Raw genomic sequence first — 60,948 nt, forward strand, 5'->3', positions numbered from 1 at the left:
GACTCGCCCAAATCCCATCCCACTCCATCCCATAGCCCTGTTGGAACACTGCCGGTGACAAGAGAGTCACTTTCTCAGCATGTCCCACAATGTACCTCGGTTCTTAACAACATCTGCTGTGCTGAACCGAGCTTCCCTTGAGCAGACACCATAATTCACAGGCAAACCGCACAGTGGCTTTCCAGGCACCCAAATGCGGGGAGCCCAACTGCATGGGTGGCCCACAAGAAGCTAAACTCAGGCTGCTAATGTAGCCAGGGAGAGCCCTGAGCCATTGACTGACAAGGAAAGGCACCTGGCGCCTTGAGCCTGTGTTTCTCATGGAGTCTGCAGAATCCCCAGGGAACATTAGGAAACTTTCCCCTGCCTAACCACAGCACCTGCAAGAAGTTGGCAGTCCTGGGTTTCCTGTAACGTGGGTTTTTCATTGGCACCATGGCCGTGGCCACTGGCACAAGCTTACCACCCACATTAGCGACAAAAGCGTTAGCAGCCAAAGAGCTGCTGCAGGACACTCCAGCGACCCGTGGCTCTGACGCACTTCGGGGCCAGTGAATAAGGAGCCTGGCTCCTCCGTCAAGAAGCGAAAAGGACGTAGTTAAAAAGTAACGGACCCTCGTACGACCATCAGCCTCGTGTGCTCCAAGAAGCTGTGGGTGAGCGAACACAAGGGCTGCAGGGGTCTCTCTAGTGACGGCGTCAGTGTGTTTGCAAGCTAGCAGAAACAGTACCGGGACTTCTGTTTGCTCTCAGCGCTGACCTGATGAAGCCTGGGCTGGTCTCGCTCAGCCGTTGCTATTCCCCAGATCTACAAAGGGAAAGAAAGAATGGGGAATTCAGCTCCTTCTCCCCACTGCTCCCCACTTTGGACGGCTCTCAAGATGGCTCAGCCACACATGGCAGGCGTAGCAAGAGGCACATGAGAGTTTAGGAAGTCTTTGGGTTGCAAATTGTAAACCCTGTTGGCTTGCCCAGAGGCATGTGCCTGCAAACTGGTCCCTGGTCTCTATTTACTTTAGATAAAAGGGGAAACTATCAATAATGACTGGTCTAGAGAAGGTAGATTGGGAGCTAGCTGCTGTTCTCCCTGTCTCATAGCACAAGAATAAGGAGACATTTAATTAAGCTAAAAGGTGGAAATGTCATCACGGATTAAAAGAAATAATTTTTTTCACACCGTGTGCACTTAGCCTATGGAACTTATGATCACTGGATGCTGTTGAGGCCAAAAGTTGGCAAGATTCAACAAGAATTCATAACAAGAATATGGAAGGGATATCAAACCTCACACTTCAGGCTTAAGCCGCTAGCTATAGAGATCAGGATAAGACCTAATGTGGGAGGCAGATTAGCCCACATCTGCTACTGTGGGTTTCTTATACCGTCCTCTGGTGCATCCGGTGCTGGCCACTGTCAGAGACAGGCTACGGGGCTAGATGGACTAGGGGTCTGATCCAGGTCTCTTGTTCCCGGGACTGATGCCCAGGGCTGTGTCCTCTCTTGAAGAAGCAGCAAATCCTGTTACCCAGTCGGAGAGTTTGACACCGACCCCATCCCCAGTTCTGATTCCTTCCGTGATAAGCCCCCATCAAGCCACTTTCCCAGCACTAGACAACATTAATTCAGATCTCATTACACAGAACTAAATGTCCTCTCCAGATACAAGATGAGTTTGGTGCTGGCATGTGGGATTTAGGATGCACTCTCCGTGGCATAAAGACCAGGAAGTGATTTGCACCGTGAACCTGGGATGTGTGACTGGAACAAAGCCTGCAGATGGGGAAAGCACCCCAATGTAGTTAGCCCTGGGTACCACCGTGATCTGCAGAGATTGTGGGTGTGTCCCTCACTGGACAGACATGGGATGCTGTGAGAGTGTGGGCTGAGCCTGGAACAGACGTCCCTGGTAAGCATGGGAAAACAATGAGGATCCAGCTGTCACATGGGATCTACTATGAGGCTAGAGGCCTAGAGGGTAGCTGATCATTAGCTCCCTGGCTGTTTAACTGACCGAATTATATCACCCAAACAAGCCGGGCTGGCTGTTTGGAAGCAGGGGTCCCTAAGCATTGCCCTGCTGGGTTAACATTTAACTGCAATGTGCGTCGAGTGGTGGCATTATCCCCCGCCATGGCTCAGCAGAGGACGTGGGTGGCTTCCCCTGGAGAATGAGATGTCGCAGGTAGTGTGCGGTTCCTGCTCTCTGATCCGAGTCACACAGAAATGGGTCTGAGGACCGCGAGTGACACTTCAGATAAACATCCCAAAGTTCAGATGTATCCCTAAACAAGGTGAGGCCCCCCTCTTCCACTAGTGCCCCTGCCAATGGGACTTGAGAAGCCACATTCCCAAGACAGTTTTGGAAATCTCATCCATAACGCATTAGCATAGATACCTGTCAGCTCCAGGCCAACACCTTCATCCCAGCTCCAAGGCCAGAGCCTCCTGCCTTTTCGGAGTCTCTGTGCTGTTGAATTTCAAGAGGAGGATGCGGAGGGAGAACCCCACAGACTCTGTTGATTAACATCAAAAACAACGAGGAGTCCAGTGGCGCCCTAAAGACGAACAGATTTATTTGGGCATAAGCTTTCGTGGGTAAAAATACCCCACTTCTTCAGATGCATGGAGTGAAAATTACAGATGCAGGCATAAATATATTACAAATATATAAATATCAGTATATATTATGCCTGCATCTGTAATTTTCACTCCATGCATCTGAAGAAGTGGGGTTTTTTTACCCATGAAAGCTTATGCCCAAATAAATCTGTTCGACTTTAGGGCGTCACCAGACTCCTCATTGTTTTTGTGGATACGGATGAACACAGCTACCCCTCTGATACTTGGATTAACATCGCCGCAAAACCACAGTCACATCACCTGCATGAGCTGGCAGCAGTGTTAGAAAGGAATGACAACCTTGTGGTTAAGGGACTGGGGAGATCAAGCTTCAATTCCTGGCTCTGCCAACCACTCTGTGCTTTAAAACAGGGCAAAATGAGCCTTGCCTCCCTCTGTTTCCTCTTCTTCTCTGCTGCATGAGAAAGGTAGGAAGTCTTGTGCATTGGGCAGTAGAGTGGGATCAGGAGATTGGGGGCTCTCTTCCTGGTGCTGCTACAGACTCCCTGTGTTTAAGGGGGCCATTCAAAAGGATGGCACCGCCAACATCCCCATTTCTTCACAGGTGCAATTTACACACGCATTTTGGTCCCTGCAAACTGAACATCTGGGGCCAATCGGCGTACTCATGCCTCTAATGCAATTGCAGGTGCGGCGTTGCCGACTCTTGCAATTTAATCATGAGTCTCATGATACTTGGTGTTGGTCTTAAACTTCCAACTACTAGAATCAAGAGATTGCAGGCGACATTCAGCTTTCACTGCGGGGGGGAGGGGGGGAGAGGAGATCTAGATGGAGCTACTATAAGGTGGGTGCATAACTGGTTGGAACACCATTCCCAGACAGTAGTTATCAGTGGTTCACAGTCATGCTGGAAGGACATAACGAGTTGGGTCCTGCAGGGATCAGTTCTGGGTCCGGTTCTGTTCAATATCATCATCAATGATCTAGATGATGACATAGAGAGTACATTTATAATGTTTGCGGACAATACCAAGCTGGGAGGGGTTGCAAGTGCTTTGGAGCAGAGGTTCTCAACTTTTTTCTTTCTGAGCCCCCCCACTCCTCCAACATGCTATAAAAAACTCCACGGCCCACTTGTGCCATAATCACCGGTTTTCTGCATATAAAAGCCAGGGCCAGCATTAGCAGGGTAGCAAGCAGGTCAATTGCCTGGGGCCCCCATGCCGCAGGGGCCCCCACAAAGCTACATTGCTCAGGCTCCAGCTTCAGCCCTGGGTGACGGGGCTCAGGGACCAGGGCTTCAGCCCCATGCAGTGAGGCTTCGGCTTTCTGCCTTGGGCCGCAGCGAGTCTAATGCTGGCCCTGCTTGGAGCCGCCCCCCCCCCAAAAAAAAAACAAACAAAAAAAAACCCTGCTTGAGGCACCCTAGTGGGCCCCGGACCCCGATTGAGAACTACTGCTTTGGAGGATAAGATTATAATTCAGAAGGATCTGGACAAACTGGAGAAATGGTTTGAAGTAAATAGGATGAAATTCCATATGGACAAATGCAAAGTACTCCACTTAGGAAGGAACAATCAGCTGCACACATACGATGAAGTGAGCTGTAGCTCACGAAAGCTTATGCTCTAATAAATTTGCTAGTCTCTAAGGTGCCACAAGTCCTCCTTTTCTTTTTATGGATACAGACTCACACGGCTGCTACTCTGAAACCTGTCAAAATGGGAAATAACTGTCTAGGAAGGAGTACTGTGGAAAGGGATCTGGGGGTCATAGTGGATCTAGGGTGACCAGACCGGAAGTGTGAAAAATCGGGACGGGGGTGGGAGGTAATAGGAGCCGATATAAGAAAAAGACCCAAAAATCGGGACTGTCCTTATAAAATTGGGACATCTGGTCACCCTAAGTGGATCATAAGCTAAACATGAGTCAACAGTGTAACACTGTTGCAAAAAAAGCGAACATCATTCTGGGTTGTATTAGCAGGAATGTTGTAAGCCAGACATGACAAGTAATTCTCCCGCTCTACTCCACACTGATTAGGCTGGAGTATTCTGTCTAGTTCTGGGCACCACATTTCAGGAAAGGTGTGGACAAACTGGAGAAAGTCCAGAGAAGAGCAACAAAAATTATTAAAGGTCTAGAAATCATGACCTATGAGAGAAGATTGAAGAAATTGGGTTTGTTTAGTCTGGAGAAGAGAAGACTGAGAGGGGACATGATAACAGTTTTCAGGTACATAAAAAGTTGTGACAAGGAGGAGGGAGAAAAATTGTTCTTCTTAACCTCTGAGGATAGGACAAGAAGTAATGGGCTTAAATTGCAGCAAGGGCGGTTTAGGTTGGACTGTCAGGGTGGTGAAGCACTGGAATAAATTGCTCAGGGAGGTGGTGGAATCTCCATCATTGGGGATGTTTAAGAGCAGGTTAGACAAACACCTGTCAGGGATGGTCTAAATAATATTTAGTCCTGCCATGAGTGCAGGAGACTGGACTAGATGACATATCGAGGTCCTTTCCAATTCTATGATTCTGAGAAAAGCAATTTTCCAACGCCTTTGGATGCAGAGATTGTGCTCCGAGAGTAACCAAAAGACTCAGAAGCCAGAAGGCAAATAAAAAGAACCCAATGTTTTCTATTTTGTGAAAACATTCTTGTGATTTTTAAGCCAATATCATGATTTTTGGGGAGCAGGGAAGGGGTGACTTTTGATTTTTGAACATTCAGGGCTGACCCTGCAGCTGATGGAAAATAGATTGTAAGCTCCCTAGGGAAAAGAGCGTCTTTTGGTCGGTGCTTGTACAGCACCTAGCCCAATGCGATCCTGGTCTGTGTCTCCTTGTCGCTACCATGATCATAATTAATAATAAGTGGATGCCAATGTCGCAAGGGCCCTTCCCCTCTCTGTGCCCCACTCAGCTGCTACTTCTCGGGGCCGTGGGGCTGGCCAGGCCCGGCCCTTCGATGTCCCAAGTCACTTGGATGCCAGTGATGACGCCCCATGGAAACAAATGCCTAGAAACGGCAGCAGCCCATGATGGACCACTCACCTGCCCCAGGTGAGCAGGGCTAGGCTCCTCCCCCCGGAGCCCATCCTCCAATGGGAGCAGCAGGTTGGCCCCGCCTATCCAATCAGGGGGCGGGGGCGCCTCAAGATGGCTGCGTCCAGGCAGCCGCCTTTCTGCCACGTGGCGGGCCGGGAGCCGCCGGAGGCCGCCCCCGAGGGGCTGGAGGCCGTGTTCCCCCGGGAGGTCGGGCTCTTCGCCGACGACTTCCCCGAGGAGACCTGCTTCAGCTTCTGCGGCCACGTGTTAACCATCGCCCAGCACCACGGGGGCCGGCTCGGGGTGGCAGCGCCCGTCTGGGAGGCGGTGAGGGGCAGGGTGCAGAGGAGCCCGGTGGGGAGGGCGGGTGAAATGTGGGGGCTGGGTGCAGGGGGGATTGGGAGATGGATGCAGTGTGTGTGTGGGGGGGGGTGGATGCCCTAAAGTGCAGGGGGAGGATTAGCTGCGAGATTAGGAGGCTCTGGGGAGGGCTGGCTTGGAGGTGGTGGGAGCAGGGATGGAGGGGGAAAGTGGGGGGGGGAGATAGGATGTTTGGCAAGGAGGTGGGGAGAGCTGGAACGTGGGAGTTGGCTGGAAACCTTTGAGCTCTGGGGATGGGGCATCCCACAGCACACGGAGCGGGGACTGGTGGGGGCTCAGCACAAAGTGGAGGTGTGTCCCCCAGTGCCTGTAGGGCGTCTTGGTGCCCCCATTCATGGGGAGCAGCAGGTTCATCAGATAAAGTGGGGGCTCTCTGTGTGGCTCCGGAGATGTCCCTGGCCTTGGGAAGCTGTAGCCTCTCAACTGTTCCTCTGTCTACCCCAAAGTTCCTGTTCTTCAGCTGCAAATCCTGTCTATTTTAGGTTTCAGAGTAACAGCCGTGTTAGTCTGTATTTGCAAAAAGAAAAGGAGTACTTGTGGCACCTTAGAGACTAACCAATTTATTTGAGCATAAGCTTTCGTGAGCTACAGCTCACTTCATCGGATGCATAAGCTTTCGTGAGCTACAGCTCACTTCAACCTGTGGCCCATCTAATTCAGAATCCCGTCTTTGTCAGTGGCCAATACTTCAAAGACAGGTGCAAGAAGCCCTGTAACAGGTCATTAAGAAATAACCACTCTGGAGGGGAAGTTTCTCCCTAAATCTGTCAATTAAGAGTCAGTGCAAGAGGATCTGTCTCCCTTATGCTTTTGTTCTCTTGTCCTGTATATCACCGGATGGCCCCATTCTCCATCTGTGTCTCTGCGCTGAAGGCTCTAACCCTGTGTAAATATTTTGAGAAGCAGAAGCTCAACTTCCGGGGCAAGAAGGTGATTGAGCTGGGTGCTGGGACGGGCATCGTTGGCATCCTTGCCACCCTGCTCGGTAGGTACAGTTGCTTGACAGCTGAGCTGAAGCATGGGGGCGGGGTAGTCATGCATCTGATCTGTGGCATTTCTAAACTACCTATCACCATAGTCTAACTCCCTAAATGGGACCTGATGCAGACACGCTGTACAGAGAGACCTATTGATTGTTTTTTTAACTGGCCTGCTGGCGAAAGCTCACAGGTGTGCCCAACTTTGCTAATATAAAGATGGAATCAGCAGCTTCGTGGAAGTCCAAGGGCCTCATCTGCATACAGGGTGGCAAAGATTACAGCTGCCCCCATATTTAGTACAGCCTGTAGGTTAAAGAGGATGGCAGCTGCAGGCTCAGCGTGCTGGGCCTCCTCTATCTCTGCATTAGCTAGTATGTATAGACAGCCTGGGGATGGGACAAATGGGTCTGTTGCATGGTCGTGCATCCGGGAAGCCAATGAAAATCCTGCAACGTCTGGATAATGCATACCGGGAGGGTTTGATTCTCCTAACCAACACCCACGCCTTCTGGGTTGCTCTTGTCTTTTCCAGGAGGAGATGTAACCATCACAGATCTCCCTCTGGCTTTGGAGCAGATACAGGAGAACGTCCAAAAGAATGTGCCAGCAGAGCATTCGGCTCGGGCCAAAGTTTGTGCTCTGTCTTGGGGTCTGGACCACAAGGAGTTCCTGAGAGACTATGACTTCATCCTGGGCGCAGACATAGTCTACCTGAAAGACACGTACCCTTTGCTAATCAAGACCCTCCAGCACCTCTGTGGCCCTCATTCAACCATCTACCTGTCTTCCAAAATGCGGCAGGAGCACAGCACAGATGTGTTCTACGAGGCACTGCTCCCGCTGCACTTCACTTCAGAACTGGCCTATAGAGATGAAAATGAGAATATTAACATATATAGAGTCACCAGCAAGCAGAATAGCTGAGGTTAGGGCAGACCTTTCTCCCTGGCTGGAAAGGGACAGACACAACATGGCCTTTGGCTTTTCCAAACTGAGAGCCATGATCCCAGCTGAGTGAGCCACCAGCAGCCAAAATGGAGTACACAGCATGGGTGCTGACTCTGCCTAGCTAAGGATGCAGAGGACCAGATTCCTCCGTTCTGCCAGCAATATGAACCCAAGATGTTACCACCACCACCTTCAAGCTGGGGAGAGAAGCTCGGTTTTAGCTTTGCCCCAGACCTGGAGACAGAGTTTCTTACTGTCAGTGGAAGTTTTAAAAGCCAAGATCTTAAAGAGGATGGCTGTTTTAGGCCCATCCCTGGAACCCTGGCCTTCCAAGCCAAATTCCCTTCTGCCACTGAAGCAAGCCAAGTGACTTGAAACCACCGAGAGCATTAAACGTCTCTTAAGAGACACCACGGTGCCTTGTTCCTATAATTTGGCTAAATATATTTTTTTCATTGCTTTCATATTTGAATTAAAGGTGTATTTCATGTGTCACGCCTCCTTGGGAATTGTGGGGATGGGAAAAAGAGTTCAAATCAAACTGTAAATGACTACAAACCATTTTGTACAACCACACGTTGTCTTGGGTTAGGCTCTGGACCTCTAGGTGGCAATGCAGCTCTGCTTATGTGCAGGATACATTTCTTCTCTCAAGAGGTAATGAAGGCTCTCCCTTGGGTTTTATTTAAGTAGAAATGGATGCGTGAGCACTCAGTGTCTTAAAGGTTGCACGTGCTGTAGGAACTACCCTCAGCCTCTGCCCCACGCCCAGCCACTTTCCAGGGAGGAGGGGCACTTTCTTGGCTGCTGATCAGTGTCAGCTACCCGTGTACACCCTTCACTTTTACCCCGCATGGGTGGTGCTTTCCAAGTCTCTAAGGTGCCACAAGTACTCCTTTTCTTTTTGCGAACATAGACTAGCACGGCTGCTACTCTGGAACCTGACTACCTACCTTAAAACTACATAGAAATGTTCCCTTCCGGGAGAAAGCCTTGGGGCTCTATCAAACGGGCATGTCTGTGTGTATAGCAGGCGGGTTTTGTCACAACGCACACGGGAAGAGCTGAGGCAAGAGGACTTGCACCGATTCACTCCACCCTGCAGGCAGCCTGAGTGTGTTACACGGGGCTGATATGACTCCAGCAGGGCAATGAGCAGTTGGCCCCCAGCATGCTATGGGCCAGGCTTTGCTGCACCCTCCCTTTCTAGGGTTAATTGGTCATGAAGGGGAGAGCACAGGCTAGAGGATGGGGCCTCGGGACTCCTGGGTTCTATGGCTGGTCTTTGGGGCAATCCTGGGAGGGGAGGCAGGACTCCTGGGTTCCATTCCTGGCTGGGGGAGGGGAGGGGAGGGGAGGCAGGACTCCTGGGTTCCCCAGGTGGGAGGGGCATGGGCTGGAGGTACAGGGAGGAGGGGGGCAGGGTAGCCTTTGGGGGTGGGAGATGTAAATGAGCAGAAGGTCCGTTGTCCCGCCCTCCCTGCTCCAGCAGCCAATGAAACGGCTCGTTCCCTCCCCCGCCTCCCTGCCATTGGCTTCCGTCGTCACCCTCCGCGACGGCCAATCGGCTGCGCGAGGCTTCACGGCGCCGACGCGATCGGTGGGGTGGCGGAGGCCCCTCTTGCGCACGCACCCTTGGGCCGGCGGCTCGCGCCGGCGCCTATAGGCTGCGCGGCGTGTGACGTATAACGTGCGCGCCGTGGCGGCCGGCCCCAGGATGCAGCGGGCGGCGCTGACCGGAGTTTGCGGCCCCCTGCGCGGGGGGGCCCGACCGCGGCCGGTGAGGGGGGAGGGGCCGGGGCCGGGGCCTTGCCCCTCCCCCGCCCCCGCGAGCTGGTCCCAGCCCCTCGGCTCCCCTGTGCGCCCCTCCCCCTCTAGCCTATCCTGGCTCCTGGGGCGGGGCAGGACGCCTGGGTTCCCGACTCGGGGTAGGCCCCCCCCCCCCGCGAGTGGGAGGCGCCGGGAGACCCCTGGGATGAGGCGTCCCGGGGCTGTCACTGCAGCCACGTGCTGCCCCAGGCCGAGGGCCTTGTGCGGGCCCCTCCTGAGCCTGTGCATCAACGAGCAGCAGGGTGGGTGGGAGGCAGTAAGGCGCATGTAGCCTTGGGGAGCAAATGAGAGGAAGGGGTTACAGGGTAGGGGGCTGACCTCCGTCAACGCTGAGATAGACAGCAGGGCTGGGCTTTGATCGCATGCGTGAGGCTGTTCCTTACCCCCTGGCTTTAGCATGCAGGTGACTTCAACTTTATCTCCTCCCTGCTGGCAGGTCGTTTCCCGGCGGCTGGTTTGTCTCTTTCACACTGGTCTCCGTGCATTTGCAGCGGATAAGGAGCTGCTGGTGAAGCTCAGGAAGAAAACCGGTTATTCCTTTGTGAATTGTAAGACAGCCTTAGAGAAGTTCAGTGGCGACTCCAAACAGGTGAGAGCTGCTTGAACTTCACCCTGACGTTGCACTGAATGTCAGTGGGATTTGGGTACCTAACTCCCTTAGCTTCTTTCAAAATGTTAATCTGAATGAGATGAGACTGGAATTTCTACTTTGGAGAGGGAGGGCAACTCACTGCATGCAGGTGTATAAAAACAAAGGAAGGATATATTTAAAACTGAGTGGTTTCTCTTACTTACCTCAGTCCATAGTAAAGGAGATGGTGCATAGATACCAAGGTAATAGGTTTAATTGCGTTTCTGTTGTAATCATTATGTAGGACTCTCTCCGACGGAAATTGATCATCAAGGTCTTGATTTTTAGAAAGGTCTGGATAATGTTGTGATCTCTATAGCTGTACAAGCTGGCACAGAAAGATGCGTGGGGAATTTAGTTTCCTGCTCTCAAGGCATAAGTAGATCAGGGGCAGAAGGTCAGAAAGAAGACATTGTGCATTATCTTGTATGTATTAGGGATGTTTGGAAATCCACTCAAAACATATTGCCAAACTCATCGATGTCATCCTCGCTCCCAAGAACATCACATTTAACAACACTGTCCAAACCAGGGGAACAGCCAGGGGTACTGGTGTGGCTTCCCACTTTACCATCCTCTTCATGGACTACCTCAAGGAGGAATTTCTGGAAAAATGCACCACAAAACGAACAATATACCTGAGGTACTTGGATTATATTTTCATCCTCTGGGCAAAGATCTAAATTCCCTTAATTTCCACCACAACTTCAGCACCCACCACTCATCCATCAAACTCTCTCTAGAGCACACCCACACCAACATCAGCTTCCTGGACACCACAGTCAGCTTCAACAGTGGGATCCTACTAACAATGCTATACAAGAAGCCACTGATCACCATGCAAAGCAACCACCCCAGACACACCAAAAAAATCTGTTATCTACGGCCAGACACTCAGTTACCACACAATTTGCTCCAAAGAGAAAGTCTGGGATACGCACCTAAACACACTTAAATTTGCCTTCGCTAAACAAGAACACTTCATCAGCAAAGTAGATCATATCATGGAAAGGGCCACCCACATACCCTGGAAGAACCTGCATCAATACAAGAAAAAGAAACGCACTGACTTCACCCCCCTAGTTACCTGCTATCCCACGCTGGAACTGCTACAGGTTATCATCAAACAAGTACAACCCATACTTGATGGGGACCATGTCCTGAAATAAATGTTTCCTGAACCCCCTCTTCTGGCCTTCAAACAACCCTCCAGCCTTGGCAAACTCTTCATCAGAAGCAAGCTCCCCACAGACCAGGACACACCAACTCAAAGCAGCACCAGACCCTGCGAGAACAACAGGTGCAAAATCTGCAGACACATCTCCATTGCTGCAATGATCAACACTCCCCAACATACCTTTCAGGATTCATGGGTCCTACATATGCCTGTTGTAACATGTGCTGTACCCCATCTAGTGCATCAAATACCCCCCTAACAATTAGATGGGTGAAACCAATTACTCAGCTCTCGAATGAACTCGCCCAGAAAAATGGTATAAGACAAAAGCACCATATCACCTGTGGGTGAACACTTTTTACAAAGTATCAGGGGGTAGCCTTGTTAGTCTGCATCCACAAAAACAACAAGGAGTCTGGTGGCACCTTAAAGACTAACAGATTTATTTGGGCATAAGCTTTCGGGGGTAAAAAACCACTTCTTCAGATGCATCTGAAGAAGTGAAAAGAAAAGGAGTACTTGTGGGTAGCATCCAATGAAGTGAGCTGTAGCTCACAAAAGCTTATGCTCAAATAAATTGGTTAGTCTCTAAGGTGCCACAAGTACTCCTTTTCTTTTTGCGAATACAGACTAACACAGCTGTTACTCTGAAATCTGAAGTGGTTTTTTACCCACGAAAACCTATGCCCAAATAAATCTGTTAGTCTTTAAGGTGCCACTGGACAACTTGTTACAAAGTGATTACTCCATATCTGATCTTTCGGTACTGTCCCCAAGGGAAACCTGCCCAACACCTTCAAAAGGCAAGCCTGGGAACTTAAATTCATAACTCTGCTAGCCACCAAAAGCCATGGACTTACCGGGGATGCTGGTATAATGACTCATTGCAACAATTTGTAACACACCTCACTGCTGCGCCCCTTAATTGCCCACTTCAAACCCTTTATACATAAGAATCTAACCCCCAATTGCCCACTTCATTTCAAGAGACCCCCTCCAACATGCGTTACTCCTCTTGCTTAACAATCTGTCCCAACTTGTATTTAGCTCAGACGCTCTTGCTTTCTTCCCCAGACCTGAAGAACTCTGTGTAGCGCAAAAGCTTGTACCTTCCATCAACAAAAGTTGGTCCAATAAAAGATATTACTTTGTGTCTCTCTCATTCTGGGACCAACATATCTATAATGGCACTGCAAATAATTATCCCAAATGTGACAGCACCACACAGCTGGTCAGTGTCATGTTGGCTTGGGTTTCTTGCGTTTTGTGGAACCATTAGGACGTGGTCTGACCATTACGGTCTCTCCTGTGAGGTGACTTTTCCACTTTCAGTATTACAAAGCTTAGGTCTAGGAGAGAGTTTAGTCTCTGAACTGACTTTTGTTGGGTTCATCTTGGTTTTGTCTTCAAAGGCTGAAGCCTGGCTGCATGAGCAGGCCCAAAAGGAGGGATGGAGCAAAGCTTCCAAACTACAGGGCAGGAAGACAAAAGAAGGCCTTATCGGGCTGCTGCAGGAGGGGAACGCGGCAGTTATGGTGGAGGTAAGCTCCTCCACTAGTGTGTGGGGGACCCTTTCCTTGGGCTCATGGGATAGAGTGAGTCGCTTCCCCTATCCCTTGAGCTGGCCTGTGTGCATAAGTTCAAATCTTGCAGCTGGGAGTTTAACTTGGTTAAAATATTAAATAGACAAATTTGTCTAGTCAAATCATGATTAATAGAGAATGTCTGGCATGAATGATACTAAAGGGATTCCTTTAAACTGCAAAAGCAGGAACAAACCCTCAGTCTGTCCTAAATAGAATAGTAATAGCCACAGGGAGTTCCTGTTCTGAAAAGCTGGAGGGCTTATTTCTGTCGCTGACTTCCCAGATAGCAGCTCTGACTGCTGTAACGGCCACCCCTTAAGTGGAATGGCAGCTGTCAGACAATGACTTCAGAATAATCAGCTTTGTTTCTCTACCAGGTGAATTGTGAGACAGACTTTGTGGCCAGAAATGCCAAATTTCAACAGTTAGTTCAACAAGCAGCAACTGGGACAATGTTCCACCATCAAGGCGCTAAAGACCAGTTAACCACATATACCAAGGTGAGAGAGATCTATCGAAAGTACTTATATCCTCCCCCCGTTACCTGACCACCTCTCTTTAATAATATATTTTCCTCCCAACACCTCCATGAGGTAGGGAAGTGCTATTGAGCCACAGAGATATGTTGGCCTTGTCTGCATGCCTTTGCCAATATAGCAATGCTGGGAGAGCCCCCTAGTGGAGACACACTGTAGGCCGACTGAAGCACACTTCTAGCAGTGCAGTTGGGTCTACACCTGAGACTTCGATGTTACAGTTATGTTGTCTCGGGGATGTAACTTTTTTTACACTCCTAACCAACATAGCTATATCAGCAAAACTTTGAGTGTAGGCTTAGAGTGAATCTACACGAGAAAATTAGATCGACCCAGCTACTTCGCTCAGGAGTGTAAAAAAAAAAAAAAGAAGCCACTCCCCTGACCAACATCGTTAAGATGACCTAAGTTCCATGTAGCCAGCGCTAGGTTGACGGAATAGTTCTTCTGTTGACCTTGGGAAGGTGGATTTACTACGTTAAATGCATCTCACTGAAGTGGAATTCTCACGGATGCTGGCCTGACTAAGACGTCCTTCCCAATCATGAGTATTCGGCCATGCCACTTTGCTGGGATAAGCAGCTATCCTGTCTCAGAATCCTTGTTGGAATTAGGGGAGGTGCTGAAGTGTTGGAGGAATTTGTTCTGAGTAATCTCCAATGTACAGAAGTCGATTGAGTAGGAGGTCGTCTGGCGGTGCTGTGTGAGGATATACCACATCAGGCATCTTTTGGAGTAGCTAGGTGGGGGCTACTACTCTCCTAGAGTCAGGGGGCTTGCAGCGTAATGTGTTGTCTCTCGTCTCTTTCAGCATTTAATGAAGGCAGCTGAGCTTTCTCAACTGCGGACCGGGCCTGCTGGATGTTTGCTCAGTGACCAGCTGGCTCTCGCTATAGGTGAGCGCTCTAGTATAAGAGGCTGGTTAGAAGATAGAAATCAGGGAGGCGTTTGTTTGTGTGGCTTCCATCATCCTTGTGTGGGATTGACTGAGAAACCCTTTCCCCTGAGAGGATTCCACCTTTTATCCTGTGTTCAGAGGGGCTGGCTGGCATGAATCTTGTCCGTTTCCAGCCTCACGGAAACTGCTTGTGCCAGTGTTTCTGACAGCACTGAGGATGCAGTGAGGCTCAATTGGGGACCTTTAAATTCTGTGAACTGTCCTATAACCGCTCACAAGCTCTCAGAACTAGTACTGCTGCAAAGTAGTTCAGAGGGAGTTTTCTGAGGTGGGGCATCCCTTTAGACTTACAGTACATTGCAATAACTCAGTGGTTCCCAAACTTGTTCCGCCGTTTGCGCGGGGAAAGCCCCTGGCGGGCCGGGCCGGTTTTTTACCTGCTGCATCCGCATGTTCGGCCGATCGCGGCTCCCAGTGGCCTTGGTTTGCTGCTCCAGGCCAATAGGAGCTGCTGGAAGCGGTGCAGGCCAAGGGATGTACTGACCACCTCTTCCAGCCGCTCCTATGGGCCTGGAGCAGCGAACCACGGCCACTGGGAGCCGCGATCGGCCGAACCTGCAGACACGGCAGGTAAACAAACCGGCCCGGCCCACCAGGGGCTTTCCCCGCGCAAACGGCGGAACAAGTCTGGGAACCACTGCAATAGCCTAACATTTCCAATAAGCGGTAAGCTAGCCAAGCTCCCTTTCTTACAGGAAGGGGTTTTCTGTTTTTAAATACATGGGAGGGGGACAGGCCTAGTACCTATATTGAGACAACTCTCCAGCCTTACGCTCCTTGAGCAGCAAAACTACCAAGGAAACTGACATCTTAAAGGTGTGGGGGAGAGGGCAGAAAGCTGCAGCAAATAGCCCTGCCCCAGAACCCTCAGCCTGATCTGTACCTTTAACCGTGAAATAAAACCTGTTCTCGTTTTGGGTTTTTAAAGGCAAACTAGGGGAGAACATGGCTGTCAAGAGGGCTGCGTGGGTGGCAGTACCAGAGACCTACTACATTGGCTCTTACGTCCACGGGGCACTGCCAGCGGCTAATCCCTCCCTCCCTAACATGGTGCTTGGGAAGTACGGTGCCTTAGTGATCTGCCAAGCATCTGAGCAGAGCCAGAAGTCAAACCTTGCTGATCTAGGCCGGAGGCTGGGTCAGCATGTAGTGGGAATGGCCCCTCTGTCGGTGGGATCTCTGGAGGATGAACCTGGCGGAGACATGGAAACCAAAATGCTCGCCCAACCTTTCTTACTGGACCCCAGCATTACCCTGGGCCAGTACGTGCAGCCCCAAGGCGTGTCTGTGCTGGACTTTGTGCGGTTTGAGTGTGGAGAGGACACAGAGATACCAGAAGCAGAGTAGACACAGCAACGTCTCGCACAAGAAAACTCTTCATAATCTCACCTCTGCGGCCTGGGGCCGGGCATTTACATATTGGATCAGTAAGGAAATAATTATGAGACGGGATCAATAATGAATTAATCTCATGTGCTGGACATTTAATACAGGTAACTTTTTTTGCAAAGCATTAAAGGACCTTGGTAACTGTCCTGTACTAAGCATCTGCGGGCATTTTATATAAAATGGGCTGGCCTGTTTGTTTCTAGGGAAGTCAGCAGGGAGCGTTGGATCTCGGCTGAATCTCGGCTGATGGTTCAGGCTAGATGTGCTGGAGTATATATTTAAATAATCTTAACCCTTTTGGGCCAGGATAGAGACCCTCTGAGGTTTAACCATTTAGACCAATATCCATCTGCTGATCCCAGACTCTCCTACTCTTAAGCTATTCCCACAAAACCAGATTAGTCCCTTCACTCTCATCCCCTCTCCTGGACAGTAACAGTAAAGGGCTGCAGCTTCTCTTTCCCCAAGGGCAGGCATGTTGCCTCATGTTGCTTAGACCCTCCCGAAGAACAGTTCTTTCCCCTGGGCCCACTGTCCCACCAGGAACTGAGTGATGTCTTAAGGGGCACAAGCTGTTTCTTCAGCAGGTGCAGTTGAGCAAGGCCATGTACGCTGCTCACTAGGAACAAGGCCCCAGCGCTTGGCTAGCCACCTGGAGAAGCTTCCACCCCAAACAGCAGTGAGTATTTGGCCTGTATGCAGGACTGCCACCTTCCTCCGTGATAAAGGGGCCACAATCCTTGCATATAGGAAATTTTCAGCCTGTAATAGATCTCTGGCTAGGTGTGTCCAAGGGGGAGTCTGATCTGTTACCGGCTGCAGCTGTGACATGTCACCGCCTTGGGGAGCTTGTAACTTGGTTACAGTACACAGGTGACTCAGTTAAATGCCTGGCTGCTGAGGTCTAGCAGCAGGCTGGGAGTGGTGGGTCTTGATTCTGTTTGACTCAAGATGGGCAGAGGCAAAGCTGAAGAAATGGGGGTTAAAGAACTTCTTGGCAGGTCCTAGGAGAAATCCACCTGGGCACTAGGGAATGAAGTGCCAGCCGCAGGGCGGGTGGGCATGGCTCACCCACACACTTGTCCACCCAGCTCGCTTGGTAGTAAGCATAACCTCTAGTTCATATGATACATCTTTATTTTTTTTAAGAAGTCCCAGGTGGAGAAGGGGCTACAGGCAGAAGACTGGCTAGAACTGGACTTTCTGCTGGTTGCAAACTAGCATCGCCTGCAGGAAGCGTTCCTCAGGAGAGGAGACGCCGGCAGGTACAGTTGTCCTGCCAACAGCACTAAAGGTTTGAGATCGTGGCTGAAGCTGGGAAGCTGTAGTAGCGAGTGATACGTAGTGTTTTGTTTTCCAGCTTCCGGCGGTTGGCCGGATGGGTGAAGCGGAAATGCGGTCCGCGTGCCTGGCTGTGCAGCAGATCCCCAACAGCCACAAAGGCAATGACAATAAATGTGTATAGAAAGCTAAAATATCAGCTATTGAGTACACTTGCAAGAGTAAAAACCACCCCCTCACCCCCCCTGGTCCCTTACTGCTTTGGTCCCAGGTGTGGTAGAGCCCACCCCCAGGACATGGGGCTCCGGCTGCTCTCCGCCTGTTGACTGGGTGCTCCGTTCTCTTCATTAGAAGAGCCCTTTTTCTTTCTTCAAGTTGATCTGCTTCCAGCTGGGAAGAGCAGCAAATTCCTCCCTCCTGATTCCAAACACTGCCACAAAGTCACTTTCGGAGAGGTAATTCTGGCAGAGAAAACGCCGGGCAGATTAGCGGGGGGGGCGGGACGGCAGTGTGTGCAGTGGCCTTGAGATGGTCATTTTGGAACCTAAGGGGGCACAACTAGGTAGGAAGGGAGGCCAGGCTGCTTTTCTGTAGAGCCAAAGGGGTGCTGGGCTGGGACTCTGCCTCCAGCAGCGGAAAGCTGAGTGGCTCTGTGGAGATGCCAGGGCTGCCCACAAAAGCTCACCCTGGTTACAGTATGCAGGGAAGCCGGGGGTGCACACTAGACACTTACTAAGAGGAGACAGAAATTCATTGACTCAATGGAAGCCCAACAACCTGTGGAACAGCCCAGTGCCGGGAGGTAGCAAGAGCCAGTGCAGGGGGTAGAACAGCAGAACTTCCCCCCAGGCCTCTCTAATAAACCCTCAGCTCCTCCTCCAGCGTGCTGTCGGAGGGAGGAAAGCTTTTCAAAAACCTTCCGCATTAGTGAGCCAGGGCCGGATTCCCAAAGAGGTTTAGGTGCTTGTTGAAATCAGTGGGAGTTGGGGGGCTAAATCCCTGCAGGATCTGAGCCCAAGCACCTGGTCCCCAAAGCTCACCTCTTTCTTGGCAGGGTCTACATCTCCTGGCAGTTCCTCCTGGTTAGTTAGCACTTCTAGAGGGTAGAACTGAGCCACGCCACCACTGTGGGCCCCAGAGCTGGGGGAGAGAGCTGTCCCGTTCAGATCCTACGCAGTGCGGGTGGAAGGAGAAACACCCCAGAGCATGTCAAGTTGTTTTAGTGCAGGAGAGACATGCCCCTCTCTGCTGAGCCTTTGCTCCTAAGTCAGTTAGGGGGCTGCATGAAGGAGCCCCGGCTACTGTTCGTAAAAGGTCCAGCTGTTATTGCTGGGATCCCTTGCATTGCATTCAGCCTCCCTGCAGGTTCCCTTACAGTTTCATGTAGCTACAAGATCCCAAATCACCTGTGCCCAGAAATGGGCTAGTTTTGCTATGCACTGTTAAACAGCTGTTGTGTTCTACCCCAGGGGTGGCTACATTTCTCTGGCAGGGAAAAGCATGCCTATATGTGCCCTTTGCAGTGTGCTTTGGGCTCTCTAGGTGGAAGGTGCTAGGTAAACTTAGTAGATTGTTGCTTCAACGCTCCATCTGAACACAGCAGTTTGTCTAGGCGCTTAAGTGGCTGATTTGTAGAAGCTGTGAGGAGATTAACGGGCATGGCAGGTGCTCAGCGCTTTAGCCGGGCAGGTGGCCTAGCTATAAGTTGTAAGTATGGGCCCAGTGGGGCAATGAGAGCCCATATAGGGGAGTAGCAGTGTGCAGATTCTCAAGTGTTTGCCTCCCCCGAGGGCTAGACACCCCCTAACCTGGCAGGAGGTGACATGTCCCACCCCACGCTCTGCAGCAGGGGGAAACGGGTGGTCAGTTTGCTTTCTGGAATTCATCCCTGTCTTTGGCCACCTGAGCCGAATCCCACCCAGTTCCGGCCACCTCCCTACACCACAAACACAACTCACAGCTGTGATCCTGACAATGGCACAAGCATCTCCCAGCTCCTCCTTCAGCTGCTCGTAAGTCTTCCCTTCCTGGAAGGACACAGAAAGCTGAGAACCCCACAGCTCGCCCCTTAGCCACAGTTATAACAGGGTGGGTGGAGTCTTGCCCTGTTCACAGGGAGGTGCCCCAAGTGGGTGCTGGACTGCCCAGCTCTTACCATACCAGAGCCTGGAGCACCTGCAGTCAGCATGAGGATGCAACTAGAGGAGGAGAGAGGGGCTTGAGTGAATCCCTTGTCATCGAGACTCCAAAGCCAGAAGGGACCATTGTGATAGTCTGACCTGTGACAGGCCAGAAAACTGCCCCAAAATAATTCCTAGAGCTGATCATTCAAAAAAACGTCCAAGCTTGATTTAAAAACTGTCAGTGAAGGAGACTCCACCGTGACCCTGGGGAAATGGTTCCAGTGGTTAATTATTCTCAGCATTAAAAGCTTACGCCTTATTTCCTGTCTGAACATGTCTAGCTTCAGCTTCCAGCCAGGGGATCAAGTTCTGCCTTTCTCTGCTAGAGGGAAGAGCCTATTGTTAAATATTCGTTCCCCATGTCGGTACTTACGGATGGTGCTAAATAGATTGAGCTCTTTGAGTCTATCACTATAAGGCAGGTTTCTAATCCTTTAGTCGTTCACGTGGCTCTTCTCTGCCCCATCTCCAATTTATCAACATCCTTCTTGAATTGTGGGCACCAGAACAGGACACAGGATTCCAGCTGTTGGTTGCACCAGTGCCCAATATGGAGGCAAAATAATCTCTCTCCTCCAACTCAAGATTCACCTGGTTATACAACCCAGGATCGCTTTAGATCTTTTGGCCACAGCAACACACTGGGAGCTTGTGTTCAGCTGATTGTCCATCATGCTCCCCAGGAGAGATCCCCCCATGCCATAGGGATGGCCTACTTTCTTTGTTCCTAGATATTTACATTTAGCTGTATTAAAACACTTGATGTTTGCTCGCACTCAGTTGACCAAGCGCTCTCGGCCCAGCTCTTCTCTGGCCCAGCCTTACTCCTTGGGCTGCCTCAACTTTCTCCTCCCGTCTTTACATTTTCCATTGGTCCCATGCAAGTGAGAGGAGAGATGAAACTGAGGACTTGAGGGTGGCAATCAGCCCGAAGGCAGCTAGGCCCCCAGCCTCCTGGGAAAGGCAGTGGATACTGGGCAACTGACTCCCCTGTGTGCCTTCAGCAATCTCCCCCATTCGCTCCTTATCTGCAATCAAGATTTACCAGAAAAGCCCTCACTGGTCCCTGCTAGTCTAAGGATCAGTTGCATTTCCCCATCTGCTCGAGGCCAGACCCTGAGAGGCAGATGCCTCTGGACTGTGTGCTCTAATCCAGAGCGGCAGATGAGGATGATAAACCCTGCCCCGGCTGGATTCTCCCACCCACCTGCTGTGGCCAGGCTTCCACCTTGTTTATACTCACGCTCCATTTGTGTGGGTCCCAGGCTACAAACCACCCAGTGAAGTTGGGTGGCTCAAAGCCCTGCTTGACCACCAAGATGGGCGTGTCAGTGTCCCTCCCGCTGGGGTGGGTGCAAAGATATTCCTGAGCAGTGGCCAGCGCTGCTTCTTTCTCCATCGTGTTGGCATCCTTCCCAAGCCACAAGAAGACCTGCAAGGGGAAATGCAAATTGGCCAGGCACGGGAATGGGACTGGAGCTTAAGGTCAGAAGGGATGGTTGTAATAACCTGGTCGACCTGAATAACAGAGGCCAAAGAACCTCAGCTGGGATTTGTGCATCAAGCCCAGAGCCTGGGATTGAGTTAGAGCTCATGGATTTCCTAGATCCAGGCCAGCAGAGGGACAGAAAGCACTCACCCCAGCACTCAAGAATGGGTGAATTGGGTGCTCATGAAACTGATAAGCCGGGGTAGCACAAACAGATGCTGTGTGTGCGGCCCCTTGATCCTGACCCACATCCCCTCGAGCCTGACCCATGGCCCCCTGCTCGTCCAGTCCTGGGTTGTCCCCCCCCCCCCCATATGCCCCTCAATCCTGACCCACAGCCCCTCTGCTAGTCCAGCTCCAAGTTCCCCAGGCAGCCAGTTCTACCAGGACCCCCTGACCTGTAGCCATCCCTCCGCTATCCTCCTTCTGGGCAACTCTCACACTGGGACCGCTGGTGTGTCTTAAATTAAGAAGGCCCCTGGAATACCCAAGTCCCAGGGATTTTGCTGGCTGATGGCAGATCCTGTTTGGGGCTGGGCAAGTGGGGAATCCGGTGGCTTTTGCTCTCCCAGCGCACCTGGTCCCATGTGTCGAGCAGCATCACGTCGCTTTCGCTCAGGTCATCCTGGCCGAAGTCGGTCACTTCCGTCACCACGAAGCGTCCCGTCTTGTTGGAGCATTCGAAGAGCCGGGGCGGGTGATCTGGGACTTCCTGCTGGAGCCTGCAACACACAGCTCTTTCAGCAACCCTCCCTGGCTGAGACTGTCAGTGCAACCCACTCTGTACCCTGGTACCTTTTGTCGCTGGCATAAGGGGCTTTGCCTCCCAGCACTTCCCAGAACGCTGCTGGCTCCTGCCCTTCGGCCACAGTTTCCTGTGTGCCCTCACAGATGGTTGCAGCCAGCTGCTTCGCCATTTCCCGCTCGTCCCCGCTGGAGCCCTGGCGGGCAAGGAGACAAGCTGGCATTCGCTGTCCGTGGCGCACAGCGACGGGGGAGGAACGCTTGCGGGGGGTTCACTTCCCGCTGGCTGCCCAGCCGGTGCCAGGCCGCCCCTTACCTTGCCGTACCACAGGTAGTGCTCGGCCTGGGTCTGGAGCAGGAAGACGTCGTTGGAGTTGAGTGACGAGGCAAACGCCGGGACTTCCACGGCTTTGGTGTTGGACTGGGCGGTTCCGTGGATCTGGAAGAGCCTTACGGGCGGTTCCGGTTCTTTGTTGCTTTTCCTGGATGTCCCACCCTGAGGGGGGGAGGGGGAACTGAGCCCTGGTGCCTGAGAAGGAGCCCCAATGGGGCCCCAGGAGAGAGAGCGGGGCCTAGGGGTTCCAGCTGGGTTAGGACCAGCACGGGTAGGGTCTGTGCTAGGGAAGAAGAGAGCTAAGGGGGGAACCTCATGCTGCAGAAGGTTTGGAGGGAGGACACAACAGCTGGGAATGGTGCTGGCTGAACCGGTGGCAGGAAGGAGGGATGGGAAACTCATCAGTGAAACGATCCAGCCCCAGCTCCTGCACAGGAGAGTTATTGCTCCGGGGCCACTCTGCGTCTACCGCACTCCAGCAACAAGGGGGGGGGAGGGATGGGGGTGGGAGGAGAGAGTCTATGCCCTGTAATTGAGACAGTGTGGAACAGACACCTGGGTCCCGTTCCCAGTTCTGCCACTGATCTCCTGCATGACCTTGGGCAAGTCCCTTTCCCCCGGGCCGTGCCTCCGTTTCCCCTCCCGCCCCTTGTCCGTTTTAGATAGTGCTTTTCAGGGTAAGGGCTGCCTCCAGCTCTGTGTTCATGCAGCCCCTGGCGCAAAGGGGCCCTGATCGTGGCCGTGGCCACGAATTGAAACCGCAACTGCCCTGGTGACTGGAAAATCCAGCCCAGCGTCTCCTGCCCCCGGCCTCCACTTCCCCCTGCTCCTGCTGGCGACGCCGTACCTCAAAGATGACCAGCTTCCCTTTGAAGATGGCCAGGAAGTGGCGCGGCTCCTTGCCCATGCTCACGCGCACCTGCACCGGCTCCCCCTTGAACTGCCGGTCCACTTCCACCGCCTGGTATGCGGAGGCAGCCAGCTCGTCCTGCGTGGCGTGGCGACCCTGGGCATGCACAGAGGGACCGGCTCGGAACGGCAGCCCGGAGGAGTCTCCGCACCTGCGGCCGAGGCAATGCCCCGTGAAGGGGAGACGGGGTAGAGGGTTCTGCCTACCTGCCAGAGGTACAGGATGTAGCGGGGCCGGTGGTTCACACCGTAGGTATAAAGCACCAGGTAGCAGTCTCCGCCGAAGAAGAAGCCATGCCACTGGTATTCCACCGGCTCCAGCTCCAGATTCTCGATCCTCCAGACCTAGAATGAGCGCAGCCGTGCCGGGAGTGAGATTAGCGCGAGTCATACCACTGGGCCGTTCAGGCAGCTGATCGGTCCATGCTGACCCCGTGACGAGGGCAGTCTTTGTAACAGGGCCGTTAAGAGCCGGTTTCCCCCCCTAGACTCAAACTGTTGCCCCATAGCATCGGGAGCTTTGTCAGGGAGCATCAGTCCAGTGGGAGGCCACCCCACGCCCCCATTCCCTGCAGAAAACTTGGAAAGGGAAGGGGGCTGTGGGAAATCGGCCAGATGCAGGACCCCCTTTGGCGCAGGAGCATGCACAAGGGGGGAGCAAGCAGGGGCATTGCGCCCCCCCCCCCCATCAGTGGGGGTACAGAACTCCTCCGGGGTCAGGGCATGGAAAGCAAGCTCCTCCAGCCCAGCCAGGGCGGGACGTGACAGCTCCTGGGGCTGCAGCAGGGAGAACCAGATCGTCCGGCGCAGGGGAGAGCTAGGTCCACCGGCCACAGGGCCGCGGTGGGGAGAGCCAGCTCCTCCGGCCGCAGGGGGGCACACACAGCGCCCCTCCAGAAGTGGCCAAATTTTTATTCCTGTGCACGCCCCTGCATTGGGGTCATTCAGAGGGTCTTTGATCAGCACCAGGGGCCCGAACAGGGCTGGACAGCTCAGCCCAGAGACGCCGCGAGCCACTTCCATGTGTCTTCCATGTGCAGCCAGTCCCGACGACTAAGGATTCCCAAGCTGCTTGCAGGTGCTGAACTCGCCTGCAGCTTGCCAGCTTGGGCATTGCAGCAGCCGTGAGGGCACCAGGCTGCCCCCCAGCGAGCGGAGGGGCCTGGATCCCCCTGTCCCAGCAGAGCAGGGGGGGTTCTGCCAGAGACACCTGCACTGCCAGGGAAAGGGCAGAGGGGTCACCCAACAGAGCATTCGGCTTTAGTGCCCCGAGGCCGACTCACGGCTCCTACCTCCACCTTCCCTTCCCCGTTATCCACCATCCGCTCCTGGGCGGCCAGCTCGGGCCGGGTGTGCAGCAGCATGGCATCAAACTTCTCCTGGCTGACTTTGGCTGCCAAAAAAAAAAAAAAGCATCGGGGTTTGGTCAACAGCCTAGGTGGAGAGAGGGGGGCAGCAGATGCGGGCATCAGGGCTGCAGCGGTCAACGTGTATCCCATACCCTACAGCATCTACCCCCGTACGCTGTGTCCCTGTACCCTGGGGAAGGCCTCGGCATGGGGGGTAGGGGGCTAGCTTAGGAAATAAGCAGACCAGCTGTGTGCCCCACATCTCCCTGCAGACAGATCGGCGGCCGCACCCTGCAAGCTCCAGGAGAGAGGAGGCTCTTCTTACCCGTTTTGCCAGCGCTGTAGGCTTTGCCCAGCCCCACCGTCTGGTCCCGGACGGTCCATGTCTGGAACAGCTGCTTGAACATGGCGGATTCGGCACCATCGTTCACCGTCTCCACGTTGGTGCCGCAGGGGTAGCCCTTCATGTTGATGAACTCCTGCCAGGCCAGGGGCGGAAACGGCAAGGAGCCCGGTCAGTGGTGCGACCCGGATGCCCCGCAAGAGGCCCCCACCCTCTGGCAGCATGGAGTCAGGAATCCAGCTTTCACTCCAGGCCCCCAACTTGGCCCTGGTCCAGATCGGCTCCTCCCCATCCCTGCACGTGCATCACTGTTAGTGAGACTCCCTCGCCCCCCACCTCTGTCCTACCAGAGCTTTGTCCATGGCCGTTCGCCTCTCTGCCTTGGAAGCCCCCTTCCCCTTCCAGACATAGATCTTGGTCCCGGCATGATCCAGGATGTAGCAGTCCTGGGGAGGAAAAGGTCAAACCACTTCCTGGGGCTGCTGATTGGCCTCATGCCATGCTCCTCTGCCTGGCCCTGTAAGGCGCGAATGGGGGGGTTGGGGCTTAAAATGGGGCAAAAGGGATCCAATCAGGGTGCCGTAGAAAGGGTGGGGGGATTTTGCAATGCACCACTTGCCGGTTCGGGAACTTCCCAGACCACCCCCCAGTGCTCAGTCCTGCCCCGGATTGAAGGAGTCGTGGGAGTTGCCAGACTGGATCAGCCTCAGCATCCGGCCAGCCCCGTCTCCTGTCCCTGACGGCGGCCAGCGCCAGAGGAAGGCGCAAGGAGCCAGCAGCTGCGGGATAATCCGTCCCCTCCGGTCTCAGAGTTAGAGCCATCCTGCAAAGAGGGCTCTAGACGGCTGGCTCTGGCGCCCTGGGGGAGCCAGGCAGAGCCGGGCAGGCGGAGGAGGAGCTCTGGGTGAAGTGCAGCGGCGGGAGCAAAGCCCCAGGGCACAGAGGTGGATTTTAAATGGCACCTGGTGAAAGCCCTGATGATGCACAGCGGCCCCCGTCTTTCACTCACGTCATGGCTCAACAGCTCCTGCACCAGCGGCCTTGCGGCCTCTTCCAGCACCTGCATTTTCCCTCCGGAGTCTGAGACACTAGAGAAAGGAGAGGGGTGGATTTATTCCCAGGGGCGCTGGGGATGTGGGGGGGTTCAGGGCCCAGGAGGGGAGCAGACACCAGGGCAAGCCGATGGGAATGTTCCCTGGTCTCTGGGACAGTTTCCACCTGCTCCCCTTTCTACAGGTCTCTCGGGCACGGGGCCGTCAGGGCCCATCCCAGCGATGCTGCAGCAAATCTAGGAGCCACCAGGCACAAGGAGACCGGCTTGGTTTGGGAATTGGCCAGCCGTGCTGGGAGCAGGGGTGCCGTCCCTGGAGGAAGATCCCCGAGGAACAAAACCCAGCTGGCTCCGTTGCACTTGGATCAGTCTAAGCCTGCATGGGAGATGCGGATTAGCGAGGGATGGGGAGTGAGGCCCGGCAAATGCCAGTGAGATGCGGAAGCCTCTGTGTGATGTGCCCCCCCACCCCCACTCGCTGCTTTGCACTGCACCCCGCTTACCGATAGAGCAGGACAGTGGTCTTCTGCTGCTGGTCCACCACCTCGTCCGGGGTGCTGGGTTTGATCTTCCGTGGCCTGTCTCCAAGCACGCTCTGCAGCACCGTTGTCAGCTCCAGGCTGGCTCCCTCCTGGTCGCCGTCCACCACCCCGATCTCTGCCCGCCCCCCACGCTCCCGGTCGCGGATGTCTTTGGCCAGGAGCATGGCCTGGACGAGACCCCCCAAGAAAACGATCATCGGCTCCCTGCAGGGTGCTGGGCAAAGGCACCAGGCACCCCCCCCCCCCACCCGAGAGCCTGTGCTGTCTGAAAAGGCAGGACGGACAGATACGGAGGGGACAGGTGAAGGGCTTATCACAGGCTGATGACAAACACAGCCCGGCACCCCGCACGCTCACCTGGTCTGGAGAGAGGAACCAGCGCTCGCCAAATGCCCTTCCTGGGTATCGGACAGAGCATGCCCACCTCTAGCGTGCTGGTTCCAAGCCAGCCCAGTAGGGCCAGGGAGTGGGGTCCAGGGCCTTTCCCTTCTAGGGCGCTGGTTCCGGTCCAGATCCAGGGGGAGGGGAATGCTCCAAACTTCTCTTCCCTACAGCGGCGGGAGTAATGGGAATGGCAGGCGGGGCGGGGCAGGTCCGGCAGGGTTCCTACCTTCAGCCGCTCCCTGGTGTTGCTCTCGGGGCCGTTCCACTGAATAATGACCTTCCCCAGGTCCAGCAGGAACACGTCCCCCAGGTTAAAACTGTCCCAGCTCATCTCCACCTGCGCCCGGGGGCACGGAGAAGAGGCCGTGAGGGGGCTGGCACAGCGGTGGGGGCAGGAAGCCATGCTGGTGCCAGGGGAAGCGGGAGGACCGAGCAGCAGTGGCCGTAGTGGAAGTAGAGTGGGAAGGGCAGCCACGGGCAGGGGGGCAGCCGCCATGCGGGGGGAATCGGGAGGACGGAGGCAGGGACCACGCCAGCAGCAGGGTGGGAAGGCAGCTGGCGCACCGGGGGCATGGGGCGGGCAGAGCGTTGGCTGTGCCAGGAAGGCAGTGGCTACGCTGGCCCCAGGGAACCGGGCTGGGGGCGAAGGGAGGCTGCCTTGCCGTAGGGCAGGCGGGGGCCCAGGCCAGGGGCGGGAGTGCCCGAGCCCAGGCTCACCTCGGTGGCCGCGATGTTCCGTCTCCCCTTGACGTGCAGCAGGCGCCGGACGTTGTAGACGTTGGTCTCCACGTGCGTCATCCCCGAGGCCACCCCGCCCTTCTTGTAGCTGGGGGAGAGGGGTGGGGGAAGGGTGAGCGCCCAGAGCAGGGAAGGGGGGGCCTGGGCCAACCCGGCAGGGAGGAAGGGGAGACACGCACGGGGGCCGCCAGGACCCTCCTCACCCTGGCAAACACAGCCCCATCACCCCCCAGCCCCAGAAGGTGCTGCGGGCACAGCTCCTTGCAATGCTTGCAGGCTGATGTCCCCCCCGGGGGGGCTGGGGACGGCCTGTAGGCCACACGCCCCGGATGTCCCCCCCGGGGGGGCTGGGGACGGCCTGTAGGCCACACGCCCCGGATGGCCCCCCCCGGGGGGGCTGGGGACGGCCTGTAGGCCACACGCCCCGGATGGCCCCCCCCGGGGGTCTGGGGACGGCCTGTAGGCCACACGCCCCGGATGTGCCCGCGTGGGGGCTGGCTGGGGTGGGCAGCCAGAGCCCCATGGAGGGACAGGATCTCACTCCAAGCAGGAGGGTTGGTGGGTCAGGCCCACCGGGACCAGGGCCCCTCAGCCTCCTACTCACATGATGCCCTGCTTGAAGTAGCCTTTGAAGAGGTCCGACTCGTGGCACTGCACCTCCCGGTGCTGCACGGGGCCCCCACCCAGGTAGTCGTCCAGCTGGGTGGTGTAGATGGCGGCGCAGCCCTGCTTGTCCCATGAGGAGCCCTTCCCGACCCAGCAATGGATGTTGTGGGCCAGGACGCTGCCCGAGCGCCGGGTCTGCAGCAGGGACAGACCTCGAGGAGTGACCCAGCCTCTGCCCCGCTGATCCCGCAGCGGGACTGCCGGGGGCTAGGTGCTCCCGGATCCCAGCTGGCAAATGCTGCCCCGCTCCACTGCATGGAGGAGGGAGGGAATTTCTTCCTGACACCCTGCCCCTCTACAACTGGGGATCAGTTTGTCAGTGCCTGCCCGGAAGCCGAAACAGAGAAGCCCTCCTTGCTGTATCCTCACTCACGCCGCTAATCTTAACTGGAACGATTGCCTCCAAATCATGTGGCAGGGAGTCCCACAGGCTAACAGGACACCATGCAGAGCATTTTCTTTTGTCAGGCTTAAACCCACTGCTGTTGCTTTTGCCTTTCGTCAGTGCTATCTCCCCCCCCCCCTTTCTACTGCTCTTCCAAGACAGACGGGGGGGTGGAGGGAGGAAATGGAAGAGATCAGCTTTGGAAAGCAGCCTCCCCGAGCTGCTTGTCTGTCCCACACCCGCCGGGATTAAAGCAAAGCAAGGGGCCCTGGGGTGAGTACCGGATGCTTCACTCCCAGCACCACGCGTCACCCTTTGGAGCCAATTCTACCACCAGCACCTGGAGCAAGTCCCAGCAGGTCGGTGGCTTGGGGGGTTAATGAGCCCACCCCACCAGCAGGGGTTGCTGCAGCCCTGGGGGCACTCACCGAGAGGAGGACGTAGCAGTCGCCCTCATAGAAATTGCCATGGGATTTCGGAGGCACCTGCACCAGGTCCATTTTCTGGGGGGAGGCAGAAGTGCATTGAGACCAGCGCAGCCTCCCCCTTGTCCTGGCATCAGCCATGGGGCACACAACAGTCATCCCCCTGCAGAGCGTCCCTCACCTCCCCCCCACCCCCGGAGCAGCTCAGCCAAAATGGTGCATTGGGTGCGTTCTGGCCCAAGGGGAAAAGCACCGCGCCCAGCCAAACTCTCCCCAGCGGGCCGGCCAGAGCCGAGGTCCCCCAGACAGGGCAGGGCTGGCAAAAGGAAGAACCAGGAGGGAGGAAGCCAGCTGGGCCTTTGGGGATCTGGACAGAAGCCTAGGGAGTCGGGGGTGAGCTTTGGCCTGCTGATCAGCAACCATGCAGCCACCTCTGGGGGGTGGAATGACAGCTGGTTATGGAAGTCCTGCACATCCACCGCTGGAATGCAGCCACCTCTGGGGAGGGGCGACAACTATTTATAGGGGTAGCCCATCTACGCCACTGGATTCAGCCATCTCTGTGGTGGGAGAGTGGCAGCTGTTTATGGAAGTACTGCACATCCACCACTGGACTGTATCCTCCCCTGGGGAGGGGCGTGGCAGCTGTTTAGCTGCAGCTCACTTCATCGGATGCATCACGAAAGCTGATGCACAAATAAATTGGTTAGTCTCTAAGGTGCCGCCAGTCCTCCCTTTCTTTTAGCATAAAGAGCTAGAGTTGGAATTAGGCCAGGGCACCACACCCCAGCCCCCATGAAAGGGCCGTGGGAAAAGACGAGTGGCCCACTGGAAGTACTCGCCAGCCAACTGCCCATATCCCTTCTGCACCCTGGAGGTCTCCCAGCCAAGTCCTAGTTACCAGGCCAGACACTGCTTAGCTTGCAAGCTCCAAGGGGATCCCAGCCCAAGGCGGGAGACGCGCCCCACTTACCTCAACCCTCCAGATGAGGAGGCCGGGCATGTTGTTAACCGCCTTGAAAGCACTGCTCAGAGCCATCGCACCCCGCGCCGGGGACTCACCGGGGAGCTGCCAGGCAAGAGGAGACAGTCAGCCCAGAGGAGCAGCCCACCCCCGACACTCCTGCCTGAGAACAGCCGCACACGTCCCAGCTGAGCGAGGCAGAGGTGTAAAAAGCTTCTGCAAAAGCTTTGCCCAGAAGCTGCATGCTTTGGGAGGGGAGGGAATTAAAGGGGTGAAGCGAGGGGATGTGGGGTAGGGGATCCCCCAAATCGCACGAGATGGAACCCAAGCAGCTCAGCAGGGGGCACTCTCTGGATGAGACACCCACCCCCTGGCCCCTCGCCCCCACGCACACACCCAGGGCCAGGAGAGGTGGAAGTTCGTCGTGGGTGGCACGTGCAGGGTGAATCAGGAGCCAACGCCCAGGGAGAAGCTCCCCCCCCCCCGCCCCCACGTGTCTCACAGCACTGGGGATCTGCCCCGCCCCACATCTCAGGGGCTCACCCCTGCAGGTGTCCCACCCCTCCCTCCAGCCAGTGATGCTAGAGGCTGGTGCCTGGGATTTGGGGCTTTTCCTTGGAGCCACAGCTCACCAGCTCCTCAGGATAATTCCCCCGAGTCACGCCAGCCAGGGTTTGGGAAGACTCCATGGCCCCTTTAAGGAGGAATTCTCCTTCCCAGGCCTGGCCTGCCCCTCACAGCAGATGGAAGCTGTTAGGGCATGTGGGCCCCACCCAGCTGGTTCTTGTGCCACCCCGAACGGAGTCAGGCCAACCTGCACATTCACACTGCACAGCAGCCCGGTCCCCCGCTCCCTGCACCAGCTGGGATGGCACCCAGCAGAGAGCAGGGTTTTCTAAGCTCTGGATCCATTCTCCATGCCCTAGATCCTGGGGCAACCCCATTGCCCTGGCTGGGCTGGGCGCCTCTGGCTTCACCGCCGCAGCCAGGGCTCAGACCCAAGGGCACCCTGCGGATACTTACGAACACCGCAGGAATCTCTCCTGCCCACTGGGTGCTCCCTGCCTGCCCGGCCTGGGGGGGTCCAGCTACTCAGCACGCTGGCCTGGGCACAGCTGGGGTGCGGACCCTGCTCTAGCCACGCTGCCCGTTGCACTGCAGGGAGGGACACGCCCTGACTGCAGGCTCTGGAGGAGAATGGGTTAGAGGGGCCGGGCTCACGGCAGCCCAAACCATAACCGCTCCCCCCCGTCTCCCCCAGTTTTCAGTCATTGAAGCCAGATGGCGTAACCTGACCCAGGGAGCCGGCCCAGCCACAGCCCTAGGAAAGAGTCGGCTGGGTGAGACACCATCAGCTGGGTTTGATTAGCCAGGAATGTGCTGGTTTTGGGCCCGGCTGCGTTTGCAGACGCCGTTCACACTGGTTTGTTCCTCTCCGTTCACACAGGCACGGCCAGCCCTTTCCTACCATTGCACTTAGCCGCAGGGCAGGTGTCTGCTCATGCCGAGCCCCTCAGGGGGAAACACCAGGGCCAGACTTCCCCTCCCTATGTGGCACCGACTAACCCAGTACTGAGAAACCTGACATGGCATTCCCCAATCCAATGAATCTTGGTTGGCATCAGTTCCTCCTGCCTGAGGAGCAACTGATGGACGCTCTCGTTTCCTGCCTCAGCTGGGATCTCTTCCCACCACCCCCTTTAGATCTACCTTGATTCACTAATTTTCACTCCTCTTTCCCTCCCCGAGTTGCCACCGAAGGGCACTTGCCAGTTCTCTCATTAAATAGCCACGTGGTGGCATTATGCACCAGGAGCCCAACAGGAATGAGGGGGCTTCAAGTTTCATTCTCTGAGCCCTGCAGATCTAGGGCCATCTCAGCCAGCCCATCTCCCTCACCCAGCCCAAGGCAGGACTGATCCCTAAGGCCGCTCATCTAGGACTTCGGCCACCCCAAAGTCAGGCTGGAACTCACCTGAATTCGCTGCTGTCCTCTGCAAATGGCTGTTGAGGAGACCCCGGAACAGCTGCTGGCATGAGCCCCAGTTACCCGGCGTGCCTGGACCCAGGCATTATATTTGCCTGAGTTTGCATCTCAGCCATCTTTGGGCAACCCTGACCAATGAGCACTGGCCTGGCCGCACGCTTGACATAGGCAAAGCAGAGGGAAAGCAGCTATTTGTTCCTGTTTGAAGCACTGACGGGCGGGGGGAAGGGGCGGGGGGAGGGGGCCACAGGGACGCTAAGGTCAGCACCGCCTGGCTCTCCTCCTTCCACGCCCTCTTCCCATTGATTTTTCTAAAGTGCTCGGGCTGATTAATAATTCAAAGAGGAGGGGGGAAATTAACCACATGTGAGTGACATGCACAGAATCGAGGCAGGAGATCGGGGTGTGTGTGTGTGTGAGAGAGAAGGGGAAGGAGCCAAGCCCTGAAGTGGGCAGCTCGAGGGGGCAGCAGTGACGGCTGGAGGAGTGGGAGGACGGACAGGAGAGGTGGAATAGCAGCAGCAAGACAAGCAACTAACAAAGGGGGCAGGCCCAGGAAAGGGGGCCCCAGGGTGTCTCCATCCTCCCCTCGCTGGAGGGCTTGGACACTCCCCACAGCCCCTCCTGCCCCCCTTTGAAGGGGCAGCCGGAGCATAGGGCCCATCCCAGCGCCAAAAATCTGGGCTCTCGCTGGGGACAAGTCAAGCATCTTCTGAGCAGACCAGGCCTGCAGCTGTAGGTTACTGAGTGCCTGGGCCGTGCATGGCCATCCCCAGAGCCAGAGCAGCTCCTGCTACCCCAAAGCCAGGAGGTTAACGGCGTTGGCCCCAAGCCGTGGGGCTACTTCCCTGCTCTGCTCCCTGCAGAGCTGGCCCCTTGCTGCAAGGGGGGGCGGGGGAGCACACAGAGCAGCCTTTGGGAAATTAGCAACACTCGGGGTGAGCTCCCAGGCTCACGCTGCGGATCACTTTAACCTAGCGGCTGCTGGGGCAGGGACGACTCTGGGAAAGCAGAAGCTGCTGACCCAGCAAAGGGACAGAGCATCCCCGCCTGCCCCTCCGCTCGCTGGCTCTGGAGTGCAGATCCAGCATCATCCTTCCCCCGCCTGGCTTCGGCAGCCACGATCCCACGGAGCGGGAAGGGACACTCGGCTCAGGGCCTGGAACGGGGCAGCCCCAGCCACAGGCCGTGGGGATTCAGCAGGAGCTTCTAGGCCTTTCCCAGCTCCCGCCACTCCCCCCATCCCCCCCCGCCATGGGGCCTCATTAGCAAACCCCATCTAGGGCCAGAGGCTTGGCCCACCGCCAGCCCAAAGCTGCACCTTTGCGTCCTAGGCACCTGCTCTCTATCCATCTCTTGCTCCACGCCAACACCCCACTTTCAGGGCGTCTGCCGGCATTCTGGTCAGCATGGGTAGCATTGCCTAGAGGGTAGACCCCCTCCCAGGGGCTCAGGAGCCCTGGGTTCTAATCCTGGCTCTGCTGCTGACCTTTGGCAAGTCACGTCCCCGTTCTGTGCCTCAGTTTCCCCTCATCTGCCTCATATTTAGATGGAAGGGCCCGACTCCTTGAAGTCTATGGAAGCTAGGAGCCTAAATACCTTTGAGTATCTGGGCCTAAGCTCTTCTTGGTGGGGTCTGTCTGTCTATGCAGCACTCAGCTCACCGGGCCTTCGGTCTTGGTTTGAGCCTGTAGGGGGGCATGGTCAGACAATTACTACAAAAAAGCGAGGCCCTTACCCGCTGCAGCAGGCGGCCCCTGGCCAGCACGGAGCAGAGCCAATAACGAGACCAATTCACTTTCCTTTCCTGGCTTTAATCGCAGTTAATACAAAGATTCCAAAAATAGAAAGAGACCGAGACAGTGGCGCCGGCTTCAAGTTTTTTCATTTGAATAAGACAAAAATGTAACAAACAAAAGGAAGTGACCCAAAACAACCGAAGTCTTTACACCCCTGGCGGGGGGGAGGGAACCCCAGGGCCTTGTGCTCAGTGCACAGACCCCTGCCATGGGAGATGGGGGCACCCCCGCATTACAATGAGGGGGGACCTGAGCAGAGCCGTGGGGTTTAGGGGAACACAACCCCATATGAAAGGCAAATCAGTGAGAGCAGGTGACCATGTACATGCTGAAGGAGGCCTGGGGAAGCCCAGCTCCGAGGCCTTGGCCGGGCTGCATTTTGGGGCTCACCTGCTGCCAGTTGGAGCGTCAGAGGCATGAGACCTGCCAAAGCATCTGCAGCTAAACTCCCCCATCCTCAGGGCTCCTGGCTGCGGCACAAAGGGGTGGGTTGGGATTTCCCACAGCAATGGGCATTTTGGGGTAACTCATCAGAGGCCGTTGAGTCAACAGAAGAGTGGGGCTGGACCGGATGCTGGGGGAGGTCCCCCAGGTGTGTGTGTGTAGGGTAGGGGGAAAAGGCAGGGAGAACAGGTCAGATGCCGTAATCACTGCTGGGAAATTTCTACGATACAGGAGTGTGGTGGTTCCCCCACCTGGGGGGACGGGAAGCAAACAAGGGACCAATTTCACATCCTAGAAGGGGCATTTCAAGCCACATCAGAGGTCAAGGAGGAAGGGTCCTGAGAAGCTCGATTTAAAGAGTCGCATTTCTGAGGAGGGAGGGAATTCGAGGGGGCAGAGGAAACCTGTATTTATTATAAGTCGGGGTGTCCCCCCGCCACCCCATCTGTCCCAGTGCTTCACTGCTTGCTGCTGGGCTCCGGGCTGCTCTCCCCTCTACAATGTGCAGAGCTAGAGTCCCCGCGCCCGGCACACACGGGCCTGTTACTAAGATCTCCCCTATAAGGGGGACTCAGACAGCGAGGGGCAAGGGAGACCTGCACAGGGAGGGGGTTTCCATTGGCCCCACTCACTGCACCAGGTTCCTCCGACCCCAAGCCTAGCTGTCGGCCCTGCTCCTTCTAGTCACTCTGACAGGTCCCAGCCCTTCCTAGCTGGGCCTGAGAACAACACCCCCACGAGGGCAAGAAAGGGGTCGGCCTGCCCCAGGGCCCAGCCAGGCACGGGGCCCAGAGCTTTGGTCCCCTGTGACCCACAAAGCTCACAGTGGGGGCCCACCAGGGCAGGCGATGGGAAGGTTAAAGCCAAGTGCCGTGGGCACAGCTGCCTCTGGATCTTGCCCATGGAAGTGAAGCAGGTCAGACCCGGGGGCTGGGCCCAGACAGGGCTGCCCCCTGGCACAGCAGTCACTGGCCTACGTCCTAATGGCACTTGATGGTGTAACAGCCCCGCAGAGTCCGTCCTGCTGCCCGGAGGGACTGAGCGCCGGGCCCCAACGCCATGCGGGAAGAGCGACACCCACGGCCCAGCCCTCCCGTTAGCCCCCTCAGTGGTCACCCCCCAGGAGAGGTGATGCTGCCTGTGACCCAGTCGACATTTGGCTTGGACGAAGAGCTGGTTCTCTCTGGAAATGCCAAAGTGGAAGGTGCAGCAGGAGGGGGAAGGCAACGAGATGGAGAGGGGTGGCTGCCAATGCCAGAGTGCCAGAAGTGCCCGGAGCAGCCATCGCTCGTTGGGGCGGCCACGGAAATGACAGGCCACAAACTGCATCAGGGCACATTCTGCCGGGCCCTGCGGGGTTGTGTTGTGGAACCGACGAGGAATGCTGGGAGCTCAGCGAGCCGGAGATCAGAGAGAGGGCCCTGTCTCGCCAGGCTGCTCGTGGGAAGTCAAGCTGTGCCGAGAAATGGGGAGCCAGCCAGTGGGGTCAGCACAATGCAGACCTGGGGCGGGGGGGGGCCTGGGGCTGGTGCCAAAGTCTCATATCGCCAAGGGGCTCAGCTCCAATGGGCGTTTCCTGAGGCCACTCGCAGGAGCTATTGAAGCTGAAGATGTCACCACACTGGGACTTCAGTGGGGGGCTTGTCGCACTAAATAGGTGGCTCCAGAGGGGATGTTACGGTCTTCGCCCCGGCAGCCTGCTGGTGGAGGAAGCAGCGTGTTCCCGTCGGCCCCACTCCCCGGATGGAGGGCAGCAGTTAAGGCAGGCCTGTGGGCGTGGTCCCCTAGATGGAGGGTGCTGCTTTGTACTGTAGATGCATGAGTCCAAATGTGACCGTCTCCCCGCAGCTCAAACGTGCCCCCTGGCCCCCACTTTGGGCTAAACCAGCTAGGGAGGTGGAGTGTGGCTTTGGTTTAAAGTTACCCGTTAACTCGACATCTCCCCTCTCCTTTGGAGTGGAGTGGCAATTGGTATGAGGCAAGGATCTCTGCTTCACTGGGCACCGGCAACTGTTGGGAGTCACGGGGCCCAGCCGGGGCTGCTCCAGGAACATCCTTCAGAGCAACACTGGCAAGAGGCTGGGATCTAGGCCAGGGAGGAGGAATCAGGTCGGGATGGAGATCCAGCTCCTGGAAGGAGCAGGCTAAGGGACTAGGGAGGATGGAGAGGCTCCCTCAGGATACAAGTCCCCCTGGGCCTGGGCCTCACCAGGGGGACTGAGGAGTGGGATGCTGACCCCAGACAGGCCTGGCTCCAGCTCCAGCGGCCTCGGGAGATGTATCATGGGGGAGGGAATTACAGGGAATGGGATCAGTGGCTCCAAGTGGGAAGATGAGACTGGGGGGGGGGGATGGCAAAGGCAGGGCTCTGGAGGCTCCGCACTGGAGGGACTAAGATTAGGAGAAAGCCACAGGAAAGGTTTCGCAGCAGCTACCCCGCCGGGCGGAATGCCTCCAGGGGCCGGGGACGCTGGGCTCGGGGCAGCTGGTATTTGCCCTTTGGAGAGCTAGAGCACCGTCCTCCTGGGAGGCTGGCCGGCTGCTCAGGCAGTTGCTCTCAGAGCAGCACGTGGGGGGAGAGGGGAGGCGTTGGGATGTACAACCCTCCCAACCCCCCATGGCAGGAGTCGCCCAGCCAGGCCCACCCCCCATGTGGAATCCGCTCCCAGCCTGGCCACAGGTGCTGTGCATCAGGGAGGCAAGCGGGGCAGGAAGCAGAGCCCCATTTGCGAGTCGGAGCGTGGGGAGCCCTGCACCCCGCAGTTCAGAGACCCCAGGGCTACCAGGGGATGGGCTCAGACCTGTGCCTGGGGCTACAGAGATTTCCCCGCTCTGCAATCCAACATCCCGCCCTGCGCCCCAGTCCGAGGGGCGACTGGCACTCCCACTGGGGCCCAGGAGTTGACTCCTTGCCCAACCACTTCCTCCTGGCTGCTAGTGAAGGCACTGAGTGAAAGTCCCCTGCAGAAATGGGCTGCCAGGGCACTGGAGGCTCTACGGCGCCCGCAGCTGGCCGAGGCTGGTATAAACATCCTCAGCTTCGCTCAGCTCTTCGAAAACGGGGATGAGGTTGAGCAGCTCCGTATCCGCCATGTCATCAAACCAGGACTGGACGGGCACCTGCAGGGGGGCAAGGAGGGGAGGGGAGCGTCAGCCGGAGCCCCACAGAGAGGCTGGGCTCAGATCCTCAAAGGGGTACGGCTTGTCTCTGCTCCGCTCAGCCGTGGCCCGGGGGGCTCACCGCGTTCTCCGGGTGGAAGATGTAGGAGGCTGGCGAGTTGTCCAGGATGAGCGTCTTGTGCAGGTCCCGGCCCAGACGGCTCAGGTCCTTGACGTAGCAGCCCTGGTGGAAGACACAGGACTCCCGGAAGAGCCGCGCACGGAACACCCCGCACTTGTCCAGAAGGTCCGTCACCGGGTCGGCGTACTGGCAAGAGCAAGAGAGCGCCCTGTTGTTGTTGCCCTCGGTTCCCCGCCATTCCCCGCAGCCGAGCGCCAGCAGGGAGCGGCTCGGCAAGCTCAGAAGATCCCCCCACGGCCAGGCCAGCAGCACAGAGAACCTCTCCCAACCACGTCCCCTCTGCCTGGCAGCGTGGGGAGCACCCCCACCCCCGGTTTCCCTTACCTTGGCCAGGCTGGCAGTGAAGAGGACACATTCAAACAGCTCCCCCATTCGCCTCAGGAATTCGTCCACAAAGGGCCTTTTGAGCACGTAGACCTAAGGAGGGAAGGGGCCATCAGCAGGGGGCAGGAGAGACGCTGGGGCAATGCTCGGGCTCCCTGCTTCTGCTGGCAAGCGTGGGGGGGGAGGGCCCCCAGCATTGGCCTGGGGCTTGTTCTCAGGCTGATGGAGCCTGGTGCCCAGCACTGCCGGCCCAAGCTGCCCCTTGGGAACCAGCTGGAGTGGCTCTGGCAGCAGCACAGAGGGGCTGCCCCATGCTCATCGCTGCAGCCCGGGCCCCCTCCCCCAGCCACACCCGTCACCGAACCCAGCCCCGTCGAGTCCATCTTCCTCCGGCGCCAGCAGCCGCCTCCTGAAACAAGTAATCAAGAATAGGCCGTGCTGCCTGGTAACAGCCTATCCTGGATTACTTGAACCGGGCTACGGCCTCCGCAGATCCTTCATGGCTCTGGGGAATGGGGCCTCCTCGCACACAGGACGGGACGGGCCCCGCTCCTGGAACGGATCCTGATCACAGCGCCACCCCCCCCCCCCCCCCCATCAGAGGGACTCACTTACCTGGTGCAAGGTTCCCTCTATCTCCACAGGCACTATGAAGTCAGCATTGTTGATTGGCTGAAAGGGAAAGGAATCAAGGGGTCTGTTAGCACGAGAGCAGCAGAGGGGGTTCCCCAGCGCCCCAGAAGGCAGCAGGAAACCAGATCAAGAACATGCATGCCATGGCGTCTCCACATGCATCTGGCTCTGTCTGGGGGAAGATGGTGTCGGAGAATTTTGCTTTGGCGGGGGAGGAGCATTGCATGAACAGCCTCTAGGACCCGCTCCAAACCCCAAGTGCTCTGCTGTCCTGCCAGCGGGGCGCAGCAGATCCCGACCTCCGCTGCTGCCCCAGCCCCTCCAAGAACATCTCACGCCTCGTTCCCAGCCCTCGGCGCCCACGATGCGTCACCTGTTCATTGGGCATTCACTGTATCTGGGATTAAGTATTCTCCATGGCTAGCAGTGGTTCAGAACCCAGCTCCTGAGAGCCAGATCCACCTGCTCCTGCCCGCAGCACCGTCTCTTCCCACCAGCAGCCTCCCTGGGCCATCCCTCCACACTACTCCCTGAGCAAGCACGTGGGGTCACCTTAAAGGAGCTGTGCACCAGTGTCTCATCCAGGTCGATCACCACGCAGATCCTGCCCTGGTCCCGCTGAGTCACCTCGGGGAGCAGGCACGTCCCGGGAATCTGCAAGCAGATACACACCCAGCTGTCAGAGGGATTCGTGGAGCAGCCTTGGCCCCGGCTCATATTAGGGTCACACGTTGAGTTGCCCCTCCCCAAAGAGGGGCTTCTCCATGGAGATCAGGGCCAGTGGAACTAACTAGCAGACACCTCCCCCACACACACCTTGGAGAAGGCTCCTTATCTCCAGCAGCTCCCCCACCTCACACTGAGTTGGGGTGTCCATCCATGTCCTGACGCTAGAGAGAATTCCTCTGGGGACCAGCAGGGAGACTAAACCAGGGGTTCTCAACTGGGGGTCGGGACCCCACAGGGGGTTGTGAGGTTATTACATGGGGGGGGGGTCACGAGCTGTCAGCCTCCACCCCAAACCCCGCTTTGCCTCCAGCATTTATAATGGTGTTAAAGAAGTTTTAATTTATTGGGGGGACGGGGGTCGCACTCAGACGCTTTCTACGTGAAAGGGGTCACCAGTACAAAAGTTTGAGAACCACTGCTCTAAACATCCCTTCCAGATATCTCGGTGATACTGCCTCATGACCCCGAGCCCTGTACAGAATTATTGTCCTCCTTGATCCTCATCTGGACCATCCTGAATTCCCACTGGGAGCAGCCAGGGACTGGGGAGAGACCTCATGCCAAAGCTGCACGGACTATGGCACATAAGAATGGCCAGACTGGGTCCAACCAATGGCCCAGCTAGCCCAGGATCCTGTCTTCCGACAGTGGCCGGAGCCAGGTGCTTCAGGGGGAGTGAACAGAACAGGGCAATTATCAAGTGATCCAGTCCCAGGTTCTGGCAGTCAGAGGCATGGGGTTGCATCTCTGCCCATCTTGGCTAATAGCCATCAATGGACCTATCCTCCATGAATGTATGTCGTTCTTTTTTGAACTATGCTTCTGACCTTCACAACACCCTCCGGCAACAATATGGTGGCGCTAAGAGATTGTGACCTTTATACCTTTTCTCCAGCGGAGGAGCCGTCCCCATCCCACAATGCTCAGGGACGAGTGAGGAACTGGCCTTTGAAGCGAGGGGGAGCAAGGGAATGTTACAGTCTTAAGCTTCTCCACCTTCCCTGGGAAGGCAGTTCACTCTGGGCTGGAGCCAACACCCAAGCAAAATCTACAGGACTCCCACTGATACTGTGGGGTTTGGATCAGGGCCTGTTTCCACAGGAGAAGAAGGGGCAAATGCTGGGGAGATCGGAGCCGGAAATCTCAGCCACCCACACAAATACCCGGCGGCTGCTCAGCACCTACCTGGTAGAACTGGAACTGAAGACACTGCAGCAGATCGGACTACAGCAGGAAAGAAGAGGAGAAACACAGTTATTAGGGTGACAACCGGCAGCAGAAGAGAGACAGCGTGGCCCCAACTGAGCTGCGGGACTAACCCGCCCCTTAGCCCTCGCCATCCGGGGACAGCACAGAACTCCCCTCCAATCTGCTGCCATGTGCTTACAGCAATTCTCATCTGAGAGAAGGGGAGAGAAATCAGGTAAGAAATAATCAAAGGCTAATGAATATCAGCACAAGCACTGGGTCAGCTGGAGAACATGAGAATTAAGACAGATCAAGCAGGGAAGGGCTCAGAGACAGAAACTGCAGCAGGTATTTCTCTCTCTCTCTCTCTCACACGTTCATGCAGTGGCATATGGTGACTTGTTTATGGAGAAGGGTCCCAGTGCTGCCACCTGGTGGAACATCCCCATCACAGCAAGTGGGGGTACCCGCATACACACCCGCTCTATGACCTTTCGAGGAGATGGGTGCAACTTTAGGGGGCTGTGCTTGGATCAGAGTTCCTTCCATTCATGTCTACAGCAAGGCTACAGCACCAGACTCCCTGACCCTTTGGTTTACTATGATCAATGACGAACAAGCTTTGTTCTTAAGACACAGGCATGTCCGGTGTGTCTGACCCCACGTAGGGGTCTAGAGGGTCAGTAGCCCAGCTCCAGGTCCCCCCGCCCTGCAGCCCCCTTACCTTAGCGATGGTGCTGGGTTCCTCCTTGTGCAGTGCATGCTCCCCACCGCAGCCTGACTGACCAACATTCTGTGCGCGGAGGCAACAGAAAAGGGCCTTGAATATGTTCCGGCCACGAGGTTTCTTGGGAGAAGACTTGGACACCAAGCCTGGAACAAGGGGAGAGAACCACAGCCAAGCATAAGCAGGATGGACACCCGCACAAAGCCAGCTCCCCACGCAGGATACAGACCAACCACTCGGTATTGCAGGGTCTGGCGGGAGAGATCCAGTCCACCACAACGTGCCTGGGGACCAGCTCAACACAAGAGCTGCAATCAAGGAGGAATACGGGCCCCAAAGGGCAGGACCAGGCTGGGAGGAGGGGACAAGTGAGCCCCTGAAAAACGAACCATAGCAGAAATCCAAGCAAAGGACTGTGGGCAAGATTCCTTGAAGGAAGGAGTTGATTCAGCCCAACAGTCCTCACTCATCCATCTGCTAACCCACCACCACGCATCCCTCCCCATTACCCCAGCCTGTGCCAAAGCCGTGAAGGCTACAACTCTCCCAGCCCCAAACTGGGAGGGACCCAGGACTGCAATGTTGAGCAGCAACCAGAAGGTGGCGCTGCAGACCCACAAGTCCCCAGCACCTTTGAAGTACAGTCATGTCCGGGAGCTGCTGCAGCCAAGGGTGGGGAGTGGAAGGGGAAGCCCCCAGGAGAAGGGGGAGCTGGCAGGCTGGTGCAAGGGGTGAGATAAATAGCCCCTGGCTCAGAGCCAACGGTGGGGAAAACAGCCTGGGGGCATGTTTCACAGCCCCCTAGAGCGATCGTTAGCCAACTGACGGTCACTGAGCCTGGATGGAAGGTGAGCTGGGAACAACACATACTGTAGCCCCCGAGGGGAAATCCAGCCATTCTTGGGCACCAGGCAGTAAAAAAAAAAAATCTGCAAGGTTTTTCCCCCAAGAAAACCAGGCAGCTGTTCACAGGGCGGAGAGGCCATCCTGGGCTCTGAGCCGCTGGGCTAGGGAGGAACAGCAGCGTCTCTGGGACCATTGTGCAATTGAGAAGCTCTATCCCTCCCTCCCAAAAAGAGTCCAAAAACGAAAGGCCTGATCTCCTCGCTAACGCTGGTGTAAAGCGGTGTAACTTGGCGGGAGTCAGCGCGGTCAGACCAGCAGGAGCGGCAAAGCAGGGCTGTAGCCTGCAGTTGGCAGGCCGCGCTCCGTAGCAGCTCCGTAGCCTAGCTCTGGAAACTGCATCCTTCCATCACCATAATCCTGGTGCCATAACTCCACTGCCCCGGGGCACCAAAGGGTCCCTCCCTCGCAATCTCTCGCTCCACTCCCTCCGCGGTCATTTTGCACCCCAGGTTTTGCTCCCCTCCAGTCCCACCATATCATCTTGGGCTTTAGAGTCAGATGAGAAGAAATCCCATCACCTTCCATGCCACCTGAGTCACCAGCACTGCATGGGCACCTCCAAGCAACCAGGTTCTAAAGCCCAGCAGCATCCAAGCACAAGTGGGCACCTGGGCATGACAGGACTGAGGGGCCAACTCCAGGCACAGGCCAACTCTTCCAACTCTCCACCACCACCAGTCTCTCTTGAGCACAGGCTGCCCACTAGGCCAAATGTTGTACCACACACCACGGAGGTGATGTGGGGCTTATCTGCTCTTGGGACCCAAGCCGGGATTTGAACCCAGGGCTCCAGAAGTGCCCGGAATCCTTCAAGGGCGCTGAGCACACGAAGCCCTTTGAGTAAATGTCTTAATGGAGAGTCACCCCTTCCTTATCTGTGCCCCACCTGCCCTGGCATCTCCCTGTCCCAGTGCAGCGCAGGCAGACACAGCCCATGGGCCAGAGGAGCAGGCAGAGAGGCTGGCGAGTTGTAGTGAAACCCATGTGAAGAGACTTCACATCAGCACGGCTGTGCAGCCACCCTGCCTGAAGCCCCAACACATACGGGAAAGCAACACGGCCACAGCAAGGCACAGGGGGCTGAGGGCTAAAGGTTCTCCCACCATGAACTCCGCCACCGACTCATTGTGTAGCCTTGGGCAAGTCCCGTCACCAGTCCTGCAACCAGTACCTTCTTCAGGGGGCTGAAAGTGCCTCATGCATCTGCATGCTCACAGCACACAGCCGGGGGTGCCTCGCCTGGCAGGCTTCATCCCTGTCCCATCCTGGAGAGATCTGAGCAGAGTGTCCCCAGGATTGTAACTGGGGAGAGGAACTTGGGGCCAGCAGCAACCCCAACCAATCAATAATCTGTGTCTAGAGCTCCCTGTGCCGGCTCCTGGCAGCGAGAAAGATCAGGCTGAGTCCCCATCCCGCTACGATAACTGCAGCAGCATTTCCTCTTTCTCTGGCGCCGTGCTCTGGCAGACGAGGTTAAATGGCGTTAATCACCCCAGCTGCACTTGGCGATGGCTCCCCTCCCGAGAGCCCTGGCCTCACACCAAGGGAGCCGTTCTCCGGGTCAGGGTGCAGAAGCTGTAGGACAGCACAGAGGGGGCAACTGGGCAGACAACTGGCTGGCTCCAGAGAGTCTGTAAAACTTTAGTCTTACGGATCACGGGCCAATGGTCTCCTCGCACCAGCCACCTCCCATTTACAGAGACAAATGCAGTGGTTCGCTCCCAATCGTGACAAGAACCATTGCAATGGATGTGCCAGCTAAAAGCAGGGCTGGAACCTCTGGCCACCCCGCCTGAGCCCAACACGCTCAGGGCTGGATCCGTTAATGATAAACCTGCTGTTTGCTTTGCTGACAATCCAAAGGGACAGGCTCTGCGGGGTGCTGGGAGAGCGCTGAGGGAGGGACCCTCAGAGGGAGGGAGGGACCCTCCAGAGCTCCTGGAGGCAGCAGGAGGCACACAGGGTACGAAGTGGAAACTGACAGGCGCTCTGCCCTTCATGGAGTAGCCTTCAAGGGTGGAACAAAACAGTCCCCACCACCCTGCCCACACACACACTCACCCACCCAGCACCTTTCCCGGGCTAAGATTAATTTCTAATGCCTGCTGCATTTCCTCGTTCCTCCCTGGTCAGAGAATCTCTTCACAAGCGGATCTGAAATTTCCTTTTTAAAACATCCATTTTGGGCTGAAACTCTTTCCCCGTCTCCTTCACAACGTTGAGCTAAGCACTGGGAGGGAGGAAGCACCTTTCACTCCTCCACCAGCTGCAGAAGCTCAACGGCCAAAGCAACCGGCAACCAAGAACCCCCAGGTCACATTCAAACTCAGGTCTCCAGATCAGATGCTCCCAGCCCCGTCACTGCATTAACTGCTCTCTGGGGTTTCTCCAAACCCAAACGTGCCAGGAACGTGTCCTTAGGGGAATGAACGTTGAGAACGCCCTGCCGAAGAAGATATAGGAACAGAGGATTTGCTATCACAGGAGCCCGTGGGCCCAATGTGTCCAGTATCCCAGCTCCAGTAGTGGCTGCTACTAAATATTTCCTGCCCAGTTACTCCATGCTGAACATTCAGGGCAGGGTAAATTGCCCCCTCAATAAGGAAATCTGATCACCTCTAAAACAAATCAATTGCAAACAAAAAGTAGCCATGAAAATGGAGGAGAAGGCATGGCAGGGGAACCCCAAAGTCCAAGTGCATGTCTACACATGAAAGTTAATCCAGACTAAGGTAGGGTGTGAATATAAAGCAGTACATCAGGAATAGCTATTCTGGAGTAACTCCCCGTGGAGACAAGCCTTAAAAAAATCTCTCTTTAAAGTACGGACTTCAGTGTCCTGTGTCCAGTTGGCTTCACTCTCTCAATCCTGGGGACATTTCAGACCACCCTGGAACCCAATCAGTTCTTTCTCTTCTCCTGCAATTAGCGCCTGACCCATAGATCCACTCCCACCTTGGGGGAATGTTTCCAGGTTGTGGTTTTCTATTTTCACGTTGGGCAGGGGGAAGGAGGCAACTTTCCTGATACTGACTAGCCAATGAGCAGTTCAAGACGCCTTCTCCGCTCTCCAAGCTTTATGCTCATCTTGAACCCTAACATAACCCCACCCAGCTCCCTCTCTGAATTTGCATCTCCATCTGATGCACCAGAAAGCAAGGAGGACAATTGCAGACAGTGAGTCAGCAAGGAGGCTCAAGGGGGGCTTTGTTAGCTGACGATAAAGACAGTGTGTGCAAAGTAGGGAGGGGATCCTAAACTTTATTACCTCAATTGGCCTTCCAAATTACCCCTGTTCTCTCAGGACAGCAGCTTGTTCTCTCCAGCAGCCCAACCACTTTGGGAGGTTTCACCCCATGCGCCCATATCTTAAAGAGCAGCAGTCCCAGCACAGCCATCTGCAGTGGTGGCAGACCCTTGCGACAGAGAAAATGGCGAATCCCAAGCTGGGAGCTAGCTGCAGCAAAATCATGGCACCTGCCTGCAGAACCAACCCTCTCAGCTATTGTCCTCTCCCACAGCTTTGCCTGGTCCTTGCCGCTGAGTCGGTAGCCGAGGAAGAGGCATGAGCTGCACACCATGTTTAACGGTGCTATTAGCATGACGGCGCAGAGCCCGAGAAGCAACTGCAACAGTTGCCTCCTGCAAAAGCTGGCCACAGCAGGACTAGGAGGACAGGCTGGGGCTACTGAGGCAGACAATGACCCAGCTGCATTGCCTAAGGCAGTATGAGCAAGGATTCAAGTTGCTGCCCACGAGGAAGACAGAAGCAGGTGGTAGAGGCACCTGGATACCAGCAAGACTCCACGATGGAAGCACTTGTTAGGTTTTGATTCACTCTCAATGATTCTCCTGCCCAGCCCAGAGAGAGAGAGCGAGCCCCAAGTACCCGCCTCATGGGATTCCTCCCCACACATACATCTCCCACAACGTGGCTCACACGTTCATTCCAGAAACAGCAGGCAAGTTGAGATCAGCTTCCGTGCTGGGTCGGGCTGCCGGGGCAGTACCAAGAGAAGCGTTTTTGCAAGGAGCCCTAGCTTGAGAATGCTCCAAACCATCCCAAAGCACATTAGAAGGTTCCTAAACCAGAAGGGACCACTGTGATCATCTAGTCTGCCCTCTCGTGTAACGCAGGCCATAGGACGCCCCTGAATTCCCTAGTTTACCAGTAATGGAGAATTCACCACAAACCCTGGTAAAATTGTTCCAGTGGTTAATTCCCTTCACTGTTAAACAGGTGTCTAGTTTCCCCTCTCAATTTGCTGAGCTTTAACTTCCAGCCATTGGATTCGGTTAGACTTTTGGCTGCCAGATTGAAGAGCCTGTTAGCAAATTTTCATTCCCCCCGTGGGTACTTACGGACTGTGATCAAGCCACCCCTTAACCCTCTCTTTGTTGAGATAAATAGATTGAGCGCCTGATGCTGTGAAGAGGAGAGAGCGATGCAGACCCTGTGTGTCAGGCACGGGGGTTGCATTACTTTAAAACCAAATTTCCACTATGTGTTAGTCTGTGATCTGACCTCACTGTTGCTAATCGAACACCTCTGTCATATGCAAATTTGTCTAGGGGGTCACCAGTGGCTTGAGAACACATGTATGTGTTTTAAAGGGGGAGAGAGATGGGTAGTGGGTTCCGTAGGGCCAACTCCCAACCCATGGCATAACAGGGTCAGGGACATAGCTACCATATGGCTCCCAAATGGAGACTCCAGAGCATTTCCAGCATCACTTGGTCCTTTAAGGGCCAAAACACACTAAGTGGAAAATCCTGTATTTCCTACTGTATATGCCAAGGCGCACCAACGTTTGGGGACATGGTGGTGAAAGTCAATGCATGGATCAGCCAGCAGCTCTCAAAATAGCCAAGACTGACGTCAGGTATAGTAACCCAGTTTCCAACGCAGCTCTTGAGAGGGAGAGACAAGCGACAAGGAGCCAGAGGCAAAGATACAGGAGGATGTGGTACATATGGTATCCAACCACTTCTCCTGAGCTAGCAACCTGGGTACCACTGTCACAGGTCCAACACCCAGCAGGGAGCTGGGATGGCTGCTCTCCAAGACAGGCTGCGACGGACCCCTGGTCTCATAAAGGGTGGCAAATCTGTGCCAAGGGAGCCAGGATCAGGGACAGGGAGAGGGGGAGTGAGCTGGAGAGGTTTGAGGGATACCAAGTACCATTCGTGAGAAGAATCCAAAGTCAATGGAGACCTTTTCCTTGGCCACAGCATGGATCACTCCAATTTCTTCTATGATCCAATAAACACCTTTCCCCAAACAGCTCCAGCTCCTCATGGGCTCCCAGCACAGGGCAAGAACGGATCTGGCTTGAAGTTCTCCTCATTGTTTTCCAGGTGGACGTTGCCGGGCAGGTCCCGGAGCTCTCTGCAATAGCAGCAGCCCAGTGCCAGGGAGGCTGGTCTCTGCAGCCCGTGGAACAGAGCAGGTGATGTTTCAGTCTGCCAGCATGAAATCCCATCAGGCAGGACAATTGGGAGCTGGAGGGCAGGACAGAGCAGCAGCAGCAGCAACTGGTCATAGCAGAGGTTCCTGTCCAGAGAGCTTTGGATGCAAATTGCAGCAACAATGGTTTGGGGGAAGAGATTAAAAAGATTTTGCACTTGGAGATGGAAAAAGAAATTGGACAAGTCACCGCAGTGAGAACACCAGCCCCTGCCAATCCCGGTATCTCTAGAGCACCCATCACCATAGTATCTTGGCACAGAGGGTGCTGTCATACTGCGGCCTTCATCTCATTTGTCCACCTCAAATTTTACTTTCCGGATCTTCCGTCTCCATGGTGGCAGTTCCAGGCGGATGCTGAAAGCAGTGGAGTGCTCACCACTTCCCTTCCCGAGCCATGCTGTTTGGGGACCCATCATTCAGAGCGGGGTGCGGGAGTGGGTCTTCAAGGTAGCTGCTCCCTTGATTTCCGGGCCTAAGTGCTGAAGGTTAATGAGAGGCAAGAATCCTGGGCTAAGGTAAGGCATGACCGCGGGGAGGGCCAGGCCCAGCCATTGCACGGAGAGCAGAGAGGCGCATCCTGCTGGTGACTGAACTTACCTCAGGAACCAAAGTGCCACCACTCTGTACCCTGGGGGTGGGGGCTTTAGTGTAGCACTCCCACCCAATTGTCCCTGTACATAACCAGACTCACCCTCCTACTTCAGCCCTTGGGGAGCCCATTTCTTGGTGCAACAGGACAGTGATTTACTTCCTATGAGGCACACAAGGGAACCCCCCGTTCTGTCACTCCCCCACATATCATCCCCCCCCCCCCCAGCTCCACTCCAGGCCCACACTTAATCCATTTGCTGCCAACGCACGAGCAGTTACTCAGTGTCAAAAATACACTAAGCGCATCCTCAGCACGTCTCAGTGACCTGGCCCGGGGCCCCGTAAAGCAGGGTTGCTAGATGGGAGGGACGAGCTTACAGAGTCAGGAAGGGATTGGGATCGTCTCTCTTTGTGGGGTCAGGGGGAATTAGCTACTCCTTCTAGGAATCCCAAGTGGAAACTCCCTCTGTCTGAAGCCTGTTCCCAGCATGAGAAGATCAGGGCAAGGCAGCAGAGAGGGATCCCCTGGGATGAGACGCAGAGGGGAGGAAGGGTCTCTGGCTCCTGACAGCTTGCCTGACCGGTGAGGACACTGGCCCAGGAATAAGCAGTGCCAAGGGAAAGCCGACACCCCCTGCTCCAGAACATGCGGGATTGCAGTGCTCCAAAGGAGCCGCTGCATCCTTCCTTAGCTTCCTTACTTCCTCTCTCTGCAACTTCACTCCCAAGACAAGCAGTGGGGTCCCAGGTCAGACAGGGGGTGTTGGGGTGCTGCAGAGCAGAAGAGAGGGAAGGGAGGGTTAATCCACAGCAGTAAGGGAGGAGGCCCCAGAGCAGAAAGGAATTATGATAGGTCCCAGAGCAGATGAGCCCTTCAGAGCAGTCAGGGAGCTTCAGGATATGAATTATTCACATGCCAGAGCCCCTATTATATCGTGTCACCACTTCCAAGGGGCTGGCCACTACAAGCACTAAGAGCCCCCTGGACAGGGCAGGAGACCTTTCCCCTTGCACAGATTTTGCAGCTCCCAAAAGGGGGGAGATTTAGAGCTTACAACCAAGGGACCTTCCCTTTGCACCAGGGAGGGGGGGTTAAACAGACCCTAAGCCCACCCTAGCCAAGTGACGGTGTAGCTTCTGAGCTTCAATCGGTTGCAATCCCTCTGATACTTTTCACCCTGAGTCCAGCCCTTGTGACAAGTACCCAGCCCCGCTCCTCAACTCCAGATCCCTTGGCGTGAGCCAGACCCTGAACGTTATTTCAATGCAACTTTTCAGAACAAAGACCAGTCACTCAGTCCTGGCAGCCCACAGCTGCCTCCCGCTGACAGCTTCCTCTCACAGAGGGGATCGTGGAGAGGGAGAGCTAGGGCTATCTGGGGGAGGCGGCTCGTGTTTCTGTGCTTAGAGGCATCCGCACAGGCATGGTGCTGGGCGTGGTACAAAGGGAGTTGCTTTGCAATAAACCCAGTGCACTCCCTATCCAGGGAATTGTCATTAAGGTGTCAAAGCAAAGAAATTACATGTAAAAAGTACCATTTATTTGTTAAACATCCCAACAGCATCTCCCACCTGCCCCAGGGAGAACTTCCAACTTGTCTCAATCACCTGCATGGCATAAGCGGGGCCAAGGGCACAGGAAGAAGAGAGATGTAAGATCTTAGCAGCATGTTGGCTGTGTGTAGGAGTAAAATATCCAACATCCCACAACAACCCTGCCACACCCACTGAACGAGGAGGCTGGAAACTGGAGATAAATACACAGCTTGACTGATTTCAAGTCACAGAATAAACGCACTTTGGCGTTCTGTGTGCCAAAGTCCATATCCCCTGGGCAGGAGATTATGCCCTGAAACATAATTCAAACCCTTCCATGCAGTTCTGTATGTTTTCTGACACTACTGGAGATGCTCCCAGGATACGCTTGGGGTTTCCTGAACCCAGCCTCCGAAACGAAGGATTTTAGCCCTGTAACTCCCACCCCCAGTGGATGCCGAGGGACAGACAAACCTCAGATGGGCTCAGCCGTTTTTAACACCCACGTTTCTGGCAATGCATGGCACAATCACCTAGACTGCAGATTGGCAACCATCAACACTGAAGTTCAACCACCCCCAAGCAGGTGACTGCGCTTACAGAAGACAGCAGCACACGCTTGTTGGGTTTTCCTTTTTAAAAAAGGCCAGAATAAGTCCAAGTGGATCATCTCCTCAAAATCGTTAGATTAAAAAAAAAAAAAAAAAAGAGGATACGTTGCTTCTAGCCCTAGCCCAAAAAAAAAAAAAAAATCATCTCAGGAACCAGTGGACTCCGGAGCGACACATTCACCTCAAACTGCAAAAGTTCACATCTCACTTCAGTGTCATCACTCCCCCAAAACACAGGAACCCCAGGGCTCAGCCCCTGGAACCCCAGGTGAAAGGTTTGATGGACAGCGAAGAGCAGGGCTGGAGCAGAGATGTGGGGCCGGGGGAAACGGCTTTCAGTCACAGGCCTTCCGAGTTAAATGAAACCTACTTTCACATGGAGAGTGACCCAGCATCAAGTGATGTCCCAGCCCCTCCCACCCTCCATGCCAGCCTCCACCCAGATTTAGAGAGAAGTTAAATCAGGAGAAGCCATGGCTTTTGCCTGGCACACAGCTGGTCCGGTCCCTATGAATCACAGCTACAGTCACTGGGGCTGAGCAGCTGCCAGTTCAATCATCCACCCAGCACAAGGCAACTGGTGAGGATGAGCCAGGCAGCACAGGCTCTCCCCCAGCTTAAACCTGTTTAGCAAAGGCTAACAGAGCAGAAAGACAGGAATTCCTCCTGGGCTGGGACGTGCAGCATAACCCTCCCCCACCCACCAGCTTGTTCAAAGTCTGATTCACAAGACTTCCTTCTTGCACACACTGACAGGAGGAGGTCGGTGGTTGGGCAGGGTGAGTTTCTTCCATTAGGCGCCCAGATGAGCTAATGCTCACAGCCAACGCTCCAGGCCTCAGTCATGTCCCCTGGATCAGATATGATCTCCCACTCCTCCACAAGACAGTGGACGGGTCCCCTTCCTCTATATAATTTCTGTCCAGCCTCGCCTTAAGAGGAGATCACAAAACTGGTTCAATGCTATTTGGGGAGACACTGATGACCCAGGGTTTTTCCAGCTTTGGAAGGTTACACAACGGCCTCTAGGAGCAGCGTGTGAAACTGGGTGAGGAATATGCTCTTCCGCTCCCTATCCCTTTTCCTGAACGTCAGCCACAGTCCGGGAGATGGGCCAGTCTTTCAGGACAACATGCCGTCTCGCCCCAACCCACTAGTTCACAAAGTCTTCCTTGGAACTCAGAGGTGCCCAAAGCCAGAGGAGCAGGGACAAGGATAGCTTCACTAACGGTTGTAAGGCCGAACTGCCTGGTTGGAGATACGCTACAGCAGTCCAGCTCCAGTGTAGACACTAACTATTTTGATGGGAAGGGTTCTTCCATTGGTGTAGGGTAATCCACTGCCCCGAGAAGCAGCAGCAGCAGCTAGGTTGATGGAGGAATTCTTCCATCAACCTCGCACAGTCTATGCCAGGGGAGAGGCTGGCAGAGCTGCCTCGCTCAGTGAAGAAGCTATGCTTATTAAGTTCCCGTGCAGACCAGCCCTTAGCCAGAGTAAAGAGACACCATGACTGTGACAGATATTTGAAACTGGGATACAGGGCCTTTAAAATCCAAGTCGTAGATCTCCCCTTCCTCAGCTGCATTAAGGAGAGAGAAGTCGAGTCAAATTAACTAGTCTGTGACTGAGAACAATTGAGTTTTGGCTGAGCATCCTGGCCAGGATTGGGGGCACCCAGCTCCCATTTGGAGAATCCCAGCCCTTGGTCTCATCTATGCAGCTGCCATTTATTGTGTCTAAGTCTTGACACACAAGGTCCAGTGGACTGAGCATGAGGCTGGGATCCAGGAACTCCTGGGTTATAATCCCAGAGCACACCAGCTCCCGCTATGGCCTTGGGCAAGTCACCTCTCTGTTCAACAGGGACGATCGCAACTGCCGCGTGAGGAAGGGAAGTGTCAGGGTTAACCTAGTGAGCATTTGCACGATTGAAAAGTGTGATGTAAGTGCTAAGGATTATTAAATCTTCCAGAGCAAACCAGGGTCTCTCCCAACAAAAGACACTGCTCCTCAGCCCAAGAGCACAGAGGCCGTACCTACATTAATCTTCTTTCTGAATTATTTCCCGTCGCTAATGCGAGTGCAATTTCAAAGGGGGGAAGGAAGGGGAGGGAAAAGCAATAGTGTAGACAAGGCAACAGGGGCCAGTCTATGTTTTAAACACTAGGTCATCTAAGCCTGTCACTTCACGCCCCGAGGGCATGAAAAACGCTGATGGTCACCCGGAGCCTTCTCTACACTAGCGCTCCCATCAGTTGTGCCGCAACAGCACAAAATAACCACCTAGAGAAGGCTCAAGGGAACACAGCCCAAGGCCACTCCAGGTTCTTGCGGGAAGAAACCAGGAGTCACGGTGTGAATGGGGGAGGGAGTCAATCATGTATTTAAGAGGAAAAGGCCTCTCTGTTCTACAACCAGAGAGCTCTTATCGCACATCCTCTGCAATCCTCCCAAAGGTACCCGAGCCCATGCTGTCCTTGCGCCTCTCACTGCCTATGCAAAGTGCCCTTGTTTATGAGTTAGGTGTAGAAGAGGCCAATTAAGAGCGGTGAAGTGTGATCCTCTTAAACCGCTGGGGCTGGGTTTGCAGATCGAGGTTACGGGGGTGGGGAGCACCATGCTAGATTCCCCATCAGCTCATAGTAATCACTGCCTAATTAATGGGCATCTCTATTAAAAAACAACAATGGCCTTTCACTGCGTTATATCACTGAATCAATACCCAGCGGGTCTTGCTTCTCTAAGGGAAGCACCATTTATGGCGAAGCAGAAGGAAAATCCCAAATTATTTCAAGCATATGACAAGGTGTAAAAGGCAAATCCAATTATAACCCAGAAGCCTCTGCCCAGAGGGACGTTATTCTGTGAGGCTGATGCTATGGTCTAGTTTATATACTCTTTAGCGCAGGAGCGGTCACTTATCACATGTATAGCACTCGGCACAACAGGCCCCAACTTGGTTGTGACTTTTTAAGTGCAGCTGCAATATATATGTCAAACAACAATACATAGCCTATGTTGGAATTTCTGCCACTGACATAGATGCACCAAAGCAAACTCCTGGTGTAACCCCCTGCCCCCATATACCCTGATGCCCATCACCCTGCAGTGACGCACGTCACATCTACACTAGGGGGCTTACATTGGCATGGCTACATCTGTGGGGAAATCCCAGCGTTGATTCAGAGATTATAATACCAGAAGGAACCATTGTGATGATCTGTAAAACAAGGTTTAAAGGTGTAAGACAAGGTCTAAGGGTGTGGGGATTCACAACTCCTTGGCCAGATCTATCTTGTCTACTTATATGGCCCTCCTTACCATGATATTCAAGTACCACACACTCTTATCTTCACCGCCACTCCTGAGATAGAGCAGTGCTAGTAGGGGAACTGAGGACAAAGTAACTAAGAGTGGGATCCACAAAGGGAATTAGGTGTTGCAACACTCAACCTCCCGGCGCCTAATTTCTAGGCACCTAGAAATTCACAGGAACAACCCCCACAATCCGCAAAGCCCAAACCAGGCTCCAAAGACAATGAATGGGGAGAGATGGGTGCCTTACGATGGGCAAAGCCAGCATGGTAGGTGGGGAGTCACCTAAGCTAGCCAATGGGAGATATTGATGATGGGGGGGTGGGGGGGGGAACGTGCTAAGCCTTTGCCCCTTTCGTAGAGATAGGCACCTAAATCCAGGCTGCAAGGAGGCACCTAGCTCTGTTAGCGAGCCATGAATGGGAACCCCTTTCCTGGAGTCCAGCAGCTTAGGCACTGAAGCTGTTTCTTGCCTGCCTCGCACTCACCCGGGATGTGGGAGACCCAGGTTCAATTCCCCCTCTCTGCCAGAGAGGGAGAAGGGAGACACCTGGTCAAATCCTCTCTCTTAGGAGAGTGCTCCAACCACTAAGCTATGGGCTATTTGGAGGGGAGGACTCAATCTCTGTTGCTGAAGCTGTTCCACTGTGGATAAATAATGAAGGACAGCTCGCAGTAAGGGGACTGGACCCAAGGTGTCCCACCTCCCAGGGTCTCCCACCTAACCACTGGACTATATATCACTCTCTCTGGCCCAATGACTTAAGTATCTAACCAAAGTGGAACAGCTTTAACAGGAGAGACTAAATCCTGGTCTATGCCTAAACATTGTATTGACTTAGTTACGTCGTTCAGGGCTGTGAACAAATTTCAGGCCTTTTGACCGAACTGTGTCGCATTCTAACTCACACTGTAGATGCAACTCAGGCAAAGGAAGAATTCTTCTGTCAACCTAGTTACCACCTCTTGGAGAGGTGGATACGCTACACTGATGGGAAAACCCCTTCTTTTGATGTAGGAAGCGTCTACACTACAGCACTAGAGCGACACAGTTGTGCCTCTGTAGTGTAGACATGGCCGCAGGGAGCTCCACATCAGAATACCCCCTAGCTCAGTGGTTAGAGCACTCTCCGGAAAGGTAGGAAATCCCAGGACATAAGCGTCCAGGAGCCTAGAAGACGACATTGGTGTGCCTGCATAAAGGCATCACATAGGCCTCGAGGGAACTGTTATCCTGAAAACTTAGGCACTTGAGCCAGTTTAGGCACCTACAGGGCTCGGCAGGAGTTTTGAGGATCGCAGTGGAGGCAAAACTGGGATTTAGGCATGTAAATCTGGGGTGTAGATGTTTAAGTACCTTTGTGGGTCCCACTTCAGGGTCACAAAGCAAGTCTATGGCAAAGCAGGGAATTGAACCTGGGTCTCCCAAGTCCCCAGCTACCGCTCTAACCACTAGACAATTCTTCTTGATGGATATTTTGGTATCGTGTTCTCTACGCCCCTAGTCCTTCCCAGGCAGATACAGCTATAAATTATAATGGCATTAAGAAACATTTCCAAACTGTAGATCTTCTGCAAAAATCAGCAAGGAGCACATTTTAGTATCAGATTCACGATAAACAAGGTTTTGGTGCCTCTCTTTCAACAAATAAAATCAGAGAGAAAAGCTGTTTTGTGGGATTAGGGGAAGAGGGATCAACCAACGCTGCTCCCGATCCATTATTTTGTAAATGGATTGAAAGGGCTGGTTAAAATGCATCTTAAAATGGCCTCACACACCCCAGTCAGTTACCTCCCTGAACACTGCAATTTGCAGTGCATTTTTCAAAACAGAGGAGTCAATACAGCACTTTGCTGTTTGATCTGACTCCAAAAATGGCTGTCACGACCAGAAATCCTGATCCCTTGCAGCAATCAAAATCCAGCTCTGAGAATAACTCAACAGGAAAAGCAATCCCACCCAAACCCACCCAGACTTTAGGAACACCAACCACCCCGGGGAGGGGGTGGCATGCGTACACCTGGTACTGACCTCAATGGTACCGAAGAAAAGTACTCCCTAAAGACATATGGAAGGAACACATACTTTCCTCCCCGAGAATCTGCTCTGGGAACATTTCAGCACAATTTTTTTTTTTTTTTTTTTTTGCCTAAAGCAAATCTGTTTGGGAAGTTCCTAGAAATGAGGGGAAAACGCGCACACACACACACACACGAAGTCCCAGCACTGCTCACTGAGTTAAACGTTGCAATATTGTGTTCAAACCACAAAGAAACATATAGAAGGAGGAGGAAATACGTTTTCTGGCTGGGAAGTTACTGAACATTTAGAGCCAGAGTGGAGAGAGATCCTATAGAAAGGAGAATTTCACTTACACATAAATCACTGTTTCTAAGAAGAGAAAAACCCATTAAAACTTTGCTGTTCTGTAAACATCCCAAAGGTAGCAGGAGCAGCTCCTACTGAGTCAATAAATTATCCTTAACTACAAATCTCACCCACAACCAGTGAGAATGCCTTTTTAAAATTTGTGCCTGTATTTTCAAGATTAAAAAAATTGAGAAAAGACCCCAAAACTCTTCTGCAGAGATTCCAAACCTCTAAAATTTAAGGATCATTTATTTCATCAGACAATTATGGACTTAATGACATTTTTTCTATTAAGTGGTGTTCTTCTAAACGAATTCCAGTAAGAAAGTCAGAGGATTGTCAAACCATCATCCGTGCTGATCACTGGGGGAAGGACTGGGGTTTGAGGAAAAAACTCAGGTCAAATATCAAGAGGGATCTCTCTACAACTGCAATTGTGAAGGTCCAACAACTAGTTATTTGAAACCTTGCTAATGAATTGCTGAGGGCAAACTCCAAAAGGAAAAAACAAAACACACACACACAGAAGCAGAGAAACCTCCACTTTAAGAGGAATTTACACTGCCAAAAGCCAATGACACAAACTGTTTGTATTGTTCCTATCAAGCAGATAATAGGGAATTCAGACACTAAGGAAATTTCTCTTTGAAGTGGTCATTTGGGGTCCGCAAGAATGATCAGCACACACAACCCATAGGAGCTCAGCAATGGGGAAGGACCCATTTTGTCTGCACTAAACCCAAACTCAGCACTGCTAACAGTACCCCGTTGTGCCAGGGTCCAACAGCCAACTGCAAAAAGGGGGGATCCAAAGCTGCATGCACCCCACGCTCAGACTTGCAGTTAATCACTCTCCAAAAAACACACTTGTTCCCACTTCCTTATCAAGATTAAGTTTTACTAGTAAAATACTTAAGAATTATTCTTCTCCTTCACTGTGCCACCCACTGAGACAAAAGGAAAAAGAACACACAGGCCTCCGCACGACCAACTTCCAAATAGAGCCAGCTTGTTTGTTTGCAAGGGATTTCTCCACCCAAATTAGTGTTTCTCTGGGCGACTGCCATGAGCCTCCATTTCCCTGAAACAAGGCAAGCCAGAGTAGCAACTACTAGATGCTGGCACTCAATTAAACCTTTCTGTATCAGCCAGGGCACCAAGAAGAAGGGGGAGGGGTGCCGGGGGAGAACAGAAACGCAAGATCAAAGCCAATGCCACCTCCAAAATCTCGGGCATTCCTGCCAAGAGCTAATCCGTAGGTAGGCCCCAATCAGCTCGAGGGAACGGTGGTAAACAAACTCCCTTCACTCATGGTGGGGAAAAATCTACCGGACTTTTGCACAGTTCGCCAATTTCAAAACACTGGGCACACCCAACATGCATGCAGCTCTCATTTAGGCAGCATAAGAAGTGGCTGGCTCATGGACTGATTGGCTCTTTTGAAAAGAAAAAAGTGAACAGGAGCTGCCAGGTGGCTAGCGCTTTGAAAAAAAATGGCCCCTATTTATTTGCCTAAAAATTGGAGCAAAGCTCTTTTGGAAAACGTGCACCCAACTGTGGATCCTGAGCACTTGCGATGATGGGGTTGGAGGGAGATAAATCAACCCCTGAGCCTTTTCAGAGTTCTGGCCCTAGAAGGAATAACACTCCCTCTTTAAGAACATGGAGAAACCGGGAAGAAGGACCTGGAGAAAAACTGAGGCCCCAAATTGACCTGCATGCAATCCCAGAGCATTCAAAAAAAAAAAAAAAAAAAAAAGAGACAATTCCATGTTCTGTTGCACACAAACAAACGCATCACCAGGGCAATCAGAAACACCCAATAAACAATGGACTAATTATTCCTGCTCCTCCAGCCACAGCACTTCACTGTCTCTAAGTACAGTTTTGCACAGCTGATTTCAAGATCTCATCCCTCCAAACACCTCCCCCCTCAAAAAAAAAAAGCCACCTTACAGGTTTTATTGCTGGTAGATGAAACTAGTAGCTAGTAAAAAACCAAAGCAGAACTGGACTACAGAGCTACCAATAAGGGGCACATTTAAACTGGTTCGTGTTTCCAGCTAGGTTTTCAATACATAAGCCGAAGAGGGATCGATCTTTAAAATCGTAGTGTCCTGCAACTGGCAAAGCCCATTGGGTCAGCCTTGTTTTTTCCATGATGAAACCATGGCACTCTATACTGGGGAGCCTGCAAAATTAGGAGCCTGTGGCATGGCAAAAGCAGGAGACAGACTGGGATTGAACTGCCCTCACTCCAATCTCCTATACCAGCTAGGAAAACGCCAGGTTTGGGAAAAGGCAGCTTGGAGGTGTCAGTGCAAAGCCACATCCAGTCCCGTAGCCCAACGTGAGAGCGCCCACTTGTAGACAGGGTGACCAGATAGCAAGTGTGAAAAAATTGGGACACTTTTTGTTGGGGGGGGGGGAAGAGGAGAAGAGAGAAAGTTTGTCTTATATAGGCAAGGTCTTAATATCAAGACGTCTGGTCACCCTACTTGTGTGCAGGGCAGAACAAACAGCACCTAGTAGGAAGCAATGTAGCTCAAACCTAACGTTTTAAGATCTCAGATGCAAACAAAATAAATGGTTTCAAATGCAAAAAAAATCCAGGCGTTAGGCTCAGCGGAAAGGGGGGTGGGAGTGGGAACGCATCGGGCTCAGCAGAAAGGGGGGTGGGAGTGGGAAAGCATGGAAGCCCCTGGCATTCCTTCCTCTCCACATAACTAGGATGTTTATGAAAATTCCCCAAATCCCAGCCGCCCAGGACAGAAGAGGAAGGAGGGGAGGGAGCCGATTACACAGACAAAAACAAACCCACCGGCGAGGGGGGAAAGGCAGAAAATCGCAACCACATTTAAGGGTCAAGTGAGGATTTTGCATCTGGGTTGAGTCGCCCCCTTTCAAAGGCTCTTTCTGCAAAAATTAATAAAGTGGGGGGAGGGGTGACGGCAGGCGAAGAGCCCCGCATAGCTGCAGAGATGGAAGAGCAAAGCCCCATACACAGGTCGCTAAACATCGCTATTGCACCGAACCCGAGTGGGAAAGGGTGTAAGAGACACCCCCGCCCCAGTTACACAGATCAGGAACAGCCCGTTCGCCCCCACGTTGCCTAGATCAGGAGTTAACTCCCCACCATTGCACAGATTGGGGAGGTGGGGGTGAAAGTAGGGGGTGGGGAGAGAGAGATGCCTCCTGTTTCTTATTGCAAAGTTTCTAACTTTCTCTCCCTTACCTTGTTTTGCAAGCACCAGGGCTTCTTCCCTCTGCACTTGGGTGATGATAGAACCGCTTTCCATCTAACAATCCCACAGATCCAGGGGATCCTTTGGGTGGGAGGGGGTTGGGGGAGGGAAGAGGCCCAGGGAGGTGGGGGCGGGGGTGCTGTGTGTAGGAGGTGTGGGGTGGTCCTCAGTTGCAAATGCCCTGGAGTAGGCTGCATGCATGCATGCAAGCCGAGCAGCTGCTCCGGGCTTCTCAGATCGGGTCCAACATGGAGAATCCGGGGCTGGAGCGCAAAAAAAAAAAAAGAAAAGAAAAAAAAGCCAACCCCCCACACACATACACACACACACACACACACACCAAAGGAAATGGGACACGGGCGCAGTTTCCAGGCTCCCCCTCGCTCTTCCATAAACAACCAGCAGCAGCTCCCCAGGCCCCCGAGGCAGGCTGAGCCCGACCTGCGGAGCGCCAACCCCGGGCAAATCACACGGGCGGGGGAGACCCGCCAGCCCAAGGCGGCGCACGAGGAGGGTGGGGGGGACTCGCCCCCCGTTACTTTCTTGCAACGTTCGAAGCTTTGTTATTTTGTACCGGTCCGGAGGCGCTCACAGTGCAGGGGAAACCTTGAAACTGCTCCCGGGCTCTCATTGGCCGCCGGGGAAGTGGGCGGCGCTAGAACGCTTACTATGGGCTGTTTACCTAACAAACATTCCAGCCGACCAGGGAGTGGGCAGGGGCGGCCACGCCTCTCGCTCCAGAGGCTGCCTCTGGCTGTGCCCCTATTTACCCCAAAAAGAAAAGCAGTACTTGGGGCACCTTAGAGACGAACCAATTTATTTGAGCATCAGCTTTCCTGAGCTACATCCGATCAAGTGAGCTGCAGCTCGTGAAAGCTGATGCTCAAATAAATTGGTTCGTCTCTAAGGTGCCACAAGGCCTCCTTTTCTTTTTGCGAATACAGACTAACACAGCTGCTACTCTGAGACCCGTTATTTACCCCAGTGATCCGTGCAAGGCCAAGGCTTGCCCTGCACCTATCAGGGTGGGGGAAATACACCCCCCTGATTGTGCAAGAGAAAGACCTGGTAGGTTAGGTCAGGTCAAGGTGCAGGATGGTGTAGCCCACCATAAAGGATAAAAGCTTTATGCAACACTTTCTAGCATGATAGTGGCTTCCTCCCCTTACCTCCAGAAGAGGACAATCGCTATGAGGGATGCATGCCCAAGCAACCTTAATTTGGCCCCCTTGTACTTATGCATTATGATCAGGGATTCTAGTTATCCGTAATGAACCCCCCCACCACCACTCTCTGATTAAAAAAAAAAAAACATAAAAAATACATTTTTCCCACAATTAAAATGAAACACTGAACATTAGTTTCCCTAGCCACAATAGGGAGCCGCACCACAGGGAACTGACAGCCCGAGCCAGTTTAATATGGAGAGCTGGATAATGGAGGCTCAGATAAATGGGGTTCTACGGTATATATGTTTTTATTTTTTCCACAGACTGTAAAAACTAAACATTCTCTAAAAAAACCCACAAATTCAGTGTTTTTCTGCAGAAAATAGATTTCTTGGATCCCTGTTATGATAAAGACTTGAATGGCACTATTTTTTCCACTTGTCCCCCTACCTCATTCAGGGAACAGATACATAGTACTCACTGACTGAAATTTACAGAGCTGTATTCAGTGCAGGATTTAGATGGCGCACAGCATATACAGTGTGGAGCCACACATTCAATGAGAAGGATAAAAGAAAATATTCTACAACTACCTCACCCACTGTGCATGGAATTAGGCAGGGAATGAATATATGATCACATAATTAAATACTACCATAATTATTAATTATTGTATCATTGTACTGCCTGCTGTACAAACACAGAACAAGAATATAAGGTTGTGCGACCTTAATTCTGTCATTTCCTAACCTACGTACATTTTGTTTATAAA

The 60,948-nt window shown here is 54.3% G+C and overlaps 3 protein-coding genes across 8 annotated transcripts; 1 reads left to right on the forward strand and 2 right to left on the reverse strand.

Annotated features, from left to right (window-relative positions):
- The first annotated feature begins 5,727 nt into the window (after positions 1 to 5,727).
- Positions 5,728 to 16,194, forward strand: LOC125627661 (elongation factor Ts, mitochondrial). Of its 3 annotated transcripts, none has more exons than XM_075121418.1 (6): positions 5,728 to 5,954; positions 10,203 to 10,355; positions 12,987 to 13,115; positions 13,538 to 13,660; positions 14,508 to 14,592; positions 15,583 to 16,194. In XM_075121418.1, exons 1-6 carry the CDS (start codon positions 5,739 to 5,741, stop codon positions 15,999 to 16,001), a joined length of 1,125 nt encoding a protein of 374 aa, XP_074977519.1. In that variant the 5' UTR covers positions 5,728 to 5,738; the 3' UTR covers positions 16,002 to 16,194. The 3 variants fall into 3 exon arrangements, with proteins under 3 accessions (XP_074977519.1, XP_074977520.1, XP_048687965.2); XM_048832008.2 differs by lacking the exon at positions 5,728 to 5,954 and adding an exon at positions 9,587 to 9,716; XM_075121419.1 differs by lacking the exons at positions 10,203 to 10,355; positions 12,987 to 13,115; positions 13,538 to 13,660; positions 14,508 to 14,592; positions 15,583 to 16,194 and adding exons at positions 6,882 to 6,993; positions 7,521 to 8,428.
- A 968-nt stretch (positions 16,195 to 17,162) lies between these two features.
- On the reverse strand, positions 17,163 to 31,968 carry AVIL (advillin). Of its 2 annotated transcripts, none has more exons than XM_048831998.2 (20): positions 31,806 to 31,968; positions 29,840 to 29,935; positions 28,870 to 28,944; positions 27,995 to 28,191; positions 27,370 to 27,478; positions 26,879 to 26,989; positions 26,230 to 26,435; positions 25,685 to 25,763; positions 25,023 to 25,121; positions 24,658 to 24,811; positions 24,276 to 24,376; positions 23,191 to 23,328; positions 22,922 to 23,080; positions 22,057 to 22,236; positions 21,792 to 21,937; positions 21,574 to 21,718; positions 20,751 to 20,939; positions 19,283 to 19,351; positions 18,365 to 18,493; positions 17,163 to 17,785 (listed from the first exon to the last, which is right to left on the reverse strand). In XM_048831998.2, exons 2-20 carry the CDS (start codon positions 29,903 to 29,905, stop codon positions 17,672 to 17,674), a joined length of 2,466 nt encoding a protein of 821 aa, XP_048687955.2. In that variant the 5' UTR covers positions 29,906 to 29,935; positions 31,806 to 31,968; the 3' UTR covers positions 17,163 to 17,671. The 2 variants fall into 2 exon arrangements, with proteins under 2 accessions (XP_048687955.2, XP_048687954.2); XM_048831997.2 differs by lacking the exon at positions 31,806 to 31,968 and adding an exon at positions 30,854 to 30,997.
- A 1,642-nt stretch (positions 31,969 to 33,610) lies between these two features.
- Positions 33,611 to 59,545, reverse strand: CTDSP2 (CTD small phosphatase 2). Of its 3 annotated transcripts, none has more exons than XM_048832010.2 (8): positions 59,348 to 59,545; positions 40,960 to 41,108; positions 40,233 to 40,271; positions 38,871 to 38,972; positions 38,301 to 38,357; positions 37,686 to 37,778; positions 37,302 to 37,487; positions 33,611 to 37,180 (listed from the first exon to the last, which is right to left on the reverse strand). In XM_048832010.2, exons 1-8 carry the CDS (start codon positions 59,397 to 59,399, stop codon positions 37,055 to 37,057), a joined length of 804 nt encoding a protein of 267 aa, XP_048687967.1. In that variant the 5' UTR covers positions 59,400 to 59,545; the 3' UTR covers positions 33,611 to 37,054. The 3 variants fall into 3 exon arrangements, with proteins under 3 accessions (XP_048687967.1, XP_048687966.1, XP_048687969.1); XM_048832009.2 differs by lacking the exon at positions 59,348 to 59,545 and adding an exon at positions 58,998 to 59,281; XM_048832012.2 differs by lacking the exon at positions 59,348 to 59,545 and adding an exon at positions 43,040 to 43,466.
- Between the last annotated feature and the right edge of the window lie 1,403 nt (positions 59,546 to 60,948).

The sequence above is a fragment of the Caretta caretta genome, chromosome 20 (assembly GCF_965140235.1).
Source record: "Caretta caretta isolate rCarCar2 chromosome 20, rCarCar1.hap1, whole genome shotgun sequence".
In the NCBI taxonomy this organism is placed as follows: domain Eukaryota; kingdom Metazoa; phylum Chordata; order Testudines; family Cheloniidae; genus Caretta; species Caretta caretta.

Excerpts from the sequence above, each read along its gene's own strand:
- CTDSP2 (XM_048832009.2), bottom strand. The coding sequence starts at position 59,061 with ATGGAAAGCGGTTCTATCATCACCCAAGTGCAGAGGGAAGAAGCCCTG. Across the intron at positions 38,973-40,232 it reads TTCAGTTCCAGTTCTACCAG|ATTCCCGGGACGTGCCTGCT; the intron begins GTAGGTGCTGAG and ends ATCTGCTTGCAG. Across the intron at positions 37,488-37,685 it reads TCACTGCCAGCCTGGCCAAG|TACGCCGACCCGGTGACGGA; the intron begins GTAAGGGAAACC and ends TGCTCTTGCCAG.
- AVIL (XM_048831998.2), bottom strand. The coding sequence starts at position 29,905 with ATGGCTCTGAGCAGTGCTTTCAAGGCGGTTAACAACATGCCCGGCCTC. Across the intron at positions 25,122-25,684 it reads AGGAGCTGTTGAGCCATGAC|GACTGCTACATCCTGGATCA; the intron begins GTGAGTGAAAGA and ends TTTCCTCCCCAG. Across the intron at positions 24,377-24,657 it reads CTACAGCGCTGGCAAAACGG|CCAAAGTCAGCCAGGAGAAG; the intron begins GTAAGAAGAGCC and ends TTTTTTTGGCAG.
- LOC125627661 (XM_075121418.1), top strand. The coding sequence starts at position 5,739 with ATGGCTGCGTCCAGGCAGCCGCCTTTCTGCCACGTGGCGGGCCGGGAG. Across the intron at positions 5,955-10,202 it reads CAGCGCCCGTCTGGGAGGCG|GTCGTTTCCCGGCGGCTGGT; the intron begins GTGAGGGGCAGG and ends CCCTGCTGGCAG. Across the intron at positions 10,356-12,986 it reads TCAGTGGCGACTCCAAACAG|GCTGAAGCCTGGCTGCATGA; the intron begins GTGAGAGCTGCT and ends TTGTCTTCAAAG.